The 72,089-nt window shown below is 35.9% G+C and overlaps 1 protein-coding gene, 1 non-coding gene and 3 pseudogenes across 2 annotated transcripts; all 5 read right to left on the bottom strand.

Moving 5' to 3' along the window:
• Positions 1-4,788: 4,788 nt before the first annotated feature.
• Positions 4,789-5,978, bottom strand: LOC107610322 (uncharacterized). The gene is made up of 2 exons (XM_021110904.1): positions 5,796-5,978; positions 4,789-5,703 (listed from the first exon to the last, which is right to left on the bottom strand). Exons 1-2 carry the CDS (start codon positions 5,976-5,978, stop codon positions 4,789-4,791), a joined length of 1,098 nt encoding a protein of 365 aa, XP_020966563.1.
• A 21,275-nt stretch (positions 5,979-27,253) lies between these two features.
• LOC148578111 (uncharacterized) lies at positions 27,254-29,523 on the bottom strand (annotated as a pseudogene).
• Positions 29,524-30,769: 1,246 nt separating this feature from the next.
• Positions 30,770-31,335, bottom strand: LOC107610331 (uncharacterized; annotated as a pseudogene).
• Positions 31,336-32,676: 1,341 nt separating this feature from the next.
• On the bottom strand, positions 32,677-35,979 carry LOC107610338 (uncharacterized; annotated as a pseudogene).
• Positions 35,980-40,253: 4,274 nt separating this feature from the next.
• On the bottom strand, positions 40,254-40,361 carry LOC148578110 (small nucleolar RNA R71). Its single transcript, XR_015903890.1, has one exon. It is a non-coding gene; the product is annotated as a small nucleolar RNA R71 (small nucleolar RNA).
• Positions 40,362-72,089: the final 31,728 nt, after the last annotated feature.

Here is a 72,089-nt window from a genome sequence, read left to right as displayed (position 1 = left end):
CTCCTTTCCATGGCTGGCTTTATGTAATGCATTACCATTGTCAATGGCTACTTTCGATCTTCTCTCGGGAAAATGATCCAAATGCCCTGTCACGGCACGGCTAATCGTCTGGAGGCATCACCCTTGTCAATGGTTACATCCTATCCTCTCAGTGAATATGGTCAACGCACCCTGTCACGGCACGGCTATTCATCTGTCGGTTCTCGATCATACTGGAATAGGATTTACTATCCTTTTGCGTCTGTCACTACGCCCAGCAATCGCGAGTTTGAAGCTCGTCACAGTCATTCAATCATTGAATCCTACTCGGAATACCACAGACAAGGTTTAGACTTTCCGGATTCTCTTGAATGCCGCCATCAATCTAGCTTATACCACGAAGATTCTGGTTAAGAGATCTAAGAGACACTCATTCAATCGAAAGTAGAACGGAAGTGGTTGTCAGGCACGCGTTCATGGGAATGATGATGATTGTCACGTTCATCACATTCAGGTTGAAGTGCGAATGAATATCTTAGAAGCGAAATAAGATGAATTGAATAGAAAACAGTAGTACTTTGCATTAATCTTTGAGGAACAGCAGAGCTCCACACCTTAATCTATGGAGTGTAAAAACTCTACCGTTAAAAATACATAAGTGAAAGGTCCAGGCATGGCCGAATGGCCAGCCCCTCTGATCTAAGAACCAGGCGTCCAAAGATGTCTAATACAATAGTAAAAGGTCCTATTTATAATAAACTAGTCACTAGGGTTTACAGAAATAAGTAATTGATGCATAAATCCACTTCCGGGGCCCACTTGGTGTGTGCTTGGGCTGAGCTTGAGTGTTGCACGTGTAGAGGTCCTTCTTGGAGTTGAACGCCAGCATTTGTGCCAGTTTGGGCGTTCAACTCTGGTTTTGGATCCTTTTCTGGCGCTGGACGCCAGAATTGGGCAGAGAGCTGGCGTTGAACGCCAGTTTGCATCGTCTATTCTTGGCCAAAGTATGGACTATTATATATGGATGGAAAGCCCTGGATGTCTACTTTCCAACGCAATTGGAAGCGCGCCATTTCGAGTTCTGTAGCTCCAGAAAATCCACTTTGAGTGCAGGGAGGTCAGAATCCAACAGCATCAGCATTCCTTCTTCAACCTCTGAATCTGGTTTTTGCTCAAGTCCCTCAATTTCAGTCAGAAAATACCTGAAATCATAGAAAAATACACAAACTCATAGTAAAGTCTAGAAATATGAATTTAACATAAAAACTAATGAAAACGTCCCTAAAAGTAACTAGATCCTACTAAAAACATACTAAAAACAATGCCAAAAAGCGTATAAGTTATCCCCTCATCATTGGGAGAGGAAGATATTGTGACTGTAATTCAGAACAAGCTAATATGAATTTTAATATATAATATACGAAGGCTAAATCGAATCTACTTGATTCGATTTACCTAAGGCCTCATCAACTATAAATTGAATTCAATTGTTTTGATTTACTATGGGCCATAAATTGAACTCCTTTGCTTCGATTTACTATGGGTTGGATTCTTTCATAAGCGTATTACTACTAAATCGAATGTACTTATTTCGATTTAGTACTAAGCTTGGTAATTCGAATCGAGATTTACACTAAAAAAGTGTAAATCGAATCAACTAAATTCGATATACATAGATATGGAAACAAGATATGCATGTAACTAGTTTTATTTTAAGACATTTGTGTATTTTTTTTTCAATTGATTTATCTATGTGAATTACTCTTAATTGTACATGTGCATTCAATTGTATAACGTCATATTAGAAAAAGTAATTATCTTTTATATTAGCTATGTGGATAATCATCCAAAAAATAAATATTATTAAATAATTAAATAAAATATTTTAAATTTTTTATTTAATATAAAAATTATTAAAAGATAATTCATAATTCAAAACAAATACAAAAAAGAAGCATATAATAGGTCATGTCAAGTCATGCATTGCATGTTATGGTGAGAAGGGCAATGACATCATGGGAAGGATAAAGGAACTTTATATTTGCACAAATGCAATTCGATTTATTATGGCTGCCACGTACAATTTATTTATAAATTGATGAAAACTGATTCGATTTATTTGTTTTCACTATTTTAACATAAATTTTGCGCAATTCGATTTATATGTGAATGATGGAATCGAATTTATTTGATACGATTTACATAAATTAGATAAAGGACACACGTATTGGAATCAGAAATAGGATAATTGTGTAAAATTTTTCTATCATCATTTTATTAATGTAATTTAGGGTAAATGACTCATATAAGCCGATGAGACACCATAATTTCACCAATCAACTAAAAGAAAAAATGGTTCATGAATCAACTAGATACACGTTTCTATGTAATTTGAATTAGAGCAATTTGAATTACACATAGACGCACACAAGTACTGATTCGAATCAACCTGATTCAAATTACACACACTAATTCGAATCAGGGTGATTTGAATTATACACACACGAAATCCATAGTAATTCGAATTTGCCAGCTTCGAATTACTCAATGTTGGTGCTCATAGTAATTTGAATCAGGGTGTTTCAAATTACTCATGGTTTAGCTATAAAAGGAGTTCGAACCAACCTCATTCGAACCACTATTCCAAAAGCACACCCCACCAAATCCCAGAGAAAACAACCCAAAACGACTCCAACAAAGGGTTGAGCAGAATATTTAGCCGATGGGGGATAATCCGGACAAACTTTATCGTTTGGATGGATTAGCTCGTATAGCTGGTGTCATCAATGAAGAGGTAAGTACGAACTCGTTTTTTTCAAAGTAGGATTGAGTAACTTATTTGTTTGTTTATTTCTGTTATATTAGTGGTTTTGATAGCGAATGACGTTGGTAACATTGTATGTGAATGAGTTTATAGTTTTTGTTAGTGATTTTGTATGTGGTTTGGTAAGCGGTTTTGTAATCGGTTTTGTTAGTGGTTATGTTAGTGATTTTGCTGGTGGTTTTATTAGTGGTTTAGTTAGTGGTTTTGCTAGTGGCTTTGTTAGTGGTTTTGTTGCCGGTTTTTTTGTTAGTGGTTTTGTTACTAGTTTTGGTGTTGGTATTGTTAGTGGTTTTATTGGTGGTTTTGTTGGTGGTTTTGTTAGTGATTTTGTTAGTGGTTTTTATAGTTGTGTTGTTAGTGGTTTTGTTAGTGGTTTTTGTTAGTGGTTTTGTTGGTTGTTATGGTGGTGGTTTTGTTGGTGGTTTTGTTAGTGGTTTCGGTGGTCGTTTTGTTAGTGGTTTTGTTAATGGTTTTTATAGTTGTGTTGTTAGTGGTTTTGTTAGTGGTTTTTATAATTGTGTTGTTAGTGGTTTTTCTTGGTGATTTTGTTGGTTGTTATGGTGATGGTTTTGTTGGTGGTTTTGTTAGTGGTTTCGGTGATAGTTTTGTTAGTGATTTTGTTAGTTGTGTTGTTAGTGGTTTTGTTAGTGGTTTTTGTTGGTGGTTTTGTTGGTTGTTATAGTGATGGTTTTGTTGGTGGTTTTGTTGGTGGTTTTGTTAGTGGTTTTGGTGGTGGTTTTGTTAGTGGATTTGTTAGTGGTTTAGGGTGTTGTATTGTTAACGGTTTTGTTAGTGGTTTTTCTTGGTAGTTTTGTTGGTGGTTTTGCTAGTGGTTTTGTTGGTGGTTTTGTTGGTGATTTTATTAGTGGTCTTCTTAGTGAGTCAGCATTGTTAGTGAATGATTAAATTTGTTTTTAATTATCTGTTACATTATATGTGCAGTCCCAGCGATGCATCTCGAGCATGCGATGGCAGCAGGGTATGCGTCTGAACGAGAGATACGTTCTGTACTTGCAGATGGCCGGCTTATACCATCTTGTGAGGCTGAACGAGAGATGGTTCAAATAGATTGGATGAGCCCCTGGTAAGTGCTTTCGTTGAGCGGTGACATCCGGAGACGCACATATTTCATATGCTGTTCGGGGAGTGCACTATCACGTTGCAGGATGTGGCGTACTAGTTAGGACTGCCGGTCGATGGACGTTATGTTAATGGTTGCCTGAGAAATTTCCAAACGTACATCCAGGGTGGCCAGCCAGCTTGCGTGTGGTTCTAGGAGTTGCTTGGTGTCCTGCCTCCTGCGAACCAAATCCAAAAGTTTGCAGTGAACTGCAGCTGGTTCCAGGAGACCTTCGGAGAGCTCCCTGAGGGAGCCAATGAAGATACAGTCAGGAGGTATGCCTTGGCCTATATCATGATGCTGTTAGGCACTCAGCTATTTGCCGACAAGTCCGACAACCGTATTCACATTAGGTAGCTCCCGTACGTGGCTAGGCTTGAGGACATGGGTGGCTACAGCTGGGGATCAGCTGCTCTGTCGTGGTTATACTAGTGCATGTGCCGATTGGCCAACAGACATATGTGAAGTTAGTCGGACCATTACAGCTACTTCAGTCATGGATCTTCTAGCGTTTTCCTGGATTTAGACCTGCTGGATATGATACGTTCAGCTGGCTCTTGGCTTCGAGGTACTGTTATTATTTTTTTTGTTTTCAACTACTATTATTTTATTCTGTCTACGCTTAGAATGTTATATTACTTGGTGTTATCTTGATTTCGTTATACCACGGATGTGAGTTGCAGGTGGTCATGTCACAATCCTTCAGCGAGCGAGAAGGGACCTCGAGTGCAGATGTGGAGGCTCAAGATAGACCTGTTACAGGTTGGGGATGTAAGTATATGAACCCTAAGACCCATCATGGTAGCTTGTTGTATGACTCATCCCAATCACCGTAGATATGGGCGACTGCCTTCTGTTTCGCCAACTAAACCCTCTTATAAGTCGACCTGGACCCAAAGTGTGCCGCCGTCGCATTCAGCAGTACTTTGATGTTGATGGATGCATCAGCTCTAACCATTGGCATGATGAAGGCCGAGATTACATGATAGTCCAGACTCCTGTGGTCGCTCGAGATGGACGTCGCGAGACATGTATGAGGTCCGTTGTACCGTTTTACCTCCCAAATACCCTTGCGCTGCCGGAGACACAGCCTAATCAACCATGTGTACCCATTTCCAAACTCAGAACACTTCCCTACATACCGGCGATAGTCGGACTCCACCACTTTGTACTGTACCCCGCGTCGGATGCTATAAGTCTTCACACTTAACACAGCCTCATCTTTATCCTGAAACTCTGTAAGACCACCAGTCCCCTGGGCATCTCTAGCACCAAATCCAGTAGGTTCTCCAGGAACCCCCTCCTGTCTCATGGCATCCAAGTCCAAAGATAAAAAGTGCGGAGGGTACTGCTGTGTCCCAGAGCTAGAACCACCGCCAGCCCCAGCTGGATTACTCGCGGCAATCTCATCGCCACTGTCATCACCAATGAGATCCGGCTCCACATTATCATCGTCAACATCATCCAGCAATGCATCACCCATACCAGCCGGTGCCGCACACTGTAAAGAAGTCGGCACCCTATCCACGATACCAACCTCTCCGCCTCCACTACAATTGAGATCAACAGCGAACGATGGGGAGGCAACAGGTTTTCCTGGAGGTTCATTCACAGGGACGGACAAAGATGCACCAACAGGTCTCGAGCTAGAACCGGCTACCGTGCCTATAGTTTGGGTATTCCGGTTCGACCCCCCCGAGCTAGATACCACGTCCACCAACTTCGCCAACAGCTCAGGTGTCCTAACCTCGGAAAACTGCCGACGACAATGAAACAGGACCTGCAAATTCTCATCACTCCCTATGGTGAAACAATCATACTTCACGATTTCTTGCAGCAATGAGATCGGAATGCGATAAATAACTTCAGAACCCGTTTGACGCCTTGCAGACCAAGTTTCCGTAGTATAGAATTCACAAACTCATCATATCTCGTCGTAGGTCTCATAAAAATACTGAGAGGATCCTTATCAGTGAACTTCACACCAGATCGTATTTTTCTCTTAATTGATCCTCTATGATGCACCAACACTACAAAACTCTTCTCACCAGCCATTTTGTCACTCTAATGAGATCAATTCACGTTCACACCATATTTATATACGTCTGGCCCTGTATAATTCGAAATAGCATAAATCGAATTATACCATTAGTAATTCGAAGCTGAGCAATTCGAATTACTATGGATAGCGTGTGTGTGTAATTCGAATCACCGTGATTCGAATTAGTGTGTGTGTAATTCGAATCAGGTTTATTCGAATTAGTACTTGTGTGCGTATGTGTGTAATTCGAATTAGACTAATTTGAATTACATAGAAATGTCCTCTTGGTTGAACCCTGTAACGATTATTTCTTTGGTGGAATCACGTAAATTTTCCCACAACATGGTTTATATGGGTGATTTACCCTATAATTTATCCTAAAATAATTCAAACATTATTGTCGGCAAAAAAATACTACACAACTATTAAATTTTTATTATTATTTATTGTGCACAATCATAGTTTTTAGAACTAAATCAGTAATTGACCTAATTAAAGTATTAGGTTATTGAATTACTAGTTCAATTGTTAAATTATTAGTTGAACCGTTTAACTTAAATTTAATTAATATATAAATTTATATACCATTTTTTATAATAAGTTTTTTATTTTAGATTTTAATTAAATTAACTATTTTTTATAATAATTAATTAATTTATATTTCTTATATACTTCAACACTACAAGAAAATGGAATATTTGTAACAAAAAATTTGTATCAAATTTAAAATTGTTACAAAAAAATGGTTTTTTGTAATAATAATTAGTGATTGTTACAAAAGAATAATGTTTTGTAACAACATTACAAATTGTTACAAAACATGATAATATTTTGTAACAACCTATTTTATTTTGTTACAAATTATGTTAGTTTTTTTAACGAGATGGTGTTTTGTTACAAAATATTGTAATATTTTATAACAAAAAAAAAGACGTTGCAAAAATTTGAAATATTTTGTAACAATTTTCTTTTTTGTTTCAAAAACTCCAATTGTTTTATAACAAAATATTTTTTTGTCACAAAATTCAATATTGTTTGTAACAAGTTAATTATTTGTCACAAATTTAAGTATATTTTATAACAATTTTTTTTAAAAAAATATTAAATACTTTAAGAGTAAAGGAAATTGTGTATATAATTTTTTCAAAATAATTTTATTTTGTTTCAAAAATTAAAATTTTTTACATACTATTTGTATTCATTAGCCGTTAGCTATAACATCCAGTATTTTTAAAATTTAAATATAAATAAATTGTGATTTTATCTTATTAAGTTTAAACTTTATATTTTTAGAAATTATTTTATTAAAAATAATTAAATATATTTGGAGATAATGAAGAGTTAAATAATTTAAATTAAATAATTGATATTTTGAGTTTAAACTGTACTTTATAAAGTATAATTAATAATTAATATATTTATTTTATAATTTAAATTAAAAATAATTATTAAAATTAAATAATATATTAATAAATTGTGTTCTTAAATATTTTTAATGAAGTACTTTTAATTTTAAAATTATTATTTCATCATTTAATTTTATCAAAATATCTATTTTATCTATTTTTTTTATTAAAACTTAACCTTAAATTCTCAAATAAAAAACCTTAATTTTTAATTATAAATCCTAATCCTAATCCCCCTTCCCCCTTTCCCCTTTAACCTAACACACACAACATAGAAAACATAGGAAAGCGGAGAAATAGCTGCGCTAGGAGAAGGAAGAGAGGAGAATGGGACGGAAAAGGGGACTGCTGCCGCCGTCACATGCCTCGCCATTGCCGTCGATTTCGCCGGAAAAGATGCGTGGAGAGAAGAGCCGTGGGTCAGGCCAGAGATCGCCGAGGGAGAGAGAGCGGCCGTCGCATCTGCTGCAGGCTCGCTATTGTCGCCATCATGGAGCCGCGAGGAGGCCGTCACCGATGCGAGCTCGCGGAGGGAGAGAGGGGTACAAAAATGTTTAATTTCCATGTCTTAGTTTTTTTTTTGTTCTTGTTTTAATGTTTCACATTTTTCTTAAGCCATTAATTTGTTATATGTTTTGTTTGCTTTTCTCAATGACCATAAATTTGTGTAGAAGGCTGGATCTACTTTCTATGTTGGTTGTCATTGTTGTTTTTTTTTTCTTCTATTTGTACTAAGATGTTGATTAGCACAAATCCTTAGTAATTTCTCACAAGACTATAATTATATATCTTGTTCTGCCAACTTCTTTTGTGGTTTCTCTTGTCTATTAACCAAAAATGATGTTGCAGCTTTCTTTCCAAGAGTGGACACAACAAGTGCAAGATATATTGAACACAAAAAAGTTTGGGGATATTGCATTTGGAGACAAGGACTTCAAAAATGCAATTGAGTATTATTCTAAGGTACTAATGCACTTGTTCACCTCTAATGTGATTAAGAATAATTATAATCTTATAAACTGCAAATGCATTTAGGATAGCTCATGTACAATATTTTTTTTTAGATATGACACTACTAGACATCCTATATTTGTCTCTCTTATGTGTTCTGTTTGAATGTTAATCTGATCTATAATATCTCTTGATGCAGATTCTGCTTTCATCTTCAATGGATAAAATTGTTCGCATGTGGCAGATTGGTTGTAGTCAATGTCTAAATGTTCTCCATCACATAGATTATAGTAATTTTAGAACCAACTTTGATAAGGGAAGTCTAAACTCTTAGGTGCGTAGATACACGTTCAGCCTCAATTCAAGTGCTGTTGAAGAACTTGAGCTTGATTCATTTGGACTATCAATTATGCCTTCAAGTTTGGTAAGTCAGTGCCTCTTTGTAAGGTTAATAAAACCAAGTTTAGAACTCAAAATAGCATGCAATTTTTGCCAATCCAATTGGAAATGGAAGTCTACATCCTATGTTAACAAATCCAAGTCATAATTCCTTCATTTTGATCATTGTGACTCCTAAGGGATTTAGTCTACAAATTATAATTCTTGATTGCCATACTTTTAGGTGAGTACTTACTCTTTGCTAGTTGAGGATGTACTGGAAGTAGTATCTGATGCTGTTGTGATTCGCAAAGCTGCAGCGTCGCGTATACAAAGGCTCTCAAAGGTACCTTCATTTCAATAATGGAAGTTTGAGTGTATGGGTGTATCACATTACTATTTCACATTTTATATTTTCTTTTGCCCTTTCGACTGATGGACTAAATAGGATATTGATTTCGGCAAACATTGCTTACTTTTCTGATTAGAGAGCTTCATGATATACTTCGCCTCTGTTTCTTAGCTGCTGAAAGTTTTGATTCCTGCTTATATTTCAAGCCATGCTTAATTGCTTATTATGGCTTGTACATGGGAACTTGTGATTCTCATACTTTATTTCAAAAGATTATTTAGAATATAAGGCTTAACAATATCATTTGGTTTAGGTAAAATACTGAATAATTATTTAGAATGAAAATATACCTAAAATTCCAAATCAAAATTTGACCTATGGCTTTATTTTATTTTTAATTTTTTTTTCTATTCTCAATAAAAATCTTATCAAATCAGATATTTAAAATTATTTTTCAAAATATATATAGTTATATTTTTAATTTTCATTGCCTTACAGAAATCTGGATGTTCTTAGCAGACAACCAATGGTCGTCACACTTATAGCGGTTTGCATCGAGCCATGCATTTATTATTATAAACTTCATTTAAATTCAATTTGCAAGAAGTGCTAAATGCCTTTCATGTTTTACATATTAGTATATTACTGATGTGTGGTGTTATGTAATTGCTTGTAGTTACCTTGTATTTTAGGTGTCAACTTAAATGATGTTGATCTTTTAGAGTTTCTTCAGTAGGTTTAAAAAAGTCTTATCTGATCCTTTGTTGTGTTTTAATTGTATTCCTTCAATAATTGAACATTATTGCATATCATCTGATTTCTTTATCTTAGCTTACTGACAGTGATGGATCATCAACTATGCCGCCCTCTATTATACGAGTCCTAAATTTGATTGTTTGACAGTTGATACTTATGTAAATTTAATAAATTTGTTCACTAAGTTGTGATTGAATTGTGAAGTTAGCTCAAGTTTATATATTGAATTGTTAATTCTTGATCATTTGCATTTTTGATTGGCTAGTTTTGAACTCTAAGAATATATTCTTAAGGAATTAGTTAATTTTAACTTCTAAGTTCTAAATTTTTATTCGGATGAAAATAGTGTTATGTGTTATTTTTTAATTTTGGTTTTCATTGTTTATATTTGCAGGGGTACAAAATTAATACCAATATGCTAGACTTTATATTGACTGAAATATGCTAGAAGAGTCAAAAATTATAAATTCGATATGATACAATTTTATGTTAGGAAAAAGTCGTGTTTAGTTGAATTTGTAGAAATAATTTTATTGTAAAAGAATCTTAATGACATATAAGATATTTTAATTATCTATATTATTATATATCATATAAATGTTGAGTTAGTGGGATTAGAAAATTAATTGATATATCAATTATTTAATTAAATTTTTTAAAATCAACTTTCTATTTTTGTAACTAAGAATAAAAAATGTTACAAAAGTAAGTAGTATTTTGTAACAAAATATTATGACACAAAAATCTAAATTGTTACGAAAAATATTTTAAAGGTAAAAAAGTGTTACCACTTTCGTAACAAATTTTGGTTTTTGTATTAAAAAAATTTGTTACAAAATATTATTTTGAATTGTAACAGTTTCATTTTTTGTTACAAAAACTTTTTGTAATGAGACATACTGCAACGGCCCATTTTTTTGTTACAAAATCCTTTTGTTTTAAAATTCCGATTTTTTGTAACAATTTTTTTGTTACAAATATTACTTTTTCTTGTAGTGCAAGTATCTATTAAAAATATTATATAATTATAAAAAATATGTTATAAATAAAGAGTATTTTTGTTAGAGAAAATAAGAGTATGTATTTTTGTATTTTTTTAGTTTGTAAATATTTAATGAAATTTAATATTTATTTTGATAATTGTTTATAATTAAAAAAATGGTTAATTTGAGAAAGAGTAAATATAAAACAAAAATTAAATAAATATAAAATAATTTAATTAAAGATGTTTTAAATATATAATTTAACTAATACACTGAATTAAATTGAAGCTTAGCTCAGTGGCAAACTATTAGCTTTTGTAGTTTTAAGTTCGAAACCAAAGTTTTATTATTTTAAAATTCTAAAAGCTCTCTCATTAGGAGGAGACAAACGGCCAAAGTCCGCTGGACTGATTCACTTAATTTGTTCAAAAAAGGTGGATTAAGCTAGAATTTTAAAACTATTATAATAAAAAATTGAGTCCCGCTAGAGAGATAATGGCTTATTTGTATAATGTGTACAATGGGTTATATGAGTTACAAAATAAACATCCCTATACTATCTAGAATAACAATTCGAGTACTAGGGATAATAAACATCTTCTCAAAAGCTTAAATTAATTTTCGAGTTCACTAAAAATCGAACTCTTGACCTTTCGGATCTAGAGCTCTAATACCATGTCATGATACCACTCATCCCAAAAACTTCAACCGATGAAAAAATGTAACACTAATGATTATATTTCTAATACTCCCTAAACCTCCATTGTATACATTGTACAAATATTCCATTGGCCCCTCGTACTTTTCCTAAAAAATTTGTCTAATTTATATCACTTAATCTATGAGTTTTGGTTGGCTTACTCTAGTTCGCCTTTTTTTTTTTCTAAACCGAAAAATTACTCAAACCTATAATCTCAATGCTCAACCTAATAAAGTGGTAAATACTGATTTATAATTTCAAATCAATCTCTAAACCTAGTAAAAAGTAGTCACCTTTTGCCCTTTTTGCATGAGCTTTCTGCCTTTCTATTCTCTGGATTCTGACTATCTTTCCTTAACCATCACACACATAAATATATTCTCGGACACCATTGCTGGCATTCCTCATCATCGCCTGCATCCATTGCGCCTCTCCTCGCACGTCTCTCCTCTTCGCGACTCTCCTTCCAGCATTCCAGGCTCACACTCGTCTGTCGCTCGCACATCTCCGTCACAGGTTACTCTATCTCTTCGGCACTTGGATAATGTTTAATTAGATGTTCGGGACAATGTTTATTTTAGTTTAGACAATATTTATTGGATTATTTTATTATAAAATACTTAGTTGACGATTATGTTTATTAGAAATTTAAAATTATAAACATTTTATTGCATTGTTTGTAAATTTAAAATTATCAATTTATTAAAATGTTTGTGAAATTGTGTGCTAAAAAAAAGAAATAAATACCAGACTTAGCTGGCCAGATCGTCAATCGAGTTGCCATTAGCCAGAACTGAATAGAGATTTAAGATTGTCTAACTAGGTAAGTCGGGTCGGAGTAACCTGCCAACTGACAGGACAATCTAGCCTGCCACCCACCCTGATCTTTCTCTTTTTGGAGTCCCACCGTGGGATCTTACTTTGCAATCAGGCTTTATAAGCCTCAAAAGTATACAATGAGTCACATGCTTGTGTGTTGCTAGTGTGGAACCTCCTCACATAAGTCAGATGTTGTAGACACCTACGAAGGAATGCATGGTTTTTGTATGGTTTGATTGGTCCGGTTCAAACCATCAATTTTAGCAAGTCTGATCGATTCAAATCGAATTTACCAGTTTATTTTTTTAAACGGTCACAATTCAATACTGGATTAATTAGGAATTTGGTTCACCGTTTTTTGAATTGAATCGATTAATTCCATCCGATTTTAATAACTATGTACACACAATTGTTATAAAATCTCGTGCATTACAGCCTTACAGGTTGATATCACTAAATTTTATTTTTATTTGATTATTTTTTATATAATATAATAAATACCAAAACTTTAAAATTTAAATCTTTAAAAATTTGTAAAAAATATAACTGGAAAAAATTACGTTTAATTCTTTTTTGATAATTATTTAAAATTATGTGAGAGACAACAACTACTCCCATTAAATTATCCAATTTTTAATATGATATAGAAAATTAGTCGTTGTATACAATCTCCCGTCGCTTTCCCCTATTGCTAATAAGAATCACAAAATCTATATCTTTGCACGCATATATAATATAATTAAATAAATTAAAAGACACCAAATATATATAAAATTAAATAGAAACAAAAATATTGGACCATGATCAAATTTGTTTGTATATATATACCTCAATTATAGGAAAACTTTTTCGCTGTTCAGTTCTAAACTTCTAATAATACATCAATGATTAATTTGGATATAATGAATGTATGTGTATTATTCGTCATCTATACATACATATAAAATAATAATAAAAAGAACATACTACTGTACCCTCATCTATTAAAAAAGAGCCTCGCTCGTCATTTTCCTTCAATCTTCTATAAATGATTGTAAATAACACCAGCCATTGAATATAATTTTATAATCTATCCAAATGCTACCAAGATTTTGGCAATGAATAAAATTTAATCATTTAATAGTTGATACGTTCCTTTTATTTGAAAGTTAGACGTGAATATCCATCACCAGATCGATAGAACGTAGCTTTCAGGGAAGAAAAAACAAAACTTAAGAGATGCTGCTAGTGGAAGAATGAAGAGGCTTTTGCTAATGACTTTGGAATTTCTTTTTCACGCAACTTAATGTGTATTAATTATCATTCATGTTACTTAACGCGTCTTTGGGTGATTAAAATCATGGTCATACTTCGCGCGGGTGCTATTGTATATATGTGTGTGATCATTATTACACTTGCACGCACAATATATTTAAATTTAAAGAAATTAGTAGTTTTATTCCCCAAATTAATTAGTTTGCCCTAGCTAGCTAGCTGAAAATTTAAGGAAAAAAAATGTTAACGATATTTTTTAAAATAAATTTGGTTCCAATTAATTATTTTTATAATCACGTTTTCTTTTCGCATATTATTGCTTTTGCTTGAATTGAGAATTATTCTCCCTTGCACAATAAGAAGAAAAATTATTTATTCCGGTAGGTGTGAATACAGATGTCCGAGGTATGTATCTCGTTCCAAGCAAAGACTGAGAGAGGTTATTGTTCTTTTGCTGGTTGAAGAATGTTTTGGTAAATTAAACACTCATCACAAAATGAGTAATTACAAAAAAGTCTTTTGACATTCAAGTTAAATAAGAGAAGTTTTATAATATAACTATATATCTAGATATTAAGAACATCTCCTTGGAGTTTGTTGTTGTTATTTTTTATAATCATTTTTAGAAAAAATTCAGTTATGTCTAGTTAATGAATTATATCTCGAATTATAACGAATGAACCAAATTTCAACACCAAAAGCATTCGAATACGCATATATATATATATATATATATATATATATATATATATATATATATATATATATATATATATATATATATATATATATATATATATATATATATATATATATTCGGACCTTTATTGGTATATATTTTTTGAATTTCAACCCATTTGAATAAACAAATTTTTATTGTAGTTAGGACTTAGAACAACTTTAATAAAATGATTTTATTGATGTTATCGATGACGAAATTATTGATAATTAATTTTATTGATGACTAAACCGTGGGTAAAATTATGTTGGTAAATGATCCATTAGAAAATTGATCCAAAATTTATATTAGATTTAAAATTTATATTAAAATTAATAGATAAAATGACATTGATCTCATTTTAAAAAAACGATATCACATTAATAAAAAAACTAATAAAATTTTGTTATTTATATAACTATTTTAATAAAATAATATAAAATTTTAATTAAATTAAAATCAAATATTAAAATAATAAATTTTATTTTTAATTTAAAATTATTATTTACAATATATAATTTTACAAATATTGATATATTATTTTATAAGGATCAAAATAAGGTTAATTTTATTTATACATTGATTTAGTGTTGATAAATCACCTAACTGTTGAGAAATTTGGTATTTAACAAATTTATGGGAACGTCTTTAATACAAATAATTTTTTGGAGAAAATATTGTAAGAAAAAATATTTTTTATTCATAAATTATAATCTACATAAATGTGTTGTCAATCTACATGAAAGCATATTGTAAAAAAAAGTTATTTTTTATTTGTAGAAATATAATTCACAAATTAAGGAACATATTATTAATCTGCAAAGAGAGGCATATTGTCAATTCTTAATATTTTTTTATTAAATATTATTCTCTTTAATATATGTGTATTTCACACGGTACTGTACAATATCAAAATGAAATTGAATTTAAACTTGAAAGTGCTTTTACACAGTTATCACATAAGGTGAATGCGTATAGGTGCTGAATTTCATGCGTATAGGTGCTGGCCCTTTTATGTGTTATTTGATTTGCATATGCATGGCACAGTTCATTATTATTTAATTTAATGATCCTTAATAATGAAATGATAGTTCCACCAAACGCAAACTCACTCACTCCTAGCTACTCTGATTCAGAGGTGGGCCCTTCATTTTTTTTTTTTTTCATTATTCTTTCAATGGAAGAACCTCTTTACACCTGTTTTCATGTTCTTGATATGCATGAAGTAATGTATAATAAAATCAAAGATTTACATTAAGAGTAGTGCTATCTTATTATCCGAATACGTAATTGGTAATTGCCAACTACGAATACACAGTTGATTGTAACAATAGTTTTATCGAATTATTTTTTTCGTATTTTTTCTATTTTCGCGGACTCACATTTAATCTCTCTCACTTTTTTTTTTCGACTCGTTTTTACTAAAACTCACTTTTCTCCAAAACTTAAATTCTGTCCATTTAATTTGTTCTCAAAGAATAAAATCGCAGCACCACAATAAAATCGGAGTGTAATAACGTTATTGTCTTTTAAGTATGTAGTCTCCGATCCTCCATTATTTTATGATATTTGTTGTTTTACCTGATTGAACTCAATTTTAAGATTTAAAACTTGATTAAATGATTATATTAATACTTGTGATTTTGACGATTTTGCAGTTTCAATTCAATTATTAATGGAATTTGATAGGAGAAATATGAGGCAGTTTTATCCACGCTAATTTTTGGCTTTCATCCATTTAATTCATGTTTAATTTAAGATTTCATCAATTTAATTCGTATTTGATGTTAATTCCGTTAGACTGAACACATAAGGAGTTCGTGGGCTTTCACATAGGCCATGTGAGAAAGTGGTTCTCTTTGACACGGCCTGTGCAAGAGGTCAGATGGTTGTCACACGACCCATGTGAGAAAGCGGCTCGCTTTGAGACGGATCATGCGAGAGATCAGATGGCTGTCACATGGCCTGTATGATAGGTTAGAGGGCTGTTACACACCACGTGTGAGAAATCAGACGGGGAAGACTATGACATGACCCGTGTGAGAGATCAGACTGATATCACACAGTCTGTGTTGAGAGATTATACTTATTTTTTTAGTTTCATATTAAATTAACCCAATTAAGAGGCAGCTTGTGAAAATTGCTTAGGGTAGTTACAACCAATATAGTGGCTTTAAAATGTTTTTGTTAGTTATTAATCATGAGGCAGAGTTTTTCGGTTATTACTTAGACCAGAACATGGTTGTTTTCCAAAGTAGTTATTTAGTTTTCGACTTAAATTCTTCTGATTGTATTTAAGTGTATTTGTTTGATTCCATGTGTTTTGTTTGATATTGTTTGTGTTGTTGGTTTAGGCATTTGTTGTTAGATGTTAACTTTGTCTACTCCTTTGTGATTTTCTTCCCAAAAATTTTTGTAAGTGTGTTATCAATTGAGGTGCCGTCATGAAATCAGAAATTAGTGATGATATTCTTGTTGTTGGCATAGAATTTGATTTTCTAGATGCAGTAATCAAATTTTACAACACCTACGCGAGAAGAGTTGACTTTGACTGGAGGAGTAGGAGTTCAAAAAAGAATGCCGATAGGGTTGTATACTATGTTATGCTTGTCTGCAACCGGAAGGGCTAAGCCGAATCAAAGATTGATGAAACGAGGAAGACCTATCTAAAAGGACCTATAGTGTGTAAAGCCAAGATCATTGCCTCTTTTGATGTAGGCGGTAGTTGGATTGTTAGGGTAGATGAACTCGAACACTGTCACGATCTGAACTGCATTAATTTGAATTTATTGAAGAGAAATAAGGTTATTTCTATGTAGGCTAAAAGGACTTGCCAAATTGATTCTCAAGCTGGAATTTGAGTATGTAAAACATTTCAGAAACTGCTTAATCATGCCGGCAGACCTGATAGCCTTAGTTTTCAAAAAAAAAAAAAAAGATGTGAGGAATTTCATTGATTTAGATAGGAGATCAATTGCGAAAGGAGGCGATGGTAAAGAGGTGATGGACTAGTTCATACTGATGAAGAAGTGAGACAATCATTTTTACTATGATGTTGATTACGATGAAGAATGTCGAATTATTCAGATATTTTTTGCTAATCCTCGGAGCATTGCCTTGTACGAGTACTTTCAGGATGTTGTTAGCTTTGATACGACATACCTAACAAACAAGAACGACATGCCGTTTGTTGCCTTGGTCGGAGTTAACCATCACAGACAATCTATACTTCTTGAATGTGGGTTACTCAACTCCAAAGAAAAGGCTTCATTTGTGTTGTTATTTAACTTCTGGGTGAACTGTATGTCCGGATAGCCTCCAGCAGTTCTTGTTACTGACTATGTCCCTCTATGAGAGTTGTTATTAGGAAGGCCCTGCAACATACTAGGCATAAGTTATGATTGTGGCACATAATGAAGAAGCTTCGTGAGAATTTGAAAGGATATGGTTGCTACGAAGAAATTCAGGTTACAATGAGTGAAGTCGTCTACCAAAGTTTGACTATAGAGGAGTTTGAAGACAATTGGACTGACTTTGTGAATGCCTATTGTCTCGAGGATAATGAATGGTTGCAAGGGATGCGGAATGATCGCAGATGCTGGATTTCAGTGTATCTGAAGGGTGACTTTTGGGCTGGAATATCATCCACTTAGAGAAGCGAGAGAGTCCATTTTTTGTTCGACAAGTATCTGAACTGCAGACAACCTTAGCTGAATTTGTAACCCCGTACAACAATGCTCTAATGTCTAGGGTGAAAAAGGAGGCTACCAAGGATTTTGACTCTCTAAACAAGGTTTTGCCATGTTGCTCCAACAACGAGATTGAAGTGCAATTTCGGTCCAAATAATACACCAATGACATTTTTTAGAAGGTACAACGTAGATTTCAACAGAAGATGAATTGCATTGTGTCGTTGATCCGGGATGAAGACAATAACCAAGTCATGAGGTGGTCCATGATGTGAAGATAGTAGGCCAACGACGAGAAGTGAGGCACTAATAAACCGCTATTTTGCGGTTTATCTTGTGCTTATTTGAGTAGATTTTATCCATTATTCTCACACTTATTCAGGTAATTGCATGTTTTACATTTTCCTTCCTGGTTTTGTTCTATGATTGAAAACATGCTTCTTTGGCCTTAAATTTGCTAATTTTAATCCTCTCTTATTACCATTCGATGCCGTGATATGTTTGCTGAGTGTTTTTAGGGTTTATAGGACAGGAATGACTTAGAGGATAGAAAGGAAGCATGCAAAAGTGGAAGGAACACAAGAAAATGAGGAATTCAGAAGCTGGCAGCGACACGTACGCGTAAGCAACGCATACGTGTGACTGGCATGTTAGACAAGCGACGCGTACGCGTGGGACGACGCGTACGCATGACGAGCGTAGATGTAGTTTTAGAGTGGAGCAGATTTTGAATCAATTCATTCACACTTCATTCACAATTAGTTAGGTTTTAGATGTAGTTTTCTAGAGAGAGAGGCTATCTCCTCTCTCTAGGTTTAGGACTTTTAGGTTTATTTCTCCTCTAATTCAGAGTTACATGTTGCTTTAATTTAGTTTCTCCTCTACATTATATTATTCTAGTACTTTAGTTATCTATTACCCTTTGTGATTTCCTTATTTTGCTAATTTGGTTTATGAACTCTTGTGTTACTCTCAATTCCCCTTTTAATGCAATTTCATGTTTCATGTTTATAGCTTCTCTATCTAATTGTTGGTTGTTGATTTCTTCTTGTAATTGTTAGGCTTAGATTTTGCTATGTCTTGTTGGTTTTCTATATTTTTATGTTATGCCTTCCAAGTATTTGATAAAATGCTTGATAGGATTTTAAATTAGATTTTTGGTATTCTTAACTTGGATTGATCAATTAGAGACTATTGAATTATCAAAAGTCGTTTGTTGATTGGTGATTGAGCATTGCTAGTTGGCTTGAGCTTCACTAACTCTAGTCTTTGACTAGGACTTGTGAATTTAAGTTGAATTGCTCACTTGACTTACCTTCAATTGTTAGAGGTTGACTAAGTGAGAGCAATTTACAATTACCATCACAATTGGCAATGATAATTAGGATAGGACTTTTAATTATCAATCCTTGCTAAGAGCTTTCTTAGTTTAGTTTATTTTCTTGCCATTTTACATTCTCATTTCTTATTACAAAAACCCCAAAAATATACTTTTCCATAACCAATTATAAGTAGACTTCCCTGTAATTCCTTGAGAGACAACCCGAGGTTTAAATACTTCGGTTGATTTTTATTGGGTTTGCTTAAGTGACAAACAAATTAAATTTTATTGAGGTTTAATCGTCGGTTTAGATCTATACTTATAACACGATTAATTTTGTGAAATTCTTTACCGACATTTCATCCTCCATCAATTTTTGGCGCCGTTGCCGGGGATCTGAAAACGTGTGCCTTATTATTGGTTATTGTATATATTACTTTTTGCGTGTTTGTTAGTTTTTGTTATTTTTAGGACTTAGTTGCTTATTTTTATTGGTTTTTGTTTTCTTTTTCTACTATGAATTCTCACCCCTTTGGCTATGAATATGGTTACAATTATATTGTAGGAAGTGGAGATTACAATGAAGGCTTGCATCAAGGATGGGACAATCAAAGATGGGAGGAGCCACGAGGATTTGATCAACCCTCTTGGCAACAACCCCCTCCAATGTACTATGAGCAACACGAGTTCCATGATGCATCACAAGGCAATGGTTTTGGTGGACTTCTTCGTGACAATCAATACCCACCACAATATACCTATGAACCCCCTCCTCAATATAGCCCACAACCATACTCACAAGCCCCATTTTACCAAACACTTCCGTATGACCCCAATCTATATCCACCGTGCCAACCACCTTATGAGCCATACGACCCATGCTTAGAACCACCCCCATTCCAACACGATTACTCCCAAGAACCACCACCTCAATATACACCATCCCTATATCCTTATCAAGATGAACCATCTTTCTATCATGAACCCTTCTTTCTAAGCAATGAACCATCATATCCACTCCAATCTCCAACGAATGAAACCCTTGGTGTTCTTCTTCAAGGACAAGAGAGATGAAAAAGGAGGTACTAGAATTCACAACTGCCTTGGCCGAGGTAGTAAATCGATTAGCCTCCCAATGTTTGAATACTCAAGATACACCCATGGCCATTTGTAGAGAATCAAGTGAGGAGCGTAGCATGAAGGAGAGATTGAAAACTCCGGTGAAAAATGAGGAATGTGATTTTGTACTCGAACAATTGGAGGAAGCTGTAATTATCGAAGAAGAAGAATTGGTTGAAGACTTAGGAGATGTTGAGAGTCCATGGGAACCTCAAGTCATAGAGCCCCCTTCTAAGGAGTGTGAATTTGATGTTGAGGAGGGTGTACAAACTCCAAAGCATATCATGGTTGAAGACTTTGAGGAGATCGATCAAGAGATGGATTCAATAATCGACGAATTTCTTACTATAATTGAACCATTCCCCATTGGACTTGAAGAAGAGGTTAACGAAGAAGGTGCACAACCTCCAAGGCATTCCCTATGAAGAATTGGACGGAATAGATCAAGAGGCAAGTTCCCTTGGTGATGATAATCATGAATCAAGCCAACTTTCTCCCGATGAAATTGAAAGCAAAGTTGAGGTAGACTTCTCTCAACCTCATATTTATATTTTGAGTGACGGAAAAGAGTTGGATGAATCCGGTAAGGAAGAGATTGAAGGTGAAGAATCTTCTCAAAAGGTGGAGGTCCTTCAGAAAGGTTGGACGGGAGTTGAATATGCTTTATCAAGATCGTTGGAGACTTCTCTACCTAGGTTGCCATCTACTCCTTTAGTTGAGTGGGTAAAACTTATCTCTATTAGATTTATTGTCCCACTTGAGTATGGTATGCTTAAAACGGATGGCCAACTTAGGAGGCTTTGTGGAATGAAGCGTAAGAGAAGGATATTTAGTGGTTGGAGTTGCAAATCAAGGCTCATCAAGGTTGATATTTCAAGAGCTAGATGTAAGGGATGGATTAGTGATCACTTGGTTAGATCTACAAGAAGAGTTTGGTATGTCGTTGAGAATTCGGATTGCTTACCACCCGGTAGACACAATGATGATCTACTTCAAGACGGGTGTAAAAACAAGATTTGGGATCCGGGAATACCAGAGGATTAACTTTGGGAGCTCAAAGCTTGTGGAGAACTTCATCAAGACTTGGTGAATTTACTTGGGAATGTTGGATCTTATTGGAAGTCCAAGAATTGGTGGAAGTTTTAAGATAAGTTCAAGCACAAGCCACCATGACAAGGAGCTCACAAAATGTCCAACTTAAGGACTTTAACTAAAAGTGCTAGGTGGGAGACACCCCACCATGATATATTCTTCCTATTTTCTCTTTTGTTTATATTAGTAATAAGTTAAATTATTATTTTTAGTTATGTTCATTTCGTTTAATTTATGGTTTAGTTGTTTAATAATTTCTGATGTTGATATATAATATATATATTTTGAACCTGACGCGCAAGCGTCAATGACGCACATGCGTCATATGGAAGTTGGCTCTTTATTAAAAATGAATAGAAAGTTACGCTGGAACTGTGCGGGAGGGGTGCCTGACGCACAAGCCACTCCACGCGTACGCGTAGCTTGCATCTTTTTAACATCCACGCGTAAGCGTCGACGACGCGTACGCGTGGTATTAAAAACGGCGTTTTTGGTGAATTGAACAGAGAGTTGGGCTGCCACTATACTGGAATCGCGCGTTTTAGCACGCGAGTAGTCACGCGTACGCGTGACCGATGCTCACGCATCAATGTTCATTGTTGGCCATCCACGCGTACGCGTGGACGCGCTTACACGTCGCATGGCTGTTTCTGTTTTCACGCGTACGCGTGACCTGCGCGCGCGCATCGCGTCCTGTTTCTCATTTCTTTCTTCTTTCTTCTCTCCTATCTCCTTCTTTCTTCCTCCCTTCTTACTTTCTTCTCCTCTCTTCTCATCCTTATTCTCTTTCTTTTTCTTTTATTTATTAAATTTGCATACTCGCATTCATGGCATTTTAACTTTGTTGTTTCTTCTCCTTTTCTCTTCTATATTTCTTGTTTTCACATTAGTGTTAAATTTTCTAACTCATCTGCTGCATATTTCCTGCATTATAATGGGTGCTTCTTAACTTATTTTCTATTTAGTTGACATGTCCTTTGCTTCTATATTGTTTTCTCACTTACATGTTGTTGCTACCATGTAGTTGAGAACCTCATCAATATTTGGCATTAGCTCACCCATATTATATTAATTTGCACATTTTTGTTTGTGGGTTATTGTTTTTCCTTTTTCTCTTCTTTCAGGATGGCCACTGAGGAGGGAAAAGGAAAAGCTTTCGAATAGGGTGACAAACAAGTTCTTCCGCACAATCTTTTGAAGAAACTTCATTAGTTGCAGCAACCCGTCCACTTGCACATCTTTGCATGCACCGAGGACGGTGCAACCTTTAAGTGTGGGGAGGTCGATACCGATCTCTGTGGGTTAGTTACTTTCTTTTCAACACCAATGTTTAGTTTTCTTTGTTATTGAGTTGTTGCATTGCATAATAGATCGCATGTGTAGTTAGTTGCTTGCATGTAGGTACTACTTGGTTGAAGTAATATTTTCTTTCTCAAGACACTATTTTAGAGCATTTTACTAGTTTGAATCAAAATTTTTGTTAAACTTGTTTGAAGATATTTAATTTGGAACATGCTTTTAGAGCTCGAACACACAAAACCAGTGAGATTTTGGGCCTATTTGATTGGTTGCATCTTATCAACCAATATTTTATTCTTGGTGTGTGTTGTTCTCTCTAAAATTGTGATCTTTGTCTTACTTAATTCTATATTTCCATTATTTGATGTATGCATGCACTTATGTGATTGAGGCCTTATTTCACTAAGCTTACATACCCATATGGCCTTAACCCTTCATTATCCCTTGCAAACCAATTTTGAGCCTATTTTACCCCTTTTGTTCTCTATTTTAGCACATCACTAACTCTAAGTGAAAAACAATAATGTCCTTAATTTGAATCCTTAGTTAGCTTAGGCTAGTAAGAGTGTTCATGATTTAAGTGTGGGAAAATTGGGTTTGGAAACATTTGGTTTGGGAATTGGGTATTATATACTTTTAGTGGAAATAAACAAAATAGTTGAGCACATATTCTTGCATTCAATACCTTAATAATATGCATTGAGAAAAACAAAAGAAAAAAAATAAAAAAAGAGAAAAAGAAAAGAAAAAAAAATAATAATAATAAGGGGACAAAATGCCCCAAAGTAAATGGTGATAGCAATGCATATGCACTGTACTCATATTTCGAATGCATGAATATGTGACAAAAGATAGTTAATGGGTAGTTACATTTTATATTCTGATTACATAGATTGTCTTAAGTTAGATGGGAAGTTTAGGTTAATCAAGGATTTAGATTTTAGTCCACTTGACCAAATACAATCGTACCTTGACCCTAACCCCATTACAACCCATAAAAGACCTCTTGATATATGTATTCATGCATTGAATCTCTGTTGATTGGTAGAAGAAGAGCAAGTCTTAGAAAGCAAGGTTAGTAGAGAATTGAGAAAATCGAATCTTAAACACTTGAGTGATTAGAGTGTATATACTTCCGGTGAGGGTTCGATGCTCGATTCTATGTTCCCGGCTTTCATGAGCTTTCTTCTTACAAGTTTACTTATGCTTTATTGTGTGATTTGAATTAGTGGAATCCAGTTTATGTTTGTCTTGGAGAAATTATTTACTTTTAACCAAGTAGGTAGAAGCATTTTTGCATGTAGTTGCATTCATATAGATAGGTTGCATTTAATAAGTCTTACCATTTCTCTTCACTCTTATGGTTCTCTTGATCTTAGCATAAGGACATGCTAATATTTAAGCGTGGGGAGATTTGATAAACCGCTATTTTACGGTTTATCTTATGCTTAATTTAGTGGATTCTATCCACTAAACTCACACTTATTCATAGAATTCGCATGTTTTACATTTTCCTTCCTAATTTTGTGCTATGATTGAAAACATGCTTCTTTGGCCTTAAATTTGCTAGTTTTAATCCTCTCTTATTACCATTCGATGTCGTGATATGTTTGTTAAGTGTTTTTAGGGTTTATAGAGCAGGAATGGCTTAGAGGATGGAAAGGAAGCATGCAAAAGTGGAAGGAATACAAGAAATTGAAATAATTGCTGAGCTGTCAAGCCTGACCTCTTCGTACTAAATCGATCATAACTTGAGCTACAGAGGTTCGAATGAGGCGGTTCCAGTTGTGTTGGAAAGTTAACATCCGGGACTTCAATATGATATACAATTTGCTATAGTTGACATGCAGTTAGGCAACACGCACGTGTGAATCACGCGTACACGTGACCTTGCGAAAGTTCAGCGACGCGTACGCGTGATAGAGCCACGTGCTGCACGAATCAGAAAATGCTGGGGGCAATTTCTGGGCTATTTTTGGCCCAGTTTCAAGCCCAAAAATACTGATTAGAGGCTGCAGAGTGGAGTTGGAAGGCGGAATCAATCATTCACACTTTCATACACAATTAATTAGGTTTTAGATGTAGTTTTCTAGAGAGAGAGGCTCTCTCCTCTCTCTAGGTTTTAGGTTTTAGTTTATCTCTTCTCTAATTCAGATTTCCATCTTGTTTTGTTTTGGTTTCTATTCCACATTCTATTATTCTAGTATCTTAGTTTATTTTCTCTTCTTGTTTTTTCCTATTTTCCCAATTTAGTTTATGAACTTCTCATGTTAGATTTTATTTCTTACTAATGCAATTTGAGGTATTTCATGTTTATTACTTATTTCTTCAATTGTTATTATTGATGCCTTGCAATTATTGGTTTAGATTTAACATCCTCTTATTGCTTCTCTATGTTTTTATTTTGTGCCTTCCAAGTGTTTGATAAAATGCTTGGTAAGATTTTGCATTATATTTTCCTATTTTTAACTTGGATTTATTAATTGGAGACTCTTGAATTGTCAAAGCCTTTTGTTGGTTGGTGATTGAGACTTGCTAGTTGGCTTAGGCTTCACTAAATCTAGTCTTTGATTAGGACTTGTGAACCTAAGTTGAATTACTTACTTGACTTACCTTCAATTGTTCGAGGTTAACTAAGTAAGAGCAAAAAGGCAATTACCATCACAAGTGACTATGATAATGGGGATAGGAATTCCAATTTTCAACCCTTGCTAGGACTTTTTCTTAGTTGTTATTTTATTTCCTTGTTATTTACATTACTTGTCTCTTTTTACAAAAACCCCAAAAATATACTTTTCCATAACCAATTATAAGTACACCTCCCTGCAATTTCTTGAGAGACGACTCGAGGTTTAAATACTTCGGTTGATTTTTATTGGGTTTGCTTAAGTGACAAACAAATTAAATTTGATTGAGGTTTAATTGTCGATTTAGAACTATACTTGCAACGCCATTCTTTTTGTGAAATTCTTTACCGACGATTTTTCTCCCATCAGGCACCGAGTCAAGTTCGAGAAGGAAGGGGTATGTACGGTGTGATTGCTTGCTATTTGAGTTCTAGGGCATTATGTGCTGTCATTTACTGACTGTACTTCAACTGGAGAGAGTTTTAGGTGTCCTTAATGGGTATTTGCTTCGGAGGTGGACCATAGATAGCCACACATATAATGTTATGTCCATCTTCAGGACCATTTCAGCAAGGTTGTGAAAGTAGTTGTATACTCTGAGCAGTATAGCAACCTCCTGCACAACTTGCTCAAGGAGTTCCATGCCGGTCTTTTTCGAAACATTTCTTGCAGTGACTATGATGCATCCTTTAATCATGGTGGAAAAGGAGTAAACAAGTGTAGTAGAGTTGAAACCGAGGCCAATCTCATTATTCGTAGTCCCGTGAGGGTTAAACGGAAGGGCCGCCCCCCGAAGAATAGAAAGATTTCGACTTTGAATGTGATTCTGTAAAATTCAAGAAGCGTTCACTAAAGACGCGTGTGGAATTTAATTTCGACAATTAGGGGCGTAACAATGTCAGGAAGCGACGGAAAAATATATCGGCAATGGACGTCAAGCAGATAAGTTATCTTTGAAGTTTCTAACTCAGTTGTTTCCATATTTTGGCTAGTATAGTAACTGAATAATAACTTTAGTTGTTTTCCAATGTGGTTCTGACCAAGGCGAGTTCGATGCTCCCTGCAACAACATCGTATTGAAGTCGTCATAATGTGCTTCGATGTATGACTCTCAATTGTTGTGTGATGAGTTTTTTAGAATAGAACATACCAATGGGTTACTAAGTGGATGTATACACTTATGGTGACTCATCGGTATTTGTGGCACTGTAATATATTTTAATTGTTAGAACTCTTTAATAGATTGTTCATGTCGAAAGCAAGTAATACTTGTTGTGACAAACTTGACATAAGGCGCTGGTTGTGCTGCCGATATTGTTGTGACAAATTTTTTTATTTTTGATGATTCTTCGTTGTTGTTGTGTTAGACTAATTATTTACTCTTCTTCCTGGTTTTTTGTTATGCATGTATGTTTTGCAATTTCAGTTAAGAGAAACCTGAAAAACTGTAGCAGACACGAGGCTCTAAATTGTTATTCTATTAATAATAAATAAAATAGAGAAGTCTTGAGAAACCATTGAGTTATCACTATATGATCTCAATGTTGAGTTCAAGCTATGAAAACAGCCACTAATATACTTATTATGTTAATTGCGTACATTACAATGATATACGTTAACACTTTCATATTTTTTTAGTAGTTACCTCTAAACATTCATAACTCAACTAATGCATCTAGTTTTAGGGTTACTTCTTATATATTGATAATTGGCCCCTGTATTATATCTAACATACAGAATAGCTTCCTTACAATATGGTGTAAACAAAAAATAAAAGTAGATTAACAAATAATCAGAAACCATAATGCAATGCATAACATTAGAGTTACTCAGCTACTTCTACTTTTTTATACAGCCAGGAATATAAAAGAACCAACATAACCAAACCAACAAGAACCATAACAAAACCAAAAACACCTAAACATGTAAACAAGGTACCATAAATTCTAAATGTGTCACATATAACACTAAACTCTGATGCTGCAGCCACCAATACAGACAAAGAATACAACAATAAGAGACACAACATTGAGATAATAGGCATTCTAAATCCCAAAGACCAAGCCACCATCACTATATTTGCAAAGCTCACTATGAACATTCCGGTCCATATCATCGCCGGTAAGAACTTTGTAGATGCTTGAAACAAGCTCAGCTGTATCTTTGACAGGGACGGATTCAAGGGGGCAAGTAGTGGCCTTGGCCCCCCAACAAATTTTAAAAGCTAATATACTATTATAATAGATATTTTGTATAGAATAAAATTTAATAATGAGTGATAGTAAAAAGAGTTATTATTCTTGTTAATGAGCTATAGTTTAAATGTCATAGTCTCTCCATACTCAATTAAGAGGTCACGGATTCGGGTCTCTCTATTTTTGATAAAAAAAAAGAGTTATTATTCTTTATGTAATAGGGTTTAAATTTTTCTACATATATTTATATTATTTGTATTTTTTATTTAATTCGGATTTTTTTTATATTTTTTCTTAAGATTAATTTTAACATTTATAATCATATAAAAATACTTTAATATTATTTATAATAATATTATTTTTTTTCTAATTTTATTTAGTTATTTTTTTATTCTTTTTTAATTAATTTTTATCCTATTATTATATAAAAATACTTTAATATATTTTAAATTCACGTAACAAAATTGTTAGTGCAATTAACTTATATTATTTTATGTCATATTTCTTAATGATATAAAACATAAAAATATAACTTATCGTCACATAAATACTTAATAAAGTAAATTAATTAAAAAAATATTTAAAAATATATAATTTTGTATTTTATTAGATATAAAACCATAAAAAATTATGAAAAAATTATAAAAACTGAGATAATTCTTTTATTTGACAAGTATTTATTAAATTTTTAAATTAAAAAATTAATTATAGTTATATCTATTATCAAATATATAGCATTATATTTGATTATACAATATTTTAATTTTCGGCCCATCCACTCTTAGATTTCTGGATCCGTCCCTGTCTTTGAGTTTCTTGAGCTTGAGAATCGCGACAGGTTTTTGAAAGGACTACCTAAACAAGTCAGCAATGCTGCTTGTACTCCAAGCAACTTCACTGCCAACACGGCAGGGTGTTCTGGTGGGTAAATTATCTCTGCTGAACAGAATTGCATAAATGTTTTTCTTATGGAATCAGTTTGTTGAAGTTTTTCGGTTAAGACTTGGCCTCGATCCGAAATCCGGATTGTGTCTCTGAGGTTTACCACCATATGGGAAGTGGAAGAAAAAGAAGAAGATGATTCTTCACATTCCTTTTTGTTTGTTCACTTTTGAAAGATCCAGTAAAAATGTTATTCTAGTGTATTTCAAGTTAAAGGAACTGCACTCAAATTTAACACAATTTATATTGCATTGTAATTAGTATCTCATATTCATCCAGTATAATCATTATCATTAGAATATCAAAGAACGTATGAGAAAGGAAGATAATCACTATAATCATAAATTCATAAATTCCTAGTCTTTTTACCTGATTTTTAGTTAAGTTGTAGCCAGAGTTCTTATTAGGTTTTTGCATTGACTTGTCAAGTTATTGTTTTTCTTTCCATCATTAGGCAGAAAATTGTGTTCCTCGTCATCTTCTGTGACCCCTCTTCGTCATCATCATCCTCATCATTAATATAAGCCTTGTTATAAGCCAACATTCTGTCAGGCTGCTTAGACATCCATATACAGAAGTCATAAAAATTATATAAAGAACTTTGTTTTGACATTGTTTTAAAAATTTGAATAGAAGATTAAAAAATGATGAAGATAATCAATCTATTGCCTCATAATACTGCTGTAGCATTTCTCAAGTATGCAATAGTTCTCAATAACTCCTTATTTGTAGGGTACTACAAATTCAAAGTTTTAAACACAGAAAACATGTATGTCAATAAAATAAAATAAGACAAAATAAAAAAACTCTGAAGGCACAGATCATATATAAAATTTAACAAAAAAAGAAGTGTCAAGCAGTGTCTTGCCTCAGTTTGTTTGCCTGGTATTCTTGCTACGAATGATCCACGGCGTAATCTCCTGTATATGATTGGATTTGGTTGTCTTGCCTTTGTCATTTCATGATATTGCAAAACCAAATAAAGAAGCCAGTGAATCAAAAAAAGTCAACTATTGCACCTTCAAAGCTGGAAGATGCACAAGGTAAAATACATAGTCCATAAGATACTAATGTTTTTTAATTATATGAGCATCTATTGATCCATGTCCATTGAAATTGACCTTACCTAATCACAAAATGTCTAGTAGTTCTTGATTCTATATATAACAAGATTGAATTATTCAACTTTGAGCGAATGCAAATAATGCACTTCATCTCTTCATATGAGTGACATGAATATTTTTTTCCCTCCTATCATTGGTTTTAAGCTGGTCCTAAAAAGTTTTTTATTAAATAAAAGTTCTTTATTAAATAAGGAGTATTGTAAAAAAAACCCTAAACAAGCCCTGATAATTACCTCGAAAGACAACGAGGTTCTTAACAAAAAAAAATGCCCTTACCGACCTCTGATCTTTACTTTTATGAGACTGATTAATCCATGTGGCAAAAAAAGTCAATGTTTTTTTTTTTGGCACAGGAGCTAATCACTCCCATAAAGTAAAGATCAGGAATCGGAAAGGGTATTTTTTTTGTTAAGGGCCTCGTTGTCCCTTCGAAGTAATTGTCAGGGCCGGATTAGGGATTCTCTCAACAAACTTTATCTCTTCATTTATTATATTTTATATCAATAGCTCAAACTTAGAGTTTAGAATTTAAAATTTAGGGTTTAGAATTTAGGATTCAGAGTTTAGGGTTTAGAATTAAGAGTTTAGGATTTAGGATTCAGAGTATAGAGGTTAGGCTTTAGAGTTCACGGAACGCTACACTCTTTACTTTCTCCAAAGTTCATCAGAATTCACCTTAGTTTTACAGCATAAAAATGAAATAGAATGTTCTAAACAATAATTTAATTACATAGGTTTAATAATAAAATTTTAAGATTATTATTATTGTTGTCAAAATACTTCCTCAAATACTAATAGCTCTTAACACAAACTTGATTCAAACTAATCTGAGTTGGAACAAAGCCTTATTATTGAAAATTTTCTTAATCATTTTCACAGCAAGGAAAAAGAATAAAGGGTTGGGGAAGAGCCAAACCCAAAATGTATAATGCAAGCAGCCTAACTTGATAATTATAGTAGATTCCACCCACGGCTTTGAAAAAGAATGCTGCAATTCATTTTATTCACAATTCCAACACTTCTATTACACTGCAATTGCAGAGAAAAAAAATATTGAGATGTTGACTTATAACTAAAAAATCAAACTTTCTCTGGGCCATCAGCACCAACTTCACAAGTACAGTTACAATAATGATCTTCAATGTCAAAGGAATGGTGATGAGTAATCCATAAAAGTGCATGAATCAAAATTATAGGAACAACAATAGCTAAAGTAACAACAAGATGAGTCCCAGCTTCAGTCACCACAAGCATCACCACAGTTACAAACACTAACAATGACATCACAAACCTTTTATCTATAACTTTGTGAAGCAAAACAGAATAAGGGAATGCCCTTAGGATTAAACAGTAAATGGTTATTACATATGTCATTATAACCAAAATAATCAATGAAACTTTATGCCGGGGATGAAGACTATGAAGAGTATGATCCAAAAGAATAATGTGTAATATAAACCAAGATTCCCTAAGTTCCTCATGATTCTGATTGCTGCAGCTTCTGAAGTTAATGGCATGTTAAAGGGATAGTATATTTTGATGTCAGTGTAGAGTTTTTCATGATTCTCTTTAAGTTCATGAGATTCAACTTTGGATGAAGGTTTTGAGGAGGTTGGTATTCTTTAGCTAGTTCCAAAATTTGCCATAGCATATGAAGTATGAAATTTGGAATATCAAAGAAGGGCTACGTAGAAAAAAAAAGGAACACTCTTTAACAACAATTACTGAAGCTAGAGGGTATTAGGTTCAATTGATGGCTGCTTGTGTTGCTTTGATTGTGAATTTGGTTTATTACAAATATGTAGAATATTGTGTCAGTTTCTAGTTAAGTGAACGAGGCATTTTGTCATTTAAAAATTTAGCAAATATAGAAGAAATTTCATAAAAGGAGAGTGTAATAACAGGGAACCTTCCTTTGTTGTTTCTGATGTTTGGTTACCCTAATATTCTGGCCCTACTTGTTTGTAGCCAAACATTTAAATTGTCTTCAGTTCAGTTTGATCAAGTACTAGTAGTGAAAGTGGTTTCAATCTGATATTTGTCTTTTTCTTTTAACAAAATTATGTTTAAATGGATAAGAATGAGAAATCCAAATTTATTTCTTGATTGATAGTTTCATGAAAGAGGAGTGCTAGGGGCCAGCAACTTTTGTATTTTGTAATCATCAATTGACCATCAATAGTGTTTTTAATGGTGTGAGATTAAATCCAATGGTGTGAAATTATTCAATTTTATTTTGATGGTTAAATGCTGGCCAACTTTTTAAAAAATTGCTGGTCTCGGAGACTTTTCCTTTATGAAATTCTAAAGGAAAATGACAATGATTTTTGACATATACATACTTGGTTTTGAAGATAAGTGTGGTTCTAGTTAATAGTTATCATTAATAATAATAGTAAATATACTAACAAAAATACATGATAAAAAAGCAATCCTAGTTGGTATGATTGTTGCAAGTTTTAAAAATGTGTAAGCATCTCCTTAAATTTATGCAAATATTTTCCAAGCTTTAACGGCTCAAAATTCATTAGTGAAATACAACTTTATTCAAATAGTGAAGACCTTACGAATTAAAAGTAGGTTAGAGGACTGAACTAAAATGAATCCATGTTTCCCTTTTATTCTACTTTCATTTTTACTGCAAAGAAGGAAGGAGAAGAAATCTCAACCATAAATTGATCTCTAACAAGAAGAATTGGTTATATTTTAGCAAATCCATGACTGCATTTAAATTAGCTTCTAAAGCAACCCATGATCAAAAGCTTATAAAACACTTATTTCTCTGAAGTAATTTATTGCCAAACATGTTCCAAAACAGGTTATGGATGAAAAGGTATTTACAGCAAATGGTGAATGGAATGTTATATCCTAAATTTCCATATAGTAACCATCTGAATTGAGAAATAAATATAAGGATTACAAAAAATATCAACATAAATGATCCTCGTAACATAACAGATGGTATGGGAACATGTTTCAAATGGGATTCAGCATTCAACTGTATGCCATTCCTCTCGGGCCTTCATTGAGTGTTGCTGAGCAGAAAATTGATCACCTCTTAAGAAAGCATCAGCAGCTGCCCTAGAATGTCGAGATGCTAACCTGTATGAAAAGATAGGCTAAAATAAATTAATGCCTGGTGATCATTGTGAGAGTCTAAAACAGAAATAAAATCCTTTCAATCAAATAAGTTAAAGTTGAATCCAAAAAGTTTATTATCTCTATCATGGCTGAAGATTATAATTATTTAGTAAGATATGTGGATAGACTAATAAATCTAGAATTGAAAAATGGGCAAAAGATAATATTATTAGATGACACAAATTAATTAGACCTTCTGGATCTGATTGAATATGTAAGACAATAATATAAAAAATAGAAATTTCTATAGCAAAAAAATAAGTTAGCATTTATACCTCATCGTCTTCAATGCATCTTTTCGATGGCTAAGGTAGACATCATCCTCTTCCCATTCAGGCTCAATAAGAATAGAATTCAAGAAGCTCAGTTGGCATCTAAGATTATCATCATAAAAAAATTCATCCATCGAAGCATTTCTATCTGCAAAGACTTTACCATTATCTTCGAGATGACTAACACTTGAATTGATTGGATTGTCATCCTACTCCTTTCCTAACATTAGACTCTCATCAATGTTCTCCTTGCAGGGAACATAATATGAATTAGCTGCTCCAGGATCACTTGATACTTTGCATTCTTCAATGTTAAATGCAGAAGCCATTGTTTCCAATAAAGTTGCAGCCTTATCAACATCATTACTAACAGCGGCTAAGACACCCTCTATCAAGCTATCATCAGCCTAATGATGCTGCCCTTTGAGCTTTTTGATGGCAAAATCAGCATCATCCTGAGCATTAGTGGCACAATATTTTCCTCTAGAATCAGAACCTGTCATTGGTGTTTGGCTTTTCCCACCTTCTTTTAGAATGGGGAAATTCTGTATAGGAAGAAGTACTAAAGAGAAAGTCGCAGGAACATGGTTCGTCTTAACCAGTTTATCATCATTTCGTATTGAATTAGAAGCACCAATTGACAGAAATGAACTGAAATTACATCTAAAATGAACCAAAAATTAAATTTTGCATGAATTAAAATTACTTAACGATGACAATACACAAATAAACTCGTTTCAAAACAAGCACAGACCAAGTGTACCTTATTTAAATCTAGAATGAACTGAAATTACTTAATGTTTGCTTTCGAAAATAAGCATACAAACAAAAATGAATGATCAGAAATTCACTTAGAAATGAACCAAAATTACATCCAGAATGAACCGAAAATTAAATTTCAAATGAACCGAAATTACTTAAAATGACGATACACAAACAAGCTCATTTCAAAACAAACACAGACCAAGTGCACCTTATTTAAATCCATAATGAACCGAAATTACTTAATGATTGTATTTGAAAACAAGCACACAAACAAAATTGAATCATGAACAAAAATACATTCAAATCCATCAAGTGATTTTGCAGCATTATACATTTCTTCTTCTTTGTATGATTTTTTCATGTTTTTGTTATTGTTAAGAGGGTAAAATAAGAAGAATTATGAGAAGGAAAACCAAGAAGGAGAAGATGAACAAGACAAGAAAAAGAATATGATGAAGAGTTTTGAGGAGTTTTTTATTCTTGTTTCTTTTTTTTTTGTTTGATTTTTTTCTTTTTTCTTGGTTTTATTCCTCTTAAGAGAGGATGTGATGAGAAATAATTTTGAATTGTGAAGAACAAAGAGACCAAATGCACCTTAATTCACTCAGAAATGAACCGAACTTACATCCAGAATGAACCAAAAATTAAATTCTGAATGAACCAAAATTACTTAATGATGACGATACACAAAATAAACTCGTTTTAAAACAAGTACAGATCAAGTGCATCTTATTTAAATCCAGAAATAAATGACATTATTTAATGATTACGTTCGAAAACAAGCAAACAAACAAAATTGAATGATCAGAAATTCACTCAGAAATGAACTGAAATTACATTCAGAATGAACCGAAAATTAAATTTTGAATGAATCGAAATTACTTAAGAATGATGATACACAAACAAACTCGTTCCAAAACAAGCACAGACCAAGTTAATTTTGAACAAAAACACACTCAAATCAATTTTGGATTAGACAGTGTTATCAATATGACAAAAATTGATGACCGATAATAATAACGACAATAACGATAACGACGACACGTATTAGAAGAAGACGACAATGATGATAACGATGATGATCATGATGATGATGAAGGAGAAGGATGAAAAAGAAGGAGGAGAAAAAGAAGAAGATGTAGCATCAGGGGTGAAAAAGAATGTGCGTGCATAAATTTGAAACAAGAACAAGAAGAAGAAACCATGAAAAAAAAAGAGCATGAATCTAAAAATTTTGGTTTAACTTGGTTGATTAAATCAATTGAATGTGAAGCTTTATTGTTTGATGTCCAATATTAAAAGTATGTTTTATTGTTTTAATTTTGATGAAATAACAGAACTCGTAAAATAATGACAAAGACACTCTAATATTTAAGTTAATTTTGTATATCTTCTTATTATAAAAAATTAAAGGGTTAAGTATTTTTTTCATCCCTAAGGTTTGGGGTGAAAATCAAATTCGTCTCCGACTTTTTTTTGTTATTAAAATCATCCTCAATGTTACTAAATGTTTTAAATCATCCTTTTCATAAAAAATAATAATGCTTTGATGATTTTTCCCTTAAAACAAAAACAAAAAAACCCCTCTCTCCCACCCTCACCACTAACCCCCTGTCCCCCTGCATCAACGCACATCTCTTTCTCTCTCTTTCTTTCTCATCTCTAACACCATCACTACCATACCACCCACTACCCTTAACTCTAACACCAATCATAACTCTTCATCTATCACAATGTCAGCCACCCTCTCATCTAAATAACAACAACAAATGACAACAGCAATTCAATTTTGAAGTGAGAATCACAAACAGTTAAGCGGTGGCAGAATTAGTTCGATGGAGTGTGGAAGAGCTTGATGGCTTTGAATACCGGTGTCGTCTTAGGCAGAACTTGGTATCACCGGAATAACACCTACACTTGGTAGGCTCCAACGGCAGAAGCAACGAACCAACGGCAACCGCGATAAACCAGCGGCAACCGCGATAAACCAGCAGCAACAGCGGCAAACGCGGCAATAACCCCTCCTTCTGTTTCATACCTTCTCTCTCTCTCTCTTCGGTGAGCCAGTGGCAGCAGCAGTGACTTTCCTTCTCGTTGTACTTCCCGTCGCATCCCTAAACCCTCACTTTTTTGTTGGGACTTGTTGAGGTCTGAGTGTTATTTTGTGTTGGGTGTTGGGTTGTGTTGGGTAAGGGATTTAAGTGAAAAGAGTTAAGGATAATTGGTGGTGGTGGTGATGGTGGTGGTAGTGGTGAAGAGAGAAAAAGAGAGAGAGAGAGATGATGATGATGAAGATGCAGGGGGACAGAGGGAGTTAGTGGAAAAGAGGTTTTTTATTTTTGTTTTAAGGGCAAAATTGTCAAAGCATTATTATTTTTTATGAAAATGATGATTTTAAAACATTTAGTAACGTTGATGATGATTTTAATAATAAAAAAAGGTCGAAAACGAATTTAATTTTCACCCTAGACCTTAGGAACGAAAAAAAGTACTTAACCCAAAATTAAATTTACTTTTTTCAATTTACTTGTCTCCTTTATAATCATTATTCTTCTTTTTGTTTTCTTAAGAAATATTTTTCTTTCGTAATATTTTTGAAATTCAAAACCATTCTCACGTACTTGTTATGAATGCCTCAGGAATTTGGAGAATCCAAGATTCTATATTTGGACCTCCTTTGTTTATGAATTTTTACGAGTAATTTTGGTTTCACTACTTTGTTATCTAAAAATTTTGGACTTAATCTGGAACGATATATTTTCTAGTGACATTTGAAGAAACACCAGCCGTACATTAAAACAAAAATTTACCTAAAAATATAGTTTTATATATTGCTTTTTAAGACGGTTAAAATAAGCCAAATTCGTTGAGGCTGATATTGTTTATCCATTTAATCGAACCAATATTTGTATCTAAATTTATGCCTATTTAAATATTAGGTTAAACGTACAGCCTGTTTTTCTTTATTTTTTTTTTTTTTTGTATTTCTAAAAAAATAGCATTTTTTTTCAAATATTCTTCTTATTCGACTCAGTGTTGTAAGAACTGGACCGGATTAGCCGGTTCGATTGGATTGGCTTGTTCGACCAAAAAATCGATAAACTGAACCTTCAACCAATCCAGTCCAGTGATATAATTATTTAAGAATTAGAATCGATAAAAACCGAACTCTTTATTATTGTAAGTTCTCCTTACCAATAAACTATGTTATTCCTTATTACTTTATATGCTAATTAATAATTATATAGTCAAAACATACAATAATTTTGTTAATATTATTTTAATTTATACTCACTTATATTTAAATTAATTATATTTTTTATTATTCATAATTATTAATATAAATATTATTAAACATATATAAATAAAAATATCAAATATTTTTATTAATTATAATATCATTATTATTTTTTTAATATTTATTAAATATTATTTTTCAATAAAAATAATATAATAAATATAAACTAATCAGTTAGTTATTGAAATAAAATATAATTATTTTAGTATGAAAATAAAATTAAAAAATCTTTATTATAAAAAGATACTAGAATTTTATATATTTATTTAATGATAACTGAATTATAACTTGTTGATTATAATTTGTTAAATCTTGATTGTTTTTAAAATATTAGTGAAGATATCTATTTTAAATTTTAATTTTAGACTTTTGACTATTTTATATTTTTTATTTACGTAGGACCGATTCTATCAGTTCAACTAGGCTGTGTTTGTTTCTGAGAACAGGACAAGACAAGAAACTGAGAACAAAATATAAAGGACAGAGACATAGAATTTAGTGTTCTTATATTCTGTTTGGTGATAAAATAAAACAAATGATAAAAATCTAATTTATTCTCATTTTTTCATTCAAAAAATTTGAGAAGAAAAATATAATAATAAAAAATATAATTATAAAAAATTAACAAGAATAATGAAAGAAAAAATGAAAAATAAGTTGTATCATTTGTTAGTGTCTCTGTGTTCTTTCTGTCAGAATGGACATAAAATACACTAATTCAGTGTCTCTGAACACAATATCTCTGTCCATGTCTCATCTGTCAAACACAATTTTGTCTCAATGTCCATGTCTCAGTGTCCTGTCTCTATGAACAAACACAGTTCTACTAATTTATTAGTTGAACCAATAAATCAATGAACCAGTATTCTGACCAATTTAATTACCGATTCGAGTCTTACAACCATGATCCGACTCCAACCCATCAACTAAAAATAAAAAGTAAAAAGGTCACTGATAAACCACTATTTTATGGTTTATATTGTGTTTAATTGTGTGGTTTTATCATGATCCTTACCCACTTATTCATTAAATTAGCATGCATTTAGACTTCCTTCCTGAATTTATTACATGTTTGAAAACTGCTTCCTAGAGACTTTAATTATTTATTTTTAATTCTCCTTTATTCCATTTGATGCCGTGATCTGTGTGTTAAGTGTTTCAGACTTTATAGGGCATGAATGAGTTGGAGATTGGAAAGGAAGCTAGCAAAAATGGAAGAAACACAAGAATTTGAGGAGATAACCAGCGAGAAGTGACGCGGTCGCATGGCTCACGCGACCGCGCGAAGGAGAGCAAATCGCAGTGACGCGGCCGCATGGCTCACGTGGCCGCACGAATTGGAAAAGTTCTGGCGACGCGGTAGTGTGGACGACGCGAACGCGTGGCGAGGAAAAGCGCGAATGACGCGTCTGCATGGATGACGCGATCGCGTGACATGTGCGATCTGCATAATCTGCAGAATTCATTGGGGGCGATTTTGGGCCCTATTTCGACCCAGTTTTCGGCCCGGAACAGCAGACTAGAGTCAGAGAACATGCAGAAACAATTAACACATTCATTCGGAGACAGTGGCAGATCTAGTTTTACTCTCTTAGGTTTTTCTCTCTAGGTTTTAGAATTTTAATTTTCAATTGGTCTTAGCATTGGAACATTGAGAAGAGTTATTTCCTCATCAAGACTTCATCATTCTAGTTTGTTTTCTTAACTTGGTTTCATTCTTCTATGTTCTTTGTTTTGTTCAATTTTGTTATTTGAATACTTTTATGATTAATTAATGCAAGGATTATTTCTTTTTAATTCAATTTCAATTCCAATAATCATGTCTTCTTTTAATTCCCTTTCATGTGTTATAGATTCTTTATTTACAATGCGTGAGTAGTTTCCTTACTTGATGGGGAGTTGATTAAAAGGAATTCTTGAGTTGGAAGGAGTGAAGGAAAAATTTGTAATTGGGTTAAAAGTTGGATTGCTATCCTGTCACCAACGCCAATCCCTTTGAACTAAGTGGGTTGCAACTTGTGAACAGATTTGACATTCCAGCTTGTTTGACTTTCCCTTACTTGGTAAAGGATAACCAAACAGAACAGCCATTAATTATAAATTAATCTTACATTCACTCCACCAATAATAGAAATTCCAACCAATCAACTCCCAGTCAAGGCTTTTATTCATATTATTTAACTTTCCTCAATTTACATCCCAATTTACTTAGCTCAACTTCTTGGAACATCTGATTAATAAGATAGCACACTTTTCTGCAACTCGTTGGGAGACGACCTGGGACTTAAAACTCCTAGTAATTTTTAATTTAATTCTCTGTGACATATTTCTAAATTGATAGGCAGATTTTCGGTGAGTTAAGAACTATACTTGCAACGTAACTATTTTAATAATTTTTAATTCACCAGCTTCTGCGTCTCATCAATTTTTGGCGCCGTTGCCGGGGAGTTGCAATAGAGTGCTAATTTTATTAATTAGAATTTATTTATTTGCATTTTATTTTATTTTGCTACTATGAGCTGCATGTTTCTTCCGTCAAATGACGCGTTCACTTCCTGATCCGCGCTTGCTAATATTCGATCTCGAAATTGAAAGGACAATTTCACGAATAAGGCGAGAACAGCGTCGGTTAGCCCGCTCTGAGGGCGGATCTGAAAGTGAATCTGAGGAAGAAACCAGCCCCCGTTCTACTGATTCGGTTGTTTTACGTGCAGAAAACATGGCAGCTAGGAGAGTTACCATCTAGGAGGAAGGAGCCCCTAATTTTACAATGCAACCATTTCAAGCGCATCATCCAGCGATGGCTACAGATTTTGAAATAAAACCCGCACTGCTAAATTTGATGCCCAAGTTTCATGGCCTACCTGCTCAAGAGCCTATCAAGCACTTGAGAGATTTCCAGGCAGCCTGTTCTACTGTCAGGCGTGATGGCACTGATGAAACTTCAATTTTGCTGAAAGATTTTCCATTTTCTCTTGAGGGAAAAGCAAGAGAGTGGTACTACACTCAACCTCTAGCAAATGTATCCAACTGGGATACACTCAGAAAGAAGTTTCTGGAGAAATTCTTTCCATCTGAAGTTACTGATAAGCTAAGGAAGGATATCTCCATAATTGTTCAGGATGACAATGAGACTCTCTTTGAATACTGGGAGCGCTTCAATAATCTTTTGGAAGCATGCCCCCACCACATGATTGACAAGATCGTGCTACTCAGCTATGTTACACAGGGTATGAGGCCCCAAGATAAGACCATACTGGAAAGTGCCAGCAATGGGTCTATGAAGAAGTACAAGACCACTGATGAAGCTTGGCAATTGATTAGTGATTTAGCTGAATCCACTAGGAACCACAGACAAAAGCAAGGCCATTCAAAAGCTGTTGCAGAAGTATCTTCTAGCAGAGAGACTGCTGCTCTAACTTAAAGCATCTGTGAAATGACCAACTTGCTGAAGCAAATACAGTTGAATCAACAAGCTCAGCAAGCTCAACCTCCACCACAGCAAAACCAACAACTAGTCCCACAAAGAATTTGTGGAATCTGTGCTGATTATAGCCATTACACTGATGAATGCCTGCAGCTCCAACAAGAAGACAACATGGTGGCATCCACTCACAACTTCTATGACCGCCCCAACCAAGAGTACAATCAAGGTGGAAATAATAACCATGGATGGCAGGACAATTCAAACCAGAATTGGAGGGACAACAATAACAGAGGAGGCAGAGATAATCAGGGAAATCAGAGGTGGAACAATAACAACAACAGGCAGCAAAATCAACCTTACAGAGTACCTCACCTGAGGCAGAACCAAGGACCATAGAACAATCAGCAGCAGACCTCTCAATTTACCCATTCTTCTTCACCTTCTACTGAAGACCTACTGCAATCTTTTGAGAAAAGACAACTGGCCATGGAAAGTAACATCATGAATAGTATTAATGCCAATGGTTTCACTTCTACTATGCAAGCTTTTATGACACAGCTTGGATCAGCACAAAATTCCAGTAACCAACCTTCAAGCACCACTGGAATCCCCTCTCAACCATTACCCAATCCAAAGGGAGGCATTAATGCTATCACCCTGAGGTCCGGAACTACACTGCATGAGAGGATTTAGGAGGAACCAAGCTCACCAGAATATGCCTCAGCTGAAGAGGTGGTAGAAATCGAAGATGTTGAAGAGGAAGAGGATATACAGGACATAGCTGAAGAAGAGATAGCTCAACCACAGGAGGAAGCACCAAAAAGCGCAGGCACCACAGAAAACACTACTCCCGTTCTATTTCCACAACTTGCAAGGAAGCCCAGGAAGCAACTGGACCCCGATCCTAAAATGGTAGAGATATTCAAAAAGGTTGAGGTAACTGTTCCCCTTTTTTATGTTATTCAGCAGGTACCTAAATATGCAAAGTTTCTAAAATACTTATGTATCCATAAAGACAAAATTAATGAATTAGAAACTATTCCTTTAGGTAGTTCTATATCTGCTTTAATGGGAGGATTACTTGAAAAATGTAGTGATCCAAGTCCTTGCATAGTTAGTTGTACTATTGGTGGTGTAGTAATTTATGATTGCATGTGTGATTTAGGAGCATGTGTCAGTATAATGCCTTTGTCTATATATGATGTTTTGAGGCTCCCTCCCTTAAAAAGGTCGGCAGCTCGTTTTGTGTTAGCAGATAAAAGCATTATTACAGTGGCTGGAGTTGCTGAAGATGTTTTGGTGAATATTAAAGGGCTCACATTTCCCACTGATTTTTATATCTTGGAGATGCCCCACAATGATTCAGATAAGCCATCATCAATCCTACTTGGAAGACCATTCCTGAAGACATCAAAATTCAAATTGGATGCTTTTTCAGGAACATACTCCTTTGAAATAGATGGCCGCATAGTAATCTTCAATCTGAATGGAGTCATTGACATTCCCCCAGAAGATCGTTCTATCTTCCAGTGTGATGTCATAGACGAAAGTGTGGCTGAAATTCAAGAGGAAGAGTTTGAAAAGAGGCACACTGCACAAGGTCCCAGTGTGGGGACCCTCTTAACTGACAGTGAGGGCACTTCGCCATTTTCACAAGCCCCAGATAATCCAGAGCCTGCCCATGATCAAAAGTTAGAATTGAAACCTCTCCCTCCACATCTCAAATATGCTTATCTTGAGGATGAGCAGAAGCTTCCGGTTATTATTGCAAGGGAACTGACTTCTCAACAAGAAGAGCAGTTACTTGATGTACTGAGGAAGCATAAGAAGGCAATTGGGTGGAGTTTGGCAGACATAGTGGGAATCAACCCTCAAGTCTGCGAGCATAGAATATTTCTAGAAGAGGGAGCAAGACATGTCCGTCAACCCCAGAGAAGATTGAATCCCACCATCTTGGAAGTTGTCAAAAAGGAAGTGACCAGACTATTGGAAGTAGGTATCATATATCCCATTTCAGACAGTGAATGGGTAAGCCCAGTACAAGTGGTGTCCAAGAAATCTGGAGTCACTACAGTGAAGAGTGAGCATAGAGAGCTCATAGCAACTAGAGTTCAGAATGCTTGGAGAGTCTGCATTGATTACAGGCGTCTCAACCAAGCTACCCGTAAGGATCACTACCCACTTCCATTCATTGATCAAATGCTGGATCGCCTATCAGGTAAATCACATTATTGCTTTTTAGATGGTTACACAGGTTATTTCCAGATTCATATAGCTCCTGAGGATTAGGAAAAGACTACTTTTACATGTCCTTTTGGGACCTATGCTTATAAGAGAATGCCCTTTGCCTTGTGCAATGCACCAGCTACCTTCCAAAGGTGCATGATGAGTCTTTTCTCTGATCTTATTGAGGACTGTATGGAAGTTTTTATGGACGATTTTAGCGTTTATGGTGATTCTTTTAGCCTTTGCTTAGATGGATTATCTCGAGTATTAGATAGATGTGTTAACACAAACCTTGTATTGAATTTTGAAAAATGCCACTTTATGGTAAAACAAGGGATTGTATTAGGACATGTGGTATCTAATAATGGTATTTCTGTAGACCCAGCAAAGGTGAATGTTATTTCTAGTTTATCTTACCCCTCTTCTGTGAGGGAAGTCCGTTCGTTCCTTGGCCATGCAGGTTTCTACAGGAGATTTATTAAGGACTTTAGTAAGGTGTCACTTCCCTTGTCCAGATTACTGCAGAAGGATATTGAGTTCGAGTTCAGTGAGGATTGCGAACAAGCGTTTGATAAGCTGAAGACTGCTCTAACTCAAGCCCCCAATTGTGAGAGGACCTGACTGGAGTCAGCCGTTTGAAATCATGTACGATGCTTCCAACCATGCAGTAGGAGCAGCGCTGGCTCAGCACGAAGGTAAGGATCCTTTTGTTATTGCCTATGCGTCTAAGACTTTAGACACTGCCCAGTCCAATTATACTACTACTGAGAAAGAGCTTCTGGCTATTGTTTTTGTTCTGGATAAATTCCGAGCCTATTTACTTGGTACTAGAGTAGTAGTGTATTCAGACCATGCAGCTCTAAAGTATCTATTAGCTAAAAAGGAATCCAAACCAAGACTTATACGTTGGATACTGCTGTTACAAGAATTTGATTTAGAAATAAAGGATAGGAGTGGTAATCAGAATTTAGTAGCAGATCACTTGAGTCGCCTTGAACATATTAAGGATGATTCTACTCCTATAGATGATAATTTTCCTTTTGACAACCTGCAAGCAGTATCTGCGGTAATCCCTTGGTATGCACATGTTGCTAATTATTTAGTTAGCCGCACATTTCCTCCACATTTTTCTAAACATCAAAGAGACAAGCTGAAAAGCGAGTCTAAATATTATATATGGGATGACCCATATTTATGGAGATGTGGCGCTGACCAGATAATTAGATGTTGTGTGCCTCAATTAGAATTCCAGTCCATTTTAGAGGCCTGTCACTCATCTGAGAGTGGAGGACATTTTGGCCCTCAAAGAACAGCTAGAAAGATCTTAGACTGCGGATTCTGGTGGCCTACTCTTTTTAGAGACGCTGCTGAGTTTTGTAAATCCTGCCCCCATGCCAGAAATTTGGTAATATATCCAGGAGGGATGAGATGCCTCAACAATATATGCTCTTCTGTGAAATTTTTGATGTTTGGGCCATTGACTTCATGAGTCCATTTCCAAATTCTAATGGATATTTTTATATATTGTTAGCTGTGGATTATGTTTCCAAATGGGTAGAAGCAATTCCTACCCGCACTGATGATGCTAACACCGTTGTTTCCTTTGTGAGAAACCATATTATATGTCGCTTTGGATCACCACGAGCAATCATGAGCGATCAAGGCACCCATTTTTGTAACAGGAGACTAACAGGATTGATGAAGAAGCAGGGGATAATCCATAAATTTGCAACAGCTTACCATCCCCAAACTAATGGGCAAGCCGAGGTATCAAATAGAGAAGTTAAGCGTATCTTGCAAAAGATAGTAAAGCCTCACAGAAAAGACTGGAGCACCAGGCTACAAGATGCACTGTGGGCATATAGAACAGCATACAAGACGTCCATTGGGATGAGTCCCTTCCGCTTGGTTTATGGAAAAGCTTGTCATCTCCCAGTTGAAATAGAACACAGAGCCTTCTGGGCAGTTAAGGAGTGCAACATGGGAATTGAGAACACCGGAGCTGAAAGGAAGTTGCAACTGCAGGAACTGGAGAACCTTCGCCTAGAAGCTTATGAGAACTCCAGAATTTACAAGGAAAAGATGAAAGCTGTGCATGATCAGAACATCAAGAAGAAAGAGTTTCAACCTGGAGATTTTGTCCTCCTTTACAAATCTCGACTAAGGCTCATGCCCGGTAAGTTGAGATCAAAATGGGAAGGTCCATACAGAGTAGAGAAGGCTGAACCGTACGGAGTTTATCACCTAAGCCATCCTTCAAGCTCTGAACTTATTAAGGTTAATGGACAACGCCTGAAACTGTACCATGGTGAGAAGGTGCAGAAAAATAAGGAGCTTGAGATCTTCCGCCTGGAAGATCCCCACATAGCAGCTGATTGAGCTAGTGGAGCGTCCAACTTACGGACGTTAAAGCAAAGTGCTTGGTGGGAGACAACCCACCGCGGTATGATCGTTCTTTTCTTCACTTTTAGTTTTTCTTCTTTAATAACTCTTCTCTTTATTAGTGCTTTTGTGCTCTTTCATTTACATGTCTTTATATTTCCAAAAAAAAGGGTTTTTTGCCGTGCGACGCGATCGCATCAGCGACGCGTCCGCGTCGCAAAGAGGGTGGAGAAAAAAAATAAACGAACAGAGAGTTCGGCTGGAGTCTGGCAGGAGGCGTGCCAATGGCACAAATCGACCCACGCGACCGCGTACCCCACGCGGCCGCGTGCCCTGAATTTTCGACGTAAAAGGGTGCACACTGAGATATTGTGCAAGAGTAGTGCTGGATTGGTGCTGGAAGCACAATCCTTATCACGCGACCGCGTCGCCAACGCGGCCGCGTCACCCATTTTATAACGCACACTCATGCGATCGCGTGACCCACGCGATTGCGTCACCCAATTTTGGCAATTAAAATAAATCGAATAGAGAGTTGTGCTGGAGCGAGGCTGCACTCGCGCCAGCAGCGTAACACGGATCACGCGACCGCGTGACTGACGCGATCGCGTCCCCTTACCTGACGCGCACCCACGCGGCCGCGTCGCATGCGCCGCACAGCTCAATCTAAATTGCCAAATTATCTTATCTTTCTCTCCCCCAAATCCTAATTTTTCTTTTCCCTCTTTATTTCTTCCTTCCCCCTTCTATCTCACCTTTCACTCTCTATCTTTCTCACCACCATTAACAAGGTTTTACCTTCTTCTTCCTTCTTCTCTTTTCCATCATTCTTATTATATTATATACATTTTTATTTTCTTTTTCCCTCCTTTTTCTTTTCACTTTTGTATTTCATTTTCTTCTTTCCCTTTTTACATGGTGCTAGAAAATTTTTGAGTCATTATCCCTCATTATATGCTTGTGATTTGTTACAATTTATTTGACAATTATTATTATTTTTAAGGGGATTGCTTGCATGTTCAATTTCATACTTTTTATATCTTACTTACCATGCATGCCATGTGTTTGTGAAAAAGCCTGTATAGCCCTATGCACTTTTCTACATTACTTTACTCTACTATTCAATGCTTGCTTTTCACAAATTCTCCTTATTATTTTATTAATTAAATTCAATTGTCAATACAAACGTGATGGTTTGTTACGAAGTAATGCTTGGTCTATGCTACTCATGCCCTTTTCCAGCATGCCAATAAACACCTTGCATTCACTTGTTTTTATCTGCACTAGCTATTTTTCATTAATGGCTTTTCATATGTACTCGAGAGCATGTGTTAATGTCATCTACATTTTGCTGTGCATCATTCACCCTCTTTTCCGTTTCCTTCCCTGCTGTATGTCTCCTTAAATTTAATTTTCTTTCTCTTCCCTTCTTTCAGGATGGCCACCAAGAAAGAAAAGGAGAAAGCAACTTCCAAACCACCAGCAAGAAGAGGAACTAAAAGAGCATTAATGGCAGAGCCTTCTTCAACCGCCGTCAAGCCCTCAACAAAAAGAGTTAAGCGGATAATAAAAGTTGACAAAAAGGAGAAAGCCTTTCCAGCAAAGGACACTGCGCGATTTCCCAATCGCTACTGTGAGCAGAAGTTTCCTATCATGGCAGAAAGGAATTATAACAATGAATACCTTCTTATCCTCCCGTCCAATATTGCCATCTTTGTTGAGCCGCAACTTGAGCGAAGACAATGGAGTTTCCTACAGAGACAGCCGAGGCAGGTCAATCTTTCTTGGGTAGTTGAGTTCTACTCCAACTTCTACATGCCGACCCTGCAGTCTGTTTATGTCCGGCAGAAGCAAGTCCCCATCAAAGAAGAGGCCATTCAGCAAGCTCTGAGTCTTCCCCCTATTCCAGCAGGAATGGACGTTTTCAAGTAGCCACCCTTCAGCGCTAGAGATACCAATTCAACTGGGACTCCGTTCTCGGAGTCATCGCATTACCTGGCCGCCGTTGGATCTACAGATACCACCGTAACCGTCCTAAGGGAATCTTGGCTTCAACACTTACCTTGGAGGCTCGCGTATGGGCACAGATCATGTCCCATTACGTCTTTCCGAGCACTCATGAGTCCTCCTTCACTGCAGACATGGCTGTTCTACTATGGTGCATCCTTACAGACCAACCTCTGAATCTCGCAAGACATATCCGGAATGCTATAGAACACGTGCAAATTACGGGCAACTTACCTTTCCCCGCCTTGGTCTCAGATCTTGTCTCAGCAGCCGGAGTCTCCTACAGAGCTGGGGACACCAAAGCCATGCTTCCACGGGATGATCAGTATGTCCCTAACGGGAAATACCTCAGACTCTCAGCAGCCACTACAAGCCTTCCTACTACTCCAGTTGAAGATAATCCTTCTTCAACACCACAAACATCTACAATTAAGAAACTGCTCCAGCAGATAATCGAACGGTTGGATCGGCAAGAACAGAAAGCAAAGATGAGAGAGCGCCGTAACGAGCGCCGATTCAAACACCTCAAGGAGCTACTCAAGGGACATTTCAGAGACTCAGACACCCCGGACTCCACTTTCTTTACCAGCACAGGGAGCCATGACGGCCCCGCCTGTGGAGATACTGCTACCAGCCCACCCCTGTTTCTGAGAGATGGCACCGAGGACGGTGCAAAGCCTTAAGTGTGGGGAGGTCGGTCAGTACCTGACTTCCGGAGGTAAATTCTCTTCTCTGGCACCAATAATTAGGATATTTTAGTTAGATTTTCTTTCCTTTATAGAATAGAATAAATTGCATAGGTTAGGATAGTTGCATGCATGTTCTACTTGATCGAAAAGACAATAAGTTTCTTTTAAAAATCTATCTTTGGAAAAAAAATTTCACTAATTTTTCAAAATTTTTATGATAAATTTGCTTGAGTTGTATTTGGAACATGATATTTGAGTTAAAGAACACACAACCTGTGAAAGATTTGAGCCTTTATGAATGGTTACATTATTTAACCATAATTATTTCATTCTTGTGTGTTTACTTCTCTATGATTGTAATCTATATTTTGTTTTATCTTATATGTCCAATAGTTATTATATTTGCATGCTTGCACATGAATGAGGCCATTATTTGTTTAAACTCACTCATCCAAATTAAGCCTACCCTTTTCAATTACCTTTGTTAACCACTTTGAGCCTTTAATTCCCATTTGTTCGATATTTTACCACATTACTAACCTTAAGCCAAAAAACAATTGTATATCCCAAATTGAATCTTTGGTTAGCTTAAGATAGAATTGTGTGTGCTAGTTAAGTATGGGAAATTGTGGGAACAAAAGTTGTTAAGGGAATGTGTCATAAAAATTTAAGGGGAATTTGGATACCTACTCATGTGAAACTATAAGAATTAAAAATCTATGTGCATTAACAAGCTCTATTTAAAAAAAAAAACAAATAAAGAAATAATAAATATGAAAAATCAATAAATAAGGGGACAAAATTACCCCAATGTTGAATTCAGAATTCGAAGATCAATGCACATATGATAGAACCAAAAATATAAGTTGATACATGAGTATGGATTGAAAAAGGGAATTCTAGGTAGGTAGGTATGAACTTTAAAGATGACATTAAGTGTACACAAGTTATATTAGAGCTTGGGTTAATTAAAGATTCAATTTATTAGCTCACTTGACCAAATATACACCCCTGCCTATACCTTAGCCCCATTACAACCTTGAAAAGACCTCATGATGTTTGCATTGGGTATTAACTATTGTTGATTGGTTAGGAGAAGAACAAAAGTTAGAAAGCATGATTAGAGAAGGATAGAGTGACCACCCTATACACTAGAGATCAGAGCGTACATACATTATCAGTGAGGGTTCAATGCTTGAATTTTCATGTTCCCTGCTTTCACGAGCTATTTTCTTGCACTTTTATCTGTTTTATTGTGTAATGATAAAATTAGTGGAATTTGATTTGTAATTGTTTTGAAGAGCTTATTTACTTTTGATTAAGTGGACAAGAATCATATAGTTGCATTTATTTATATATATGTAGGTTTGCACTGCATTTCATGAGTTTCTACATGTTCATACTTATTTCCTTATCTCCTTCAATTAAGCATGAGGACATGCTAATGTTTAAGTGTGGGGAGGTTGATAAACCACTATTTTATGGTTTATATTGTGTTTAATTGTGTGGTTTTATCATGATCCTTACCCACTTATTCATTAGATTAGCATGCATTTAGATTTCCTTCCTGAATTTATTACATGTTTGAAAACTGCTTCCTAGAGACTTTAATTATTTATTTTTAATTCTCCTTTATTCCATTCGATGCCGTGATCTATGTGTTAAGTGTTTCAGACTTTATAGGGCATGAATGAGTTGGAGATGGAAAGGAAGCTAGCAAAAATGGAAGAAACACAAGAATTTGAGGAGATAACCAGCGAGAAGTGACGTGGTCACATGGCTCACGCGACCGCGCAGAGGAGAGCAAATCGCAGTGACGCGGCCGCATGGCTTACGCGGCCGCGCGAATTGGAAAAGTTCTGGCGACGCGGTAGCGTGGACGACGCGAACGCGTGGCGAGGAAAAGCGCGAATGACGCGTCCGCATGGATGACGCGATCGCGTGACATGTGCGATCTGCATAATCTGCAGAATTCGTTGGGGGCGATTTTGGGCCCTATTTCGACCCAGTTTTCGGCCCGGAACAGCAGACTAGAGTCAGAGAACATGCAGAAACAATTAACACATTCATTCGGAGACAGTGGCAGATCTAGTTTTACTCTCTTAGGTTTTTTTCTCTAGGTTTTAGAATTTTAATTTTCAATTGGTCTTAGCATTGGAACATTGAGAAGAGTTATTTCCTCATCAAGACTTCATCATTCTAGTTTGTTTTCTTAACTTGGTTTCATTCTTCTATGTTCCTTGTTTTGTTCAATTTTGTTATTTGAATACTTTTATGATTAATTAATGCAAGGATTATTTCTTTTTAATTCAATTTCAATTCCAATAATCATGTCTTCTTTTAATTCCCTTTCATGTGTTATGAATTCTTTATTTACAATGCGTGAGTAGTTTCCTTACTTGATGGGGAGTTGATTAAAAGGAATTCTTGAGTTGGAAGGATTGAAGGAAAATTTGTAATTGGGTTAAAAGTTGGATTGCTATCCTGTCACTAACGCCAATCCTTTTGAACTAAGTGGGTTACAACTTGTGAACAGATTTGGCATTCCAGCTTGTTTGACTTTCCCTTACTTGGTAAAGGATAACCAAACAAAACAACCATTAATTATAAATTAATCTTACATTCACTCCACCAATAATAGAAATTCCAACCAATCAACACCCAGTCAATGCTTTTATTTATATTATTTAACTTTCCTCAATTTACATCCCAATTTACTTAGCTCAACTTCTTGGAATATCTGATTAATAAGATAGCACACTTTTCTGCAACTCGTTGGGAGATGACCTGGGACTTAAAACTCCCAGTAATTTTTAATTTAATTCTCTGTGACATATTTCTAAATTGATAGGCAGATTTTCGGTGAGTTAAGAACTATACTTGCAACGTAACCATTTTAATAATTTTTAATTCACCAGCTTCTGTGTCTCATCAGTCACTCTATTTAATCCATGCGATTAAGTATAAATTGTTCGGACTGAAAATTATCATCCATAAACAAAATCAAATTAAATAAGCCAACCCGTATAACCCATGAATTTAGATGGATAAAACTTGTCCATTTGACAGCACGATTGTTTTCTCTATTCGTGCAAATTCAATTTTGTTTAATATATTTGATTGATCAGAAAAAAAGTTTGGTATGACAAACGAGCTGCATCATAGATAATGAATGTAAATAAATTGAGAATCGTAATAAGCTTATCCGGGACTAATTCCAAGTTGAATCTCAACAGTCAACAGGTATGACAATAAAAGATTGATTCTAAAATTTGATGATATCAAGTATTGATTTTAAAAAAATTTTATGTATTTAAGGTTTGTATAAGATGCTCCTCGTACAGGTTGTGAGAGAGATCGGGAACTGGTCGATTTTGATGGTGACGGGTCGGATTTCTGGAGCGGAGGGATAATTCCTACAAAGATATTTCGATACTCAAGTCAGAATGGATTTGAGAAGTATATATGAGGTGTAAAATTCGAGAAAAATTAATTTTTCAGTAAATTAAATTAATTAAAACTGAATTAATTAAGAATGAAAGACTGGGATATGTAGAGATTACTAGAATCTATAATTTAAAAATTTAATGATAAAATTTAGATTCGGAGAATTTTTCTGAGTAGAAAAATGTTGTTGGTAGCAGAAAAACGCATACTAGCGTTGAAATTGTCCGTACCGGCTTAAATATGTCCGGTACTGCGAGGGAGAAAAATTGAGAATGTGAAAATAATAAGAAAAAATATTTAGAATAGAATCTAAGCATTTATTTTAAAGGTTTTGGCTCGAGGTTGAGCCAAACGAGCCAAAAATCATCAATCAGGCCCAAGGCCAAAATTCATGATATATAATCTCATCACTTAGAGCATTTCATCATACCACACCCTCATTTTAGAAGGGGCAGCAGAAATGAAGAAAGGAAAGAGAGGAAAAACAAAACCTAGCCTCCACTATTCACTTCAATCTTCAAAACCTCCATAACTTTTGATCCGAAACTCTGATCACTGCATCGTTTGCAGCAAGGCGAAGCTTATCTCCTCCTCTTTCATTCTATGTGATTAGTTCGGTGAGTAACTAAAAATTACAACCCAAGTTTCTCTATCAATTCTGATTTTGTGCTTTTTGGCATGGATATTGAGGATTTTTTATGATTTTGATATTATAGGAGATCTCTAACTTGTGTTCTTGGTGGTTTCTATTGTCAATTTCAATGGATAAAGGTAAATATTTCTTTTCTTCCTCTTGGTTCATCAATTTATGTAAATCCTAGTTTTTGATATTGTGCCACATTATACAATATGGTGTTAGATTGAGTAATTAGAAGCTTGGCTTGGTGGAACTTTGGAAAGGAAAGCTTGGAATTATGACATTAAGGTATAGATTTTAGTTTTGAGTAGGCATTATATAAAGTTATGTAAAAACCTAGGTTACTTGCCTCTATGATAAGTTAAAAGGAATTAGTTGTTGATATATTTGAATAAGTGGTTGTATGAGTATTATGTTGGTTGAGGTATTTTGACATAAAATTGAGAAGTGTGATGTAATATTGTTACAATTGAATAATGTGATACATGTTGGCGTTATGTTGCATGAAAATGAGTATGTATGTTGGAGTTTTAATTTAGAATTGGACGTATGAATATCGTGATTTGTGAAAATTAAGTCGGACGCCGTGATAGGGTGAGAAATCCCCTATTTGGTAAGTAGATGTAAGTTGTGTGAATTATTATATGAGAATGATATGATTGATTATTGATTGATTGAGAGTTTGAATATATGAATGTTGCATATTATTGATGAATATGGATATAGTTGATGGAATGTGTTAAATAAGTTGGAAGTGGGTTAATTTAGGCTTGAAATAGTTGAGAATTTATGAATGAGTGTTTGGGATGTGTAGAAATGGTCTTAAACTGGTTTAGGATTGAATTGAATTGAGAATGGATGGAATTAAAGGATTATGTGAAATTGGTAAAATCAAATTTTTAACCACGTTTGACTGGCTATAACTTGGCGCTTGGAGTTTAGAATTTGAATGAGATTTGTCTTGAATTAAAGCTAGTGGAAAGATCTTTAAAACCATCTAAGAATAAAGGAAAACCAAATTTTGTAGAAAAATTTATGAGAGTTTGAATTTAGGGGGGTTAAAACTGAATTCTACAGAAGTTGCAGAAAATTGAGGTCATGCGTACTCATGAGGGGTGTAACAAAAGTGAAATGATTTCGTGCGAGTTTCATGCGCACACACAAAAACAGAGTTGTGCGTATGCATGAAGAGAATGAGTTTGATTGATATTTGAGCTTCTGGGGTAATATGCAAGGATTGTGGTTTTGTCTCGCTTGCTCTCGGTCGGTATGAGCTTTCGGGGTAATATGCAAGGATTGTGATTTTGACCCACTTGCTCCCGGTCGAAACTGATACTTTGTTGACCCTCCGTCGCAAGATGTGATCGAGCACTTAGACCTTTCCAGATGAATCGCCTAACATTATTGATGAATGAATATGAGTATGAGCTTTGGGGATGCGCACCGAGGGATTGTCCAGGGTTTGCTACCGGACATGTCGGGTTTAGCTGTATAACCGACAGATAAATTCATTGGCCATAGGACAGGCATACATCATTCGTATTTGTGTGTATTATTTGGGTGTGCATCTTGTATCTGGTTTCCCTATTTGAATAATTGTATCTATATACTAATTGAACTAGTTGCTTTATCTTTTCTCTCTATTTGTGTATTCTTTGTATTGTCTTGTATGTGTTTGCACAACTGAGAGATTCCTTATACTGGTGGCAGTGACGCTGAGGGTTGTTCCTGATGAGATGTGATGATTGGAGGTTTGTGTGAAATTGAGATGAAGAGATAGATTAGAATCCCTTAGGCAAGTTTCCATATTCTGGTCAGTACGAACTCTAGGCTTGAACCTTGTGGGATTGGAGATTATGATTGCCTAGCGGGTTCATATAGTTTTACATAGTATCTATTTGGAATTATTGCCCTACTGAGAACCCTGTAAAGGATGATGTTCTCACCCGTTGTGGAAATTATTACTTTTCAGGTGCAGGTCCCAACGCTCCTCAGTGAGCAAAAGGTTTATCTGGAATGCAATGAAGAAGACCTTTTATTCTATTTTAATTTTAGACTCTCTCCTTCTTTTGGAAAAACTTATATGATGTACTTGTTTTAAAGACTTTCTTTTAGAGGCTTTTGATGTATCTTTGGAGAAATAGGTTATGTATGTCAACATGTTTTACTGTTATAACTCTAGCCGGTCTAATCTTTGCGGACCATATATATATATATATGTGTCAACATGTTTTACTGTTGTAACTCTAGCCGATCTAATCTTTGCAGATCGAGACTAGTATATATATCTTTATATCTTTACTCAAGTTTTTAATTTATCTACCTTTCTCTCGACGCGCTTATATATATTATCGAGTATGAACGATCGGCGAATTGTCTTTTATCCGAGGTATAAATCCTCTTACAGGCTTCTAGTTTAATATTTCTTTCCATACATAAGTATTTATATCCGAGTCATGTATCGTGTAACACCCTAATTACCCTAAGCCTTACCTCGCGTCGTAAAGTAAAGGTTAATCAAAGGTTACGACAATTCTAAAGCTTGTACATATGTATATAGAAAGAAATAATATATTCTATAAGCCAGATGAAGGATTTAAGCCCAAAAAAAGAATTCGAAAAGCGCAAAACGTACTCATGAAGCTACACTAAACGAGGCACAAGATATACGTACAGATATCAAGGTATATGTATATAGATATATCAAAAGATAATAATATAGAGTTCTAGCCGCCGCTCGCGGAATTTAAGCCGGCTAGTTACATACAGATATACAGAGTTTAAAAAGTAAAATAGCTTATACAAACTTCCTCTCAAAGTGAGCCTTTAGGCAAAATAAATACAAAAGTGAGAGATCTTAAACAAAATACTCAAAAGACTTCAAAACAAGATAGAGATCCTCCGCTCTGTCACCACCAAAGCAACTCACCGAGGTGGGTTGCGACCTGCATCTGAAAAACAACAACAAAATATGGTATGAGAACCAGAGATTCTCAGTATGGTAACAATGCCCAGTGATGTAAGATATAAGACTCTGGGATGCCAGAGGCAATCCTAGAACTTTATATCTGTTCTGAGGGTTACCTGAAACTGAAGGTCGATCTCGGATGAGATCTGCTGTGGTGGCCGAAGCTGTCGTGTCCGACTTGTTGGAACTGGTGGAGCTGGAGATGCTGCTGATCCTTTGTCACCGGAGGGTGGTGGTACCTGCAAGAGACTCCGATGCTTAAGTTAGCATGGGCTTTTAGCAAGTTTTTTGTAGAATCAGAGTATGAGTTATACCTGGGTGCTCCAGTGTATTTATAGTAGTGTAGAGTGACCTTTCTGGAGATAAGATAGTTATCTTATCTTATCTTATCTTTGAGTGAAGTCATCTTATCTTTTGGGGGACCACCCTTATCTTTCTAGGCTTTAATTGCCTTTATATTGGGCTACGTCCCTTTATTTGGGCCTACTTTGGCTCCTTGCAGCGATTTGGCCGAGCTCTTTCAAAAAAGCTCGGGTAATCCTGACCTGAAGAGGTCGGTCGACTTGTTTTTAATCAGCTCGGGTCGTATAGCTCGATCCAGGGCATGAACAGTGCCCCTGCTTGAGTGTGGTCTTCCTTTTGGAGTCGTGTTCTTTTGTAGACTTCGATCCCTTTGTTAGGGAAGCCGAGCTCGAGCATCTTGATCTCATTGTAGAGTTTCTATGACTGACTTGAATGCGGAGCATTTTTCTCACTCTTCTTAATTGCAACGCGCGTTTTGCGTTCCCTTGGAAACGTGCGAGAGTAAAACCCATTAACTCCTTTGCCGTTTCCTTCGTTTCCCTCTTTTGTATCTCATCTTTGAATTTTCAAAGCTTCTATCAGTTTTCTCTTCTCTTGCTTGCTGTAACTTCTTCTCTTCTCCGTTTTGGCATTTTTGCGCTTCCCTTTTCTTTTACTCGAGAGGTGATTGGCCGGTGTCGCTTGATTCAATCTCTGATTGTCTTTTCTTGTCTACAGGTTGGTTTTCTTCTTCTTTCTCTTTTACCTTCCACGCCGTTCTTTTCATGTTTGCATTGTTCTAATTTTGAAAAGTTTTTATCTTTGCTTGAATTCATTTTGCATCTTTCTCTGCTTTGTTGTGTCTGATTATCACTGTAACGTGTGCTCTGAGGGTTTCTTTGATTTTTATGAATTGCCATTTTTGTTCGATTGTAAGTTTGTAGTTTGAAGCAGTGAACTGTTTCTTTAAAAAAGGTTGGATCTTTCTTGATTATTTCTGCGTGGTCTTGTTTGATGTTTGATGGTATGCTGTTTTGTATGGCATGGATGATTTCCTTTAGATGTGAGGAAAAATTTCCTTGTGAAAAGATCGTGACTTTTGACTCCTTTTTTGTGAACTGTGACTTTCTTTGTGGGATGTCGCTGTCAAAAAAAAGGGGGGTCATTTCCTTGTTTGAGAGGTGTCGGGACATAGACTGTTGATTTCCCTCCTTTTATGGGTTCTTACTTTGTTATTGCCCCCAAAGGATGCCCCTGGACTTTCGTGTAAGTTCTGGAGTTTCCTTTTACTGCTGTTTCCGAGTCTTTCAACTTTTGCATGCTATTGTCCGAGTTATCTCCATATTTGTCCGAGATATTATTTGTTTTGTCTGAGCTGTTTGATTAGTAACCTATTTCTCTCTTTTCTTACTGTAGGACTAGTTGACCCATGTCTTCTCGCAAAAATATTATCGAGACGTCCTCCAAAGTCCCCGAGGGCATGTCTGACTGGCTGGACTCCCTCGTCTTGATGTGCGTTTCTGTGGTTAATTCTGAGTATTGCGTGCAGCTTAGGAGACATCACAGGGTTTGTAGTAATAGAGATCAGGAAAAGGATTATGAGTTGATAGCACCTGACCCTGATGAGAGAGTTTGTTTTCCTACTTTGATTCAGGTGGAACGCCCCTTCTTTTATGCTTATGACTACTTTTTTAGCTAAATAAACATCACCATTCCCTTTACTGCCTTTGAGACCGACTTGTTGTGGTCCTGTAATGTTGCTCCTTCCCAACTTCACCCGAACTCGTGGGGTTTCATCAAGATCTTCCAGTTGTTGTGCCAAGAGTTGGATGTCCGACCCTCTCAAACTCTCTTTCTTTATCTTTTCGTTTTGATGAAACCTGGGGCAGCTAAGAAGAAGGCTTCCTGGATTTCTTTCCGAGTTGTCCAGGGAAAGAAAGTTTTTTCTATGTATGATGAATCTTTTAAGGATTTCAAAAACTATTACTTCAAGGTCTGAGCTGTTGAAGGAGCTCGGCCTTTCTTCTTGGAACAGAATAATGAGCCTGCCTTCCCCTTATGCTGGCAACAGAATGTCGTAGTGTCTAGATATACTTGGGAAATGTTTGATGAGGTTGAGTAGGCTTTTGTACATGTACTAGAGGAGAATTGGGGGGAGCCTCCCCATCTCGATACAAAGAGGTTCTTGGAGAATCCTTCCCTCCTTCGAACTGAATTGGGTAGCTGCCGATTTTTTTTAGCTTTGTCTTTGTTGTTTTGTTTGTTTTGTCAATCCAGCTCTTTCTAACTTGCAACTTTGGTTTTGCTGCTTTATTTTTTCAGAGATGGTGAAGACTATTGACTCTATGAAGGCTTTTAAGAGGGCGAGAAAGGCAACTGCTGCCCAGAATATCTCAACCAAAGGTCCTGGGGAGGGATCTTCTAATGTTACGTTGAGGAGGTCGACCTTGGACACTTCTGGGCCGAGGAAGATTATCCCAACTCCCCAGGTTCATTTGGCTCCTTCTGATCCTATCCAGCCGACCTCTGGTGCTGTCTCTCCTTCTACTACTGGTCCTCCTCCAAAGAAGCAGAAGACTGTTGAACCTTATAATCTGGATACCCCTGACTTTGATGATGTGGGGTTTGTTGATAACCAGATCGCCCCTTATGGCCGACTTCCTATGGATGACGTGTCCATCCTGCACCATCTAGATTTCATTACCAGAAGTAGTGTTCGGATGGCGCACATGGGTGCGGCTTTGTTTCGCTCAATCTAAGACTCTACCGTCCATGCGACAAAGGAGTTTATGCTGGAAGCCAAGTCGGAGTATGACAGGATTAAGGGGTTGAAGGATGAGCTGGACGCTAGAGTTATTAAACTGGAGCTGGATGTAGAAAAAGAGAAATCCAGGGCTGTTGCTACGGAGGCTGCTGCGAATCTGGCCGAGGAGATGGCCAAGAAGTCGAATGAGAGTTATACCCGTACTTTATGGCGAGCTGTTGGAGGCCAGGGAGAGGCTGGAGTCTGCTCATACTGACTATGCTGAGCTCCAAGGTCATCTGGTGGGCAGTGTGATTGATGCATATGAGAACCTAAAAGCTCAGGTCCGAGTTCTTGCTCCCGAGCTCGACCTGAGTCTTTTTAGTTTGGATAATATTGTTGAAGATGGAAAAATCAAACCTGCCCCGGATGAGGATGAAGGAGAGGATCCTCCCCCTGTGCCTGATAAACCCCGTTTTGACGGTTTATCCTGTATTGATTTTAAGAGATTTTATCACCTTTTACCCACATTTATTCAATGAAATAGCATGGTTTTGTGATTGTCTCCTTATTTGTGCTTAGATGTGAAAACATGCTTTTAGACCCTTAATTTGATGGTTTTAATCTCCCTTTGATTCCACTAGATGCCTTGATATGTTTGTTAGTGATCTCAGATTGAAAAGGCTAGAAATGGATCAAAGGAGTGAAGAGGAAAGCATGCAAAGTGGAGAAATCATGAAAAGTCAAAGAAGTTGAACTCGCCCATAGACGCGCGCGCGCACCTGGCGCTTGCGCGCACCTGCGAATCACCCCATGGACGCGTACGCGTGCTGTGCGCGTACGCGTCGGTGCTAGTTTATGATTTTTTAATGAAAACGTGACCAACAAATTCTCAAGGGTTGTGGGGCCCAATCCCAACCAACTTTGGCGCCAAAGATGCTATTTAAAGCCAAGGATTGAAGAGCAATGGGGATGGCAATCATACACACTCATTAGGATTAGTTTAGAGTTAGTTTCTAGAGAGAGAAGCTCTCTCTTCTCTCTAGAATTAGGATTAGGATTAGGTTTAGTTCTTAGATCTAGGTTTTAATCTTTGCTTTCTTCCACTTCTATCTCTCAATTCTTTGTTGCTACATTCATCTTCTTCTATTCTTTTGTTATAATTTCCTTTATGTTGTTCTTATATTTTGTTGTAGATCTAGTATTGTTCCTTCTACATTCTTCCAATTCAATAAGAGGTAATTCATAATAATTGTTCTTCTTTGCTTTTCTATTGTTGATCTCTTGCCTTTGTAGTTGTAGATTCCTTTAATTCTTGCAATTAATAATGTTTACTTCTATTGCACTCTATGTGTTTGTTGAAATGCCTCTTCTAGATATAGTGTAGATTTTGTTCCTCTTGGCCTAGGTAGAGTAATTAGTGACACTTGAGTTATCTAATCCCTTTGTTGATTGATAATTGGAGAGATTGCTAATTGGTTTGGAGTGCACTAAAGCTAGTCTTTCCTTGGGAGTTGGCTAGGACTTGTGGCTCAAGTCAATTCATCCACTTGACTTTCCTTTAATTAGTAAGGGTTAACTAAGTGGTAGCAACGAACAATTCTCATCACAATTGAGAAGGATAACTAGGATAGGACTTCTAATTTTCATACCTTGCCAAGAGCCTTTTATAGTTGTTAGTTTATTTTCATTGCCATTTACTTTTCATGCTTCTTATCCAAAACCCCAAAATAACTCATAACCAATAACAAGACACTTTATTGTAATTCCTAGGGAGAACGACCCGAGGTTTGAATACTTCGGTTATTAATTTTAGGGGTTTGTTTTAGTGACAAACAACTTTTTGTATGAAAGGATTAGTGATTGGTTTAGAAACTATACTTGCAACGAGAATTCATTTGTGAAATTCTATACCATCAAAAATCCAATCATCAGTGCCGCCGGTTAAAGCCTCTGCAGCCGCGACTTCTTTAAATCCTTCTGCCAAAGTCGACCATTCCCAACCCGATCCGGATTGTGAGATACTCAATCGTGAGGATGGGACCATGGACGCGACTCCTTTAAAGACTATTCCTCCTTCTACAACTCAGGGTGCAGCTGCTGAAGAGAACTTGAACCCTTGATGATTTTTCTGTGATGTATTTTTTGTATAGCCCGATCTGTGAACTTTTTGAACTATGTGTTCTTGTAATTGAGCCCTGGTGTGGCCTTGACATTTCAGTTGCTTTTCTTAGCAACTTTCTTTGGAAAAAACAAATGCTTTTGAACTCCTAAGGTCGACCTTCGGGTGGCCTTATGAGTTTTTATTGTATTAGCTTTTTGGTATGTTTGTTTGCAACCTTTGATATTTCCAGGAATCTTTAGAGTGTTGGACCTTGCTGTCCGACCTCTTTGATTGCCTTTGTGTTTGTTTGTTTCCTGCTTTAGTCGGAATGATCTTTGGGGCTAGCTTTGTTTGATGACTTGCTAATGTTCTTAAGGAACTTTTTTAGTCTACTCAATTTTGATGGCTTTTTGTGAAGTCGTGGCTTTTTAGGTCGAGCTGTGTCCTTTCTAGCGCACGCCTTTCGTTGGTCCGACTTCTCGTGTCGATCCGATCTGTAGCTGTTGGTCAACTTCACTTGTCGTTTCTTCTTAAGTTATTTTTAGTAATCCATTTTTATTTAGGACTGGCCAGACCTCTTTTTATGGATTACTTTTTATAACTTTTGTTGCTTTGATTGGTCGGGTCTGACTCCTTTTTTGTCGATCCTTTCTAAGTTATTTCTAGTAATCCATTTTTACTCAGACCTCGTCAGGCCTCTTTCTATGGATTACTTTTTATAACTTTTGTAGCTTTCATATCGATTGGTCCGACTTCCTCACGTTGGTCCATTCTAAGTTATTTTTAGCAATCCATTTTTTCTCAGACCTCGTCAGGCCTCTTTCTATGGATTACTTTTTATAACTTTTGTCGCTTTCACTGGTCTGGTCCGACTTCTTCTTAGTCGGTCCTTTCTAAGTTATTTCTAGTAATCCATTTTTACTCATACCTCGTCAGGCCTCTTTCTATGGATTACTTTTTATAACTTTTGTCGCTCTCGCATTAATCTATTTTTATCGCTTTTTCATCTTGCCGATTTTGTCGAAGTCGGGCGGCGAGTTTAGTTCTCGCTTGGCCGACCTTGTCGAAGTCGGGCGGTGAATTTTGTTTTCACCTTGCCGACCTTTGTAGAGTTTTGGACAATGAATTTGATTTCATCATGGTCAGGCGGTGAATTTGGTTTTTACCTTGCCGACCTGTAGCTTTGTAATCGGGCGATAGATTTTTGTGTTCAGATTAATGCGTCTTTGTAGAGAAACTTTGTAGAAAATCTGAAAAGTTTTATTCCAATAGAAAGTAGACATATATGCAAATAAAATATATACATGCGAGTGTTTACCCCTCTAAGTCAGGTAATTTTACAGATCTTGGCTTGGTGCCTCGTTAAAAAACCTTTTCAGGAAAAAGAGTGCACCTTGACCTAAGATCCTTATTATCTCTAACTATAATACCTTCTTAGGTTGCAGGCATGCCATGACCTTGGTAGCTCTCGCCCTTCTAGTTCGGACACCTTGTAGTAGCCTTTTCCGAGTACCTTTATGACTCAGTAGGGTCCTTTCCAGTTAGCTGCTAGCTTCCTCTCTCCTGATCGACTTGTTCCGATATCATTTCGGATTAAGATGAGGTCGTTGTTGGCAAAACTTCACTGTACTACCTTCTGATTGTATCTTGAGGCCATTCGACGTTTTAATGCTTCCTCCCTGATCCGAGCTCTTTCTCGAATTTCTGGAAGTAGGTCAAGCTCTTTCCTTTGAAGTTGGGAGTTGGCCTCTTCACTGTAGTGGATCATTCTGGGCGATCCTTCTTCGACCTCCACTGGGATCATTGCCTCCATTCCGTAAGCCAATCGGAAAGGTGATTCCTTTGTGGTGGAGTCTGGAGTTGTCTGATATGCCCATAGGACTTGTGGGAGCTCTTCAGCCCAGGCTCCCTTTGCGTCCTGTAGTCTCCGTTTTAACCCAGCCAATATGACTTTGTTAGCTGCTTCTGCTTGTCCATTAGCTTGTGGGTGTTCTACGGATGTAAATTGATGCTTTATTTTCAAGTCTGCCACCAACTTCCTGAAGCATGTGTCCGTAAATTGAGTTCCATTGTCTGTGGTGATAGAGCAAGGAACCCCAAACCTTGTAACAATGTTCCTGTATAAGAATTTCTGACTTGTTAGAACTGGTGGATGAGATATCCTGTGGTGGCCGGAGCTGTCGTGTCCGACTTGTTGGAACTGGTGGAGCTGGAGATGCTGCTGATCCTTCGTCACCAGAGGGTGGTGGTACCTGCAAGAGACTCCGATGCTTAAGTTAGCATGGGCTTTTAGCAGGTTTTTTGTAGAATCAGAGTATGAGTTATACCTGGGTGCTCAAGTGTATTTATAGTAGTGTAGAGTGACCTTTCTGGAGATAATATAGTTATCTTATCTTATCTTATCTTTGAGTGAAGTCATCTTATCTTTTGGGGGACCGCACTTATCTTTCTAGGCTTTAATTGCCTTTAGATTGGGCTACGTCCCTTTATTTGGGCCTACTTGGGCTCCTTGTAATGATTTGGCCGAGCTCTTTCAAAAGAGCTCGGGTAATCCTAACCTGAAGAGGTCGGTCGACTTATCTTTAATCAGCTCGGGTCGTACATCTCGACCCAGGGCATGAACAATATCCATCACAAGATTCATCTTAAAGCATAACCAAAACATTAAAACATAACTTGAAACCATAACATTAAAGAGGTATTATAACTTAGTGGATTTTTAATCTAACAACTCTCCGCTGTCCCACAGCCTTCACCAGCCTATCTATCCTCCATGCCATCTCTCGCCACCGCCTTCCGAACCTCCTCAATCCCAGTAGAATACACAATTAATATAATGCAAGTAAAACTCAAGTATAAGCATATATGTCAAGTAATTCGAATAAGCAATTAGGCATGTTATACAATTAGGCAAACAATACAAGTTGGCAAAGCAAGCAAACAGATAAAAGATGCACATGATGAATGCCTGTCCTATTGGCTGTGATATCACATTGTCGGTTCAACTGCCAACCTGAAACACCTCCATGGAGATGTCGCCCTTCGGTATCATACTGGGAACCCCCGAGATATCGTGCTTGGAACATGGTCCAGGATATAGTGCTTGCACACTCTAGTGATCCGAAGGGATGCGAGCGGGATACTCTTGCCACGGACCTCACATCTCAACGTAAGCGGGATTAACCACCATCCTTACGCCGTCGTCGCGACCTTGACAGGCAAGATTAACTGCCGTCCCTGCCAGGCGCATAGCATCTCATAATTCTCAGTATAAAATAGTGATTCAATGGTTTTCAGAAAATCATTTTTATTCAGTACTCAGTAATTCACCACTTTCACAATTCATTCAGAACTCATTAGTTCACCACTTTCACATTTCATTCATAACTCATTAGTTCACCACTTTCACATTTTGTTGTCAGAAATCACCAATACCATACGCCGCCTTCTCACTCAACCAAAACTGTCCTCAGTACTCCAGAAATCTAAGCCTCCGTTCTCTAACTTTTTACCAGAAATACCTAATTAGATTCATCTAGGACTTTCTCTATGTTTTGACACCCAAAAACAAGCTAAAGAGTCTTAGATAAGTGTCACGAAAGTTTACAAGCTTGCCAGGAAGGTGAAACAGTTAAAAACAAGATTTTTATTGAAAAACAGGGTAGTGTGCGTATGCATAGGGGTGTGTGTACACACGCCCAGCAGGATTTTCAAGAAGTGTGCGTAAGCATAAAGGTGTGCGTACGCATAGGAGTAAAAATTTCTAATCATGCTCATTCGCATAATGCGTGCGAACGCCCTCAACAGAGTGCACCTTCCAACGTGTGCATGCGCACAACTTGCAAAACTTCATTGGTTGTGTGTGTGCACAGAGCGTGCTAGCGCTCCCAACAGCAACCATATACCCGTGTGTGCGTGCGCACAAGGCTGTGCATGCGCACATTTCCAAAGAAAAATACACGGGGTGTGCGGGCTCACAGGGCTGTGCGTGCGCACACAAACCAGAAATCACAAATTCTGCAACATTCACAGAATTCAGATTTCAGACACCAACTTGCAACGATCATATCTTTTTCTACAAAATTCAGATTTTCACAAAATTTATACCATTTTAAAGCTTTTTAAATTATATTTATTTAATATAAAATACATTCAATTTCAAAAACTGTAGCTCAAGATATGATCCGTCAAAAATCACTAAAAATCCATTTTTACCAAAGTTCCCTAAATTCTCAACTTACCAACATTTCCAACCAAAACCAAACCAAAACCACTCCAAACTCCAATATACCTCATAACTTACCTTTTGTGCCACAAATCACCATTTACACCAATTTCATTCACATTATACATTCCTCAACCTCAATTTATCAATTATTTCACACTAAAATATTTTTCACCCAACACAATCACCCATCATCATTATATCACCAACAATAATCACGATCAATCTCAATCTAAATCTTCAACACCATATTATCAACATCAACATCACAATTCATCAAAATAACCCAAATTATCAAATCATCATACATCGTCATACAACAATTCCAACAACCAGTTCAATTCAATCATATCATATGGGTCTCTAGCCTAAATGTCCAGAAATATTATATATTTCATAGAGAAAACCGAAACCATACCTTGACCGATTTTCAATATGCACTAAAACCCAATTTGAGTGCAATCAAGCTTCCAAACACAACCAAGCCACCAATTCAACTCCAAGTAAATGCCATTAATCACAACTTCAAGCTATATATATACGTAATTCATAGCTAATTAACCTAGGGTTCATCATAATCACAATTTCACAAGGGTTAAGAATAACTCACCTTACCTAATAGTTTTGGAAGCAAAGCCCAGTAGATTCTTCAAGTTAGATTGATCCTAAACACATTAAAACACCAAAATCTCAAAAACCCCAAATACTAGATTTTCGAATTTTTGAAGGAAAATCTGAGAAGAGATTCTTGATTTTATTACCAGTTTCTTGGGTGAGTTTTGTAGAGCTCTTCGTGGTGATCGCGTGGCCGCAAACGTTGCGGCGATCGAAGCTCCGTAACTCAAGTTATGAGCTTGGGAAGTTTGAGGTGAATAGTGCTAATGGAACCCTCTTCTCTCTTCTCTTCTCAGCTGTGTTGTGTTATGTTTATGGCTGATGGGTTCATTAATGGAGTGTTATATATGTTGGGCTTGGGCCCAACTTAGGCCCGGTCAACCCGTTAGCATTTTTGGTCCGTTTTGTCCAATTTCGGGCCAAACCTTTAAAATTAACGTCCAATTTCTAAGGTTTTCTAAGCATATTCTAAGTCACGTTATGTGCTATTTAGGGTATCTTATTAATAAACATAGCACAATATTTATGAGCATACTTTTGAGAATTTGAGGCACTTAACTTGAGATATTGAGACTGATCACCTTAATATCGCTTGTTTGGTGTGAATAAGACACAAATGGCGTCTCGTGGAAGTGAGCGTGGTCGAGAACGAGATTGAAGGTGATTATGGCCTAAACTAATTGAGAGTAAAATTTTAGTGACTATACCCACATTTGAAGTTGGATTTAATTGTAGAGTATATGGTGATTGAGATAACATTTGGTATTTGGTAAATTATTGAGTGAATGAGGCATGTAAAAATGAAAAAAAATAAGTGAGCATGTCTTAGGCTTGAATTTGGTTGGGTTTGATATTGATTGGAATTTGATTTTGGTTATGATAAATGGGATTCATGGGTTGTCTATTATGTCAAGTTATGGTAAGTTGGTGTAAGCACCATGTTGTGAATTGTTGTGGAAGTGATGGTCTGGTTTTGACTATTGATGGGTTAAGTGTTCAAATTGAGTTGATTAAGTCTTGAATTGTTAGAAAAGATAGAGAATGATAATTACGTGAGGATGCCTAGAAATCGATTTAGGTTGGTTTTGAGTTGAATTGAATTGAGAAAGCTTGGAAGTGAGCGATATATTTTTGTGCTCCGATAATAGAGTATGTGGTGCACGAATCCCCACACTTCGTACAACTAAACCAGCAAGTACACTGGGTCGTCCAAGTAATACTTAAGCGAGTCAGACGAGGATTATGGTTTGAAGCAAGCTATGGTTATCTTGCAGATCTTAGTCAGGCGGATAGAAGAGTTGTTGGATTTGGTTAAAAGCGTAAAAGGAATAAAGATGGAATTACAAGGTTTGATTATAAGAATAAGAAGATGGTTTAAGGTTTGGAGATGCTTTGTCCTTCTAGATTAACTCTGGTCTTACTGTCTTCTTCAATTGTGAATGATTTTTTCTATGGCAGGCTGTATGTGATTGACGCTGGTTTGAGCAGCCATCAATACTCCTCCAGATTTGAACCCCAGGGTTAGTGCGGATCCATTCTGATTGATAGTGAAGCTCCTGCAGTCCATTCTCTTTAGTGATCCTACTCAAAACGCCATAGACAAAGTCGAATCTTCTGGATCAGAGGATGCTGCGCCTTTTGTTCTAGCCTCTACCATAGAGACCCTAATCTCCCCATACTTCGACTGAACTGGTGTCTCGAGAAGTCCCCAACGAAGTCGTGGATTAGTTGTCTAAGAGATGTATAATCAAGTTGGTGGTTCATCATTGTCCGATGAAAGACTCACTCTGAACCCATGTAGAATGTGATAACCTTATGCCAGTTCAACGCATTCATATTGATGAAGAACGAAGATACATTTTAGAATAAAGAATCAAACACAAATTGAGAAAGAACAGTAGTACTTTTATTAATCCATAAGACTCAGCAGGGCTCCTCCCCTCAACCTAGGAGGTTTAGAAACCCATACTGATAGAAAATACAACGTGAAAAATGAAATATGGCATACCTCCCTTAATGAGAGGTGTAAAAGTTCTTTAAATACTAAGCTAATGACAAAGGATTACATAAGAAAGGGTAAAACAGTCTTTTAGTGCTAAAATCCACTTCTGGGGCCCACTTGATGAGTGTTTGGGCTGAGCTTTGATGAGATCCACGTGCTAGGAGGTCTCTAGGGTGTTGAACGCTGGCTAGGGGGTCCTTTATGGGCGTTTGGACGCTGGTCTCCTCCTTTGGGCGCTGGACGCCTGGAATGGGGCAGGAGGCTGGCGTTGGACGCCAGTTTTGGACCTTCAATTCTAAAGCAAAGTATAGACTATTATACGTTGTTGGAAAGCTCTGGAAGTCAGCTTTTTATAACCATTGATAACGCTCCATTTGAACTTATGTAACTCCAGAAAAGATCTTTTGAGTGCAAGGAGATCCGAACCAGACAGCATCTGCAGTGCATTCTCTGTCTCTGAATCAGACTTTTTCTCCAGCTCCTCAATTTCATCCAGAAAATACCTGAAATTGTACAAAAACACACAAACTCAAATTAGAATCCAAAAATTTGAATTTTACACTAAATCCTATAAAAACTTAATAAAAATTAAACAAAACATGCTAAAAACTATATGAAAATGATGCCAAAAGCGTATAAAATATCCGCTCATCACAACACCAAACTTAAACTGTTGCTTATCCCCAAGCAACTAAAAACACAGTAGGATAAAAATAAGAGTAGGATATAATAAATCTCAGAGTTTCCAATGAAGCTCAGTTTCAATTAGATGAGCGGGACTTAGTAGCTTTTTGCTTCTGAATAGTTTTGGCATCTCACTATCTATTGAAACTCAGAAATGTTGGGGTCTCTTTAGGAACTTAAAATCCAGATGATATTATTGACTCTCCTAGTTTAGTTTTTTTATCTTGAACACAGCTTTCAGAGTCTTGGTCGTGACCCTAAACACTTTGTTTTCCAGTATTACCGCCGGATACATAAATGCTACAGACACTTTAACTGGGTGAACCCTTTCGGATTGTGATTCAGCTTTGCTAGAATCCCTAGATAGAGGTGTCCACAGTTCTTAAGCACACTCTTAGGATCTTTGGATCCTTTTACCCTTACCTTTTGGTTTAAAGGGTTATTGGCTTTTTGCTCTTGCCTTTTGGTTTAAAGAGCTATTGGCTTTTTCTGCTTTTTATTTTTTTCGCCATTTTTTTCGCATGCATATATATATTTTTTTTTTCTTTTGCAACATGCTTTTTCTTTTTCTTTTTGCTGCTTTTTCTTACTTCAAGAATCAATTTTTGAGATTTTTCATATTACCAAGAATACTTTTCCTTTTTCATCATTCTTTCAAGAACCAACATTCTTAATTTCAACTTCAAATATACACTGTTTATTCATACATTCAGAAAACAAAAGAAATGTCACCACATCAAAATAATTGAACTATTCTTATTATAAACTAGAAATTAATGTATCTCTCAATTCTTTTCAAATAAAATTTTCTTTTAAATAATGGTGAGAGACATATGGAACATTTTATAGCTTTAAGACATAGATAAAAATGATCATGCAATAAGAACAAGAGAACAGACAATACAACACAACAGAAAACAGAAAAATAACAAAAGGAAAGGAGATAAAGAGAACGAATCCACCTTTAATGGTGGCAGCTAGTACTCCTCCTTGAGGACCCAATGTAGTGCTTAATCTCTTCAATGTCACTCCTTTGTCTTTGTTGTTCTTCTCTCATATCCCTTTGCTCTTCCCTCATGGATCTTTGATCTTCTCTTATTTGATGGAGGGTGGTGGAATGTTCCTGATGTTCCATCCTCAATTGATTCATGTTAGTGCTTAGTTCTCCAAGAGAAGTGTGCCATTAATCCCAATAGCTTTGAGGAGAAAAATACATCTCTTGAGGCATCTCAGGGATCTCATGTTGAAGCGGCTCCACATGCTTATGTTGTGGTTCATGTGCCGGCTCTCTAATGTGACGTGGATGAAAATGACGTGGATGAAAATTAAACAAAACATGCTAAAAACTATATGAAAATGATGCCAAAAAGCGCATAAAATATCTGCTCATCAGTATGACGTGGATGAATAAATTAGATTCTTAATGGCTGACAAATTAGAGTGACACAGCGAAAGCGGATTTGAGCATCACATTCATTTATAGTTTTTTTATGAAGCCAGAGATTTAGGATTAAAAGAATTCGGGTTAGCTTTTAACTTACATGATTTCAATTGATTGGCACTAATTGGATTAGACTTGGTTTTGAGTTTGGATTAGTTATCAACGCATCACATGTTCTTGGATTGTTCGAGCATTCAATTCGATTTAGGTCTAAGGGATTGGAAGGGCTGATACTTGCGCGGAATTATTATTTGAATTCAATGAGGGTGAGGACATATTGAGTAAGTTTGCAGATCTTATATTTGGTGTTAAGAAAGTTTCACTAGTTAAGGTTACTTGGAGTCGAGAAGGCCTAGAAGAGCATGCATGGAGATTAGAGATGGATGTGAGGACGGATTATCGGGGTTATTCACGGGTAACTAAATTTTGAGGGTAAAATTTTTATTAAGGTGGAGAGGTTGTAAAATTCGAGAAAAATCAATTTTTAAGTAAATTAAATTAATTAAAACCACGTTAATTGGGATTGAGACTCTCAGAATATGTAGAGGTGACTAGAATATATAATTTAAAAATTTAATGATAAAATTTGGATTCAGAGAATTTTTTCGAGTGAAAAAATGTTGTTGTTGTGGAAAAACACATACTAACATTGAAATTGTCCGTACCGGCTTAAATCTGTCCGGTACTGCGAGTGAGAAAATTTGATAATGTGAAAATAATAAGAAAAAATTTTTAGAATGGAACCTCAGCACTTATTTTAAAGACTTTGGCCTGAGATTGGGTCAAACGAGCCCAAAATCACCAACCAGATCCATGTTGGGCCCAAAGTCCAAACCCATGATATATAAGTTTACCACTTAGAGCATTTTAACACACCATACCCTCATTTCAGAAGGGGGCAACTGAAATGAAGAGAGGGAAGAGAGGAAGAACAAAACCCTAGCATCCACTATTCACTTCAATCTACAAACCTCTATAACTTTTGATCTGGAGCTCTGATCGCTATATCGTTTGCGGCCACGTGAAGTTTGTCTCCTCCTCTTTAATTCTATATGACTAGTTTGGTGAGTAACTCGAAATTTCAGCCCTAGTTTCTCTATCAATTTTGATTTTTCATTTTTGGCATGGGTATTGAGGATTTTCGGTAATTTTGATGTTATAGGAGTTCTCTATCTTGTGTTCTTGGTGGTTTCCATCACCAATTTCAATGGGTAAAGGTAAAGATTCCTTTTCTTCTCTTGGTTCGTCAATTTATATAAATCCTAGCTTTTGATATTGTGCCACATTATATGATATGGTGTTAGATTGAGTAATTGGAAGCTTGGCTTGGTGAAACTTTAGAAAGAAAAGTTTGGAAGCTTAGAATTGCAATATTAAGGTATGGGTTTTAGTTTTGAGTAGGCATTATGTAAGGTTATGTAAAAATCTAGATTACTTGCCCCTATGATAAGTTGAATGAAATTGGTTGTTGATATGTTTGGATAATTGTTTGTATGAGTATTATGTTGGTTGAGATGTTTTGACATGAAATTGGGTAGTGTGATGTGATATTGTTACAATTGGATAATGTGATACATGTTGGTATTATGTTGCATGAAAATGAGTATGTATGTTGGAGTTTTAATTTAGACTTGGACGTATGAATATTGTGATTTGTGGAAATTGGGCCAGAGACTGAGATAGGGTGAGGAATCCCCTATTTAGTAATTAGAGGTAAGTGGTGTGAATTATTGTAGGAGAATGAGATGATTAATTATTGGTTGATTGAGAGTTTGAATATATAACTGTTGCATATTGTTGATGAATATGAATATTGTTTGTGAAATGTGTTAAATAAGTTGGAAGTGGGTTAATTTAGACTTGGAATAGTTGAATATTGATGAATGAGTGTTTGGGATGTGTAGAAATAGTTTTGAACTAGTTTAGGATTGAATTGAATTGAGAATTGGCGGAATTAAAGGATTATGTGAATTTGGTAAAATCAGATTGTTAGCCAATTTTGACAGGCCTTAATTTGGCGCTCAGAATTTGGAATTTGAATGAGATTTGTCTTAAATTAAAGCTAATGAAAAGATCTTTAAAACCATCTAAGAATGAACAAAAATAGAATTTTGTAGAAAAGGTTATGAGAGTTTGAATTTAGGGGGTTTAAAACTGAATTCTGCAAAAATTGCAAAAAACTGAGGTCATACATACGCATGAGGGGTGTAACAAAAGTGAAATGATTTTGTGTGAGTTTCATGTGCATGCACAAAAATAGAGTTGTGCGTGCGTACAAAGCATGCTTATGCACACCTACATTTCCAGAGTTGAATGTTTTTCACGCACGTTCCGCGTGTATGCACAAAGGGGAACTTGTGCATATGCATGAGGCATGCATACACACAACTGTCCTATTTTTCAAAGATGATGATTTTTAACTGTTTTTGCCTATCCAATCCGCTGTTTCACTTCTGTAACCCCTATCTAGTTTCTAGGATTTGGGATGAATCTTATACCTTTAAACCATTTCCTTAACTTTTCAAACTTTTGTAAATCCTATAACGAATATAGAGCTGGTAAATTAGAGGGTAGAAAGTTTTGGGAAGGAAAATATTGAGTTGAAGTGGGTCGGAAGTAATTATAAGAATGAGCTTATATGATTGGATGATGGGAAGGAGTTGATATGATTGGATGAAGAAAATGAGTTTGATTGATATTTGAGCTTCTGGGTAATATGCAAGGACTGTGGTTTTGTCCCGCTTGCTCTCGGTCGGAATTGAGACCTTGTTGACCATCTGTCAAAAGATGTGGCCGGACATTTAGACCTTCCCGGATGAATCCTCCAATGTTATTGATGAATGAATATGAGTACGAGTTTTGGGGATGCGCGCACCGAGGGACTGTCCAAGGTTCGCTACCAGACATATCAGGTTTGGCTGCATAACCGAAAGATGAGCTCATTTGTTATAGGGTAGGTATACTTCATTTGCATTTGTGTTTATTATTTGGGTGTGCATCTTGTATCTGGCTTGCCTATTTGAATAATTGTATCTATATGCTAAT

The sequence above is a fragment of the Arachis ipaensis genome, chromosome B1 (assembly GCF_059453495.1).
Source record: "Arachis ipaensis isolate K30076 ecotype BB chromosome B1, ASM5945349v1, whole genome shotgun sequence".
Lineage (NCBI taxonomy): Eukaryota > Viridiplantae > Streptophyta > Magnoliopsida > Fabales > Fabaceae > Arachis > Arachis ipaensis.
Note: the sequence above shows the minus strand (reverse complement) of the source record. Positions and strands in the feature narration are given on the sequence as shown.

Bases quoted from the DNA above. Each gene is read 5' to 3' on its own strand.
- LOC107610322 (XM_021110904.1), bottom strand. From the start codon at position 5,978: ATGGCTGGTGAGAAGAGTTTTGTAGTGTTGGTGCATCATAGAGGATCA. The intron at 5,704-5,795 runs GTTCTGAAGTTA...GAGAATTTGCAG, and splicing joins GTCTGCAAGGCGTCAAACGG to GTCCTGTTTCATTGTCGTCG.